Source organism: Lathamus discolor, chromosome 5, assembly GCF_037157495.1.
Source record: "Lathamus discolor isolate bLatDis1 chromosome 5, bLatDis1.hap1, whole genome shotgun sequence".
In the NCBI taxonomy this organism is placed as follows: Eukaryota; Metazoa; Chordata; class Aves; order Psittaciformes; family Psittacidae; genus Lathamus; species Lathamus discolor.
In genome coordinates this window covers 94,476,305-94,548,393 of record NC_088888.1, presented here as the reverse complement: position 1 = coordinate 94,548,393, position 72,089 = coordinate 94,476,305, and positions in this window count along the sequence as shown.

Here is a 72,089-nt window from a genome sequence, read left to right as displayed (position 1 = left end):
ACAGCTGTAGTCACCCCTCAGCCTCCTTTTCTCCAAACTAGACAAGCCCAGTGTCCTCAGCCGCTCCCCACAGGACATGCCTTCCAGCCCTGTCAACAGCTTTGTTGCCTCCTCTGGATGCATCTAAGGACCTTCATGTTCTTCTTAAATAGTAGGGCCTACAACTGTGCCTGGTACTCAAGGTGAGCCTGCATCAGTGCTGATTACAGCAGGACAGTCACCTCTTCCTCCTTTTGTTGTTTTTGGTTGGGTTTTTTGTTTGCTTGTTTTGTTACTAGTTCCCAGCTGCCTGGATTAATGCCTCCTTCTTTTGTACGTGCTATGCTGGACACTTGTTGCCCCTGCACAGTCTGGGCCTGAAGCAAGCAGCCCTGCTTCCCCTCAGCTTCCCTGATACCTTGCAGGCTATCGACAGCGTCCCGCAGCTCAGCCCCTGCTGCAGGAGGGCCTCCCCCAGGGAGCACCGAGCGCAGCCCTGCCCGTTGTGCACCCTCCCCTCACCAGACCAGTGCCGGCTCTCTCTGCACCCCGAGCTCCGCGCTGCAGCCTCCCCTCTCACCGGCTCTGCCTGGTGCCGACCCTGCCACCGCCGGGGCAGCCGCAGCAGAGCTCCCAGGCCGGGCCCTGGCCCTCAGGGGAACGCTCGCTCGCTGGGGCGGGTTTTACCCTCCCGGCTCCGCCCCCGGTCAGTCCCTGCTCGCCTCAGCGGAGCGGCCGGCTCCCGGGCAGGGCCTGGCGAGGGCTCGAGGCTCCCTCGGTGGCTGTTGGCGCTGAGAGCTGAGGCTCCTGGACGCGGGGTTTCCTCTCGCCCCGGTGCTGAAGGCTCCTCTCTGGGTTATTCGCCTCGCACATGTACAGTCAGCATTCTGTACGGGTGTTCTCTGCTGTGAGATTGCACCTCACTACATTTAAGCAAGGGGAGTACGTGTGCGTTAGAGGAAATAGCATCTGTATGTATTCGATGGACATAGAGGAAGGGCGGTTTTGCAGGTATTCCCACTGAACTGACATTGGCATAAATGGATAGGTCTTCTCACACACTTGCATCCGTGAATCAGCTGGAAAATTTAGGACCCCAGTTATGCTGGGAAATTAAGGGAGACCATCCTTAGTAAAAAAAAAAAAAAAATAGGTGCTAAATTAAAAAAGCAAACTTCAGTTGTTCTGTTGCTCCCTGTTCTTTTTTCAGCTTACTGATCCCTGAGTCCCTTCTGCTTTTCCTGGATTACAGCCCTCATTCTTTTCAGACAAATGACTTTAGTTTGAGTCATGTTTTAAGGGGAGGAATGAGGTGCTATAATGCAATGAAAAGGGAACCCATAAACCCCACCCAAACCCAGTTTATGTGGGGTTTGCATCTGTTTGACGAGGAATTAAAAATAATAATTACAAAATATTTTTTCTTAAAGGAGTTATTCATTAAACATGAAGTAAATACAAAAATCAAACCTGCCGCAAATGGCAAACTTGCAGGTCTGCCAGAACAAAGTTCTAGTAAAAGAAGACGTTTTCTTGGGTAGACTTACTTGTTAATGCAGACATTACTAGCACCATCGTCTCTTTCTGTGCCTTCTCCTCAGATACTTGTGTGTTTGTCCTAATATGTAATGAAAATCATAGAATCATAGAATGGTTTGGGTTGGAAAGGACCTTAAGATCATCTAGTTCCGACCCCACTTGCATAGGCAGGGATGTCTCACACTAGACCACGTTGCCCAAAATACAGCAATGCAATTAAAAAAACTCATTTTTTTCTTGATGATAAAGGTACCAAAAAAGGAGAGAATGGTCTAGGAAGCCGGCTGTTACACTCCACAGTCAGTAAAAGGTATTCACCTTTTTATGGAACAGACTCATCCTTGGAGCTGCACAGATCATGACCCAAGACTCATAATTTTCCACAGTCTGTTCTTTAACAGCTAAGATGGAAGTATCATCCTTGGAATATGCTCCCAGGATTGATTTGCCTCAAGTTAATTATTTTGAAGCAAGGAGCCCATGTGAATGAAGGAATGACACCTCATGCTGTCACCAGAAGACTGAAGTAATCTTCAGATTATGCAAGTGTGTCTAGTGATGACACTAATGAGCTCCTTAAAAATGCAGATAGCAGCTCAGGTAATCATTAGCTTGTGTTATTGACAGACTAATATTGAGTTCAAAATAGAACATACTCTGACTGAGTCTTTCATATAATTTTATGATATATGTCTCAAAGTTTCAAGGTAATAGTAAGTGAAGATGACATTGTGAATAAAATAGAGTTTCTCTGGCTGGAAACAGGGGTAGCCTTCCATGTTTTCCAAATGGAACTGTGATTATGGACATAATGTAAGAAAGGTTTTAAAACCGTGTCAAGTTTCTAGGCTGTCTTACAAGTTTCTTGTTTAATGGATATTGCCTATGAAAAAATGACAATGAAAAGTGAAGTCTGCTATTATTTGTCATGCCTACAACAGCTACTCTATTTGCTGTCAGATTGCATTGTATGCACTGTGCATCTTTTAACAGTACTTAGACGTGCTGACATAAAATACAAAGATGATCCAATTACATTTTCTGCAACTGCATCTCATTTTGCTAATGCTTACAAATTAAGGGTGTCTATCACCCCTTCCATGAGACAGAACACAGATAGCATTTTAAATCCCTTGAATTTTATAGTGTACACCACTTAAATACAGAAGCAGCCCTAATCGTAAACAGTTGACATGTAGCTCATAAACTAGTCTAGTCAATATGAAAATGCAACCATGTAGTGCATACAGAATGATTCCTTCTTACTATTATTTATTATTAGTAGTATTATTTATTTGTAGTGATTTGCTTTTGGTAGTTTATTTACCAAAGACAGTTTAAATGCCCAGCATTAGTGCTTATCTGCTTCTGGAATGACCAGAGTATATTACTATTTCTTCCTTTTTATTTCATTTCCAAACTGTTGCCGTGAGTAGCAAAATCTGGAAAATCCAATGAACCTTTACAGAAGTCAGGGTATTGGAAGACAGTCTTTTGGAAGGTTGTTATTTGTTCATATGTAACAGATTTGTGTGAAATACAAGAACCTCAGAGAGTAAAGGAGACTTCTGCTGACATTGCCAACAGTGACCAAGTGCGATGGTAAAATCTAACTCTATAGGAGTCTCTAGTTTCATTAGACGTAGAATTTCAGTTGAAGCTCTTGTCCTCCAATGGCACACACAGCATGGGATTTCACTGAAACAGTTTCATTCTAGAAGCATAATAAGACCTGAGTCTTTCTTGAGTAAAAAAGTTCTCCTGCTCCCACCTTGTACCTCATTGCTGTACTAGGCATCATTTGCTAGTTTCTTAGGGGTTATCATTCTCATTTCCTCCTTGTGGCTACAGCCACTGTGCTGATGGGACGCTGCCACCATCACTGGGGCTGAGACACCAAATCCAAGCTTTTCACAGCATGCCTCTGTAACGCTTCAGAGTGAGTATGGCTTGGATTGCTAGGTACAGACTCTCCTCATCTATCAAGCTGTATGCCTTTTCTAATAATATTTTCCATTAGTTGTGAATGGCTGCAGATGGACAATTCTGTTTATTTTCTAGCCCACTGATGCCTTCCCAGCAGATATCAAAAGGAATAGAAGAAGAGTGAGGAGAAATCCTTGAAGTGCTCTTTGCACTGGTAGTGGGGCTGAGAGCAGTGAAAGTCTCTGAGTGGCAGTTGCTGTGACCTTTTTCAATCTAGTTTTAAAAACTCTGCACCAGATGCTTGAAGGTTTCAGGGGCAATACATTAGGAGAATTTGTTCCTGTTTCTTTTGTTCTTGAAACTGCCTGTTTGAGTAGAGCTAATATTGTACAAGGCTTTTCATAAAAAAAGGAGTTATTAGAGACTGTGTGACAGGTTCAGTTTTTTAGCTGAACAGTTGTTTGTGCTTTCCCTGTGATTTCCATGGGAAGTGTATGGCTTTCTATTTCATTCATCTTTGAAGAGAAAACTGAATTACCTTAGTGTCAAACAACTCAACTATTTAATTTTTTTTTTTCTTTTGTTTTCATCTTTATTTTTATTGCCATTAACATGGTTACATATGGGTAACCGTATGGCAGGATACAAGTATCAGATGGCTGGCCAGAAGTCTGACATCTGCAGAAATTCGTTTATTTCCAAATGGGAAACTGAATCTTTAGCACATGAGTAATTATGCAATACATGGAAATCATAGTTGGAGAAATAACCCAATGCTCCTCTCCACTACACAGCACCCCAAACTCACCCAGGTATTTTGAGAAGCGACGTGTCACTCAGCCTGAGCAACAGGACCAGGAGCTTGCTGCACAGAAATTTCTGGGTCTATGAAAAAGAAAGAGTATTAGAAACATATTACAGTAAAGTTGACTTCTTGGTGTCACTTCAGTGCCATAGAGTCATAATCATAAACAGTAGCCTCAAGAGGCCCCAGCCCAATAATAAAGACACTGTTATAATAAACACAGCACAGATGCTCAGAGCTGCTTACAATACGCACAGTAGTATGTCCTCTAGTCAAAAGTTTTGTTTCTGCAGGATTGATTTTTTGCAATATCTTGTGCTTATTTGCAGTATCCCAAGGGATGGCTTTTTTCACCTTTTCCTCCATTGTAAGTTTTCTTTCTAATATTTGTCCTACGTTTCTCTATTTTTACCAACACAATAACAGCAAGAAAAAGTCTTCATTACCTTTAGTCAGACTTCCATCTGTATAATTACTCTTCAATAAATGTTCCCTCTTCATTTTTCATTCAAAGAGTAAGAAACACTTAGCTCTTTTGATCATGCAATAAACTTTCATCACTCAGTCTGTCTTTGCTGCAGGAATGAATCTTGTTTTCTTTTTAGCAGCAGCTTCAGCACTAGCAATAAACCCAAAGGAATTGAGAGAATAGAAAACCTTGCATGGATCCCAGAGCAAAAACAGCTTTGGATGGACAAAGCTGAGGTGCAGGGAGGTGTATGAGGGATTTGCTTTGCTAGAGGGAACATTTCTCACTACTTTCCCTGCAACATCTCCAGTTCCCTGCAGATGTGATTCTCTAGGGACCAACATAGTGGAGAGGATTTTGTACTGGCATATTTTTGGTTGCTCTTCTCTGTATTCATCTCACTTTTCTAATCATTTGAGCCATACAGGAGATCTGGTTTGCTGTAATATCCCTGGATCTGAAGAGGAGTTCTGACTGAAAGTTGTCCCCAGAGTGCTCATGAAGCCAAGACTGACTTGATGTTTGCAGACTCCTGATGTTTCTAAGAACTGCATTCTTCCTAGCCACACTTTCTGGATGAAATTTTAATATTTTCTGAGAGTTACAGTGCTGTCTACCTTGAATGATATTTGTGAAACTGTCCTGATATGTAAGTTTTGCTGTGCTTAAGGTGTCTCAGCTATTCACCCTTTGAGATGTCAGGATGGAGGCTATCAGGTCTCCCCCAGGCCTGTCCCACCAGCGAGCTGGCTGCCCTGGACACTTGGAAGTGCTGGGTTGTTTTACCTAGGGCAGTTTTCACTGTAGATCTGTGGGTCCTGGCTGTACTGAAGCCCCAGCCCTGAGACAGTATTTACACTGCATGGCCAAAATGAGGGCTCTAGAGTCATTGAAACAGGGAAATGTTCTTAGAAAATTTTACTTTCAACAAAAAAAGCAAATTCCAGAAGAAAATATGTTTACAGAACTTTTTCAATGTGCTGTGACTTATCTAGAAATGTGCATATGCAGCTTTCTATGCTGTACAGTAGTGTGCACTTTTTTGCATGTTAGTGTTGAGCAGGAAAGGGTGAAAATCTAAATAATTTGAGAGACCTGGCTCAAGCTTCATCTTGCAATCTGTTAGTTCCTGGCACGAAGATGAGCTTGAACGTCTCTGTTTTATGATCAACTACTGCAGGAAAGGGCTCATAATAGAAACACCACTTTAAAGTACTATTATTCATTATAATGATGTTCTTCTATAATGACAACATCAGTCTGATCAAGCCTAATGTCAGATGGATCTATAAGATGTTGGATTGGATACATCAATTATTTCAGTCCAATCAAATTGTCTTTCTGCTACAGTAATTGGGGAAAAAAAAAACACGAGGGGTTTTTGGTTTATTAGAAGAGGCTTTGGAGTTTTTCATTTTACTGTCTGAATTAGATCCAGTTGAAGACAAGAGTTGAAATGTTACTATTTCTACCTGTGCCAGATTGCCATTTTCTGCAGCAATGAAGTAGTGCAAAGGCAGAGAATTCACGCAGCAAGAGACGTTCAGTGGTGTGCAGAAATATGCTGCAATGATAAAGTTGAAAGCAGAGGGCTTTACATGTGGAAAAGATCATGATGGATCAGAAGCTGAACTTTTTGGCTTGGCAATGTGATAACTTTCCAAAACCAACAAAGGCAAATGTCACTCAGAGCAAATTAACAGGAATATTTAATGCAAATATAAAAGACAATTATTTGTTTGCTCAGCATTAATCAGTTGTCTGCTGGAGTACACTAGTGTGCTAAAACACCCCATTTAAAAAGTTATGCAAAGGAACTGAAAAAAGCCAAAAGAAAAGCAAACACTATAAGACATTTAAAATGTGACCTATAAGGAGAAGTTAAATTAACAGGGCTTGTTTAATTCATAAGTGAAAAGACTATAGCAGGACATGTTTATTATTTTCTAATGTATAAAAGACTGGTCAGCTAATTGTGTCAGCTAATGGGTGGAAAAAAAAAGAATAAATGCAGTACTGCAAATGTAATATACGTTTTAGTAAAAATTGCATCTGTAAAGGGATAGTAAAATGCTTGAAGAGCTTACAAATGAAGAGCTTACTTTATCGTCAGAACAGGTTGTACAGACACCTTCCAGAGATGATTTGTGCAGGAGCGTAAAACAAATTGGACAAACAGACCAGCTGCACTCATTTGGTCCAGGGCTCAGTGCCCCAGAGCAGCATGACTCTTCAGGGACTTTATTGGGGAAAGGGGAGTGGAAGAGTGAGATGGAGAAAAACAAAGATGGAAGATAGCAAATTCTGTATCTTATCAGCTGGTAACAGAAAAAAGTCGTCGTGTAATTTTTCTGCTGAACCTAAAGAGTTAAACCAAGAATCCTGCTCTGCCATAATCCAGGCCTGCATGTTGTTCCTGCTGTCTCTCCACAATTCTTCTGCTGGAGGAGACAAAAGGAGGAACTGGAAGCTGACTGACCTCTTTATTTGAACCAGTCTTACTTTAATTGAATCCTAATGTCGCCCCCACATGTTTAGAAGCTTTCTATATACCCCCCTACGCACACTTCCCATACCCATTTTTTTTACCTTTTTGGCCAAGCAGGAAGACTTTTTTCACTGGGGGAAAGAGAAAAAAAGAAAAGGAGACTGACACTGGGATGCAGCAGTCTCTGCTCTGCATTAGGGAGGTTGAAGGTCTAGCCTTAGAGTCCCAGCTCCAATATAAAATTGAAAGCAAATTTGCAGTGCTTCAAGTATCCAATAAAAAATGAAATGCACAACATTTATTGCACACTCTTGTGCATGAATATGCAGCTGGGAAGTTATAAGATTTGGGGATTTGGTTACTCAAGCCTAATTTGCATGTTCCTTTTTAAGAATCAAGGCAGAAGAAATGTGCTATATTCATGAGTCCCAGGGGCAGATCTACCTGACCCCATCTGCACTAGCCATACCAATTCCTTCCCCTCCTCAAACATGACAGGTAGAGAGACCTGTGACGGATGCATGCAGCTGCCTCAGACTTTTTAGCCTCACTGTAATTCAGGGTAGAAGAGCTGATTTTCTATATTGCTGTACAGTGAGCTTTTTTTTTCCACCTGAAAATATAGGTACTGAAGAGCAGTGATCAAAAAATCCCTCTTAGAAAGAAGATGTACATTGTATGAAATACATAACATTTTCTAAGCTTATGAAAAATATAATTCTTACCCAGTTTAGCTGTTAATGCTTAAAAGAATGAAATTCTTTACATAAGGTATACTATTACCTCTCTTATTTATTGGACTTCAAACTTTTAACCACTGTACATGAAAAAGCTGTTTTATAGAAGCTGTGTAGCTGGAATTAAGTTCTAATGATGACACTGCAAGTCAAAGGTTCCCAAACTACTATGTGCATCGTTAGTGTGATCCCAGCTATTTGAAACCACTGTGGCAGTGGGCCAGTAGTACCGGGTGCTGCTTGGTGGTATTCCTAACTACTGCTGCTGCTACCCATCTTTGCTGATAATGGTATTCACATTTAACACTACTGCTGATGAAAGTACCTGCAATTACTACAACTGCTGATGGGAGAAAGAGTTTGTTAGCCCTGCTTTAAATTACTTCCTGAGGCTTAGTTGCCAGTTTGTTTCGTATTGCAAGCAAAATACAGTCTCTTAACATTTGGAAAGACCTACATTAAGTGAAAGTTGTTAAAAAAAGGCAGATACTATAAGACTAAGCCATATTGATGCCATAAAGAGAAATTCAGCATTTCCCTCTTATGGCTGATACTGTGCAAACTAGCTTGAACCTTGAAGCAGCATAGTTTGATGTGGTGCCCTAGCTAATCTTCTTTTTGGCGAAGTTGACAGCACAAGGCTATCCTGATTCTGGATTCAATTTGATTTATCTGAATTGTTCTTTTCTTCACCACAGGAAGTTATGAAGTTGGATTTGCATCAGGTTAGGAATGTCTACATCATGCTCAATACATTTCATGATACAGATAGAATGTAATACTGATAAGAAATCTTCCTTTACCTAAGGCCAACACAAAATCTTTCTTAAAACCAAGGCCAGAATCTGGGTCTCCCTAACTACATTAAAACCCTTCTGTATAATGCATGAAATATTGCCCCTATTTGCAGCAAATTCAGTAATCAATATGTTTTTATATTCACCCTTCAGTTATTAATATTCTCATGCAGATTGGCAAAAATGTTCTCCAGAAACAGAACAGGCAAAGTATGTTACCAAACTGGACTTATCCGGACATCTGCCTTTAGTGTGATAAGAATGTAAGAATGGCTGTAACAGTTCAATCCAAAGATTGATTTCAGGCAGTGTCTTCTTTCCAGTAGTAGCTAATAGTCTTGCTTGGGGCAGATTACACAGATGGGGCTTGTAGAACATCTGCAATAGAGCTATTGAAAGTATCTGTGAGATGTTTCAAAGGCTCAGTTGACCACAGTGTTCAAAAGTACAGTCTAATATGTTGACCTCACACTTTTGCCAGTGAAGAAAGGAGACAGCATTAGGCCACAAAGTGAAACTTGTACAGCTCCGTTGTTAGTGGAATGTTTCCTCCATGTTTTTGTAGCCAATTCATTGCCTTGCCTATACTGCTCAGTAGATCCTAGTAGTCCTTCATGAGGTCATTGGCCTTTGATATTAAGGTGGAGGACATTTGCTGGCAAGACTAATCTTTCCTGCACCTTCCAGACACCTTCTGAGTGTAATCCTGAAGCTGTAAAGTTATTTATCTGAAAGGAGAATTTGGACTTGCCATGTTAAATGATAAGACACAGACAAAGCACTGTTTTCTCAAGATACGTGATAACTATGCTGTGATGTCCACACTTGGTTCTTCATGTCCTGCTAAGAAGCAGCTCAGAATGATAGATTTAATTTGTGGGTTTTTCATAGAAAAAAACTTGCTGCCTTTGAGTATGTAATTTTTTTTTTTGTGTTACCACCATCCATCCCTTCCCAAAATGTTGCAGAAATGAGAATTTCAGACTAAGCAATGGCTGTGATTTTTTGAATGTTTGTATAAAACAGAGTAAAAGAAATAGAAATAAAATGGGAATTTTCAAGAAAATTAGATCTAAAGTGGGAATTTTAATTCTTAATCATCAATGGAGTGACAGGAATAGCCCAAGATATATTTGCTTCAGGAGGAACATACTGTAATCGGTACAAGTAAATTTACAAGTTAGAGGAAATGTCTAACTCGTTCTTCACATGAAAACCAGGGATCAGGAGTAGTTCTCCCTATTAACCACTGCAAACAAAAGCACAAGATTTATAAGGAATGAACAGAAGATATAACAAGTGTTAGCCCATCAGCTGTCCTCCCTCACTTTTTTTCTGCCATTTAACAGATCATCTCAAGCTTAACAGTGAACCAATAATTGTGACATATGGGTGCAAGTTTCTCTGAGCCAGTGTGCACTAAGCAGAAAACTTACAAACTAGGTTGTAATTGCAAGTACATGTACATTTTAATGCCTGTGTGAGTGACCATGCAACTAATTTGCAGCTTTATGTATTTTCCTTAGCTCATAAATACGGTCACACTTGAGACACCAGCGCAAAGCTAAAGCCCTGCCAGCAGGTGCTGTCTTCGTGGGAGAAAAAGGCCATACACTTCTAAAAGATTCTTGTACTCTAAATGTAATGTTTAAATGCAGAGCAATGTCTCCTTGTTTCATATCTTTGGTTATAAGTCTTTTGTGCTTGGAGGTTGGCTAGGAATTGAAAATGCTGTTTGGATAATCACAGCTTTCTTCGGATAGTAATTTGGGATTCATGCTATTAACTCCCTGCATTGTTTTGTATGTATGACATTAAAAACTCCTTGTCAGAAGCAGCTAACTATTAGAAGAATGGGCCAGTAAAATGAATGCTTACAAATATATGCTGGGATTAACCTGCACGGGAAGACAGGTCAAGATGTCCTTTTCATTCTGTGGGTTCTTTTGAGTAGTTTATGCATTTCCTAAATGATCATCTTTCAGCTAGAACTTTTGCATATCTGAAGTCAAACAGAAAAAAAAAAAAAAAAAGAAGCCAAACCCAGAATAAAAAGTAGCAGCTATAGGAAGTGCCAGGAAAACACTTTGGCCACTGGCATACTAAGAGATCAGCTAAGAAAGCATTTCTTCCATTATTGCTTTGGGGTTTTATGTATTTATTTTTAAACAATGTTATTTCTTAGGCAACTTCCTTGGAAACTTGAAATTTGACAAGTATATAAACACAGGCTCAGCAAAACATATTTTATCCTACACTTATTGAGAAAACTGTTCAGATGTGTTAAAATCCTGTTGTCATTTCACATATATGCTTAAAGTATGTATATATATACATACTGCTTTGAATAAACTATTACATAGAGGGCATAGGGTAACAAGCACTCTGTTGTCACTAGCATCTAGCCTAATTTAAGCAATATGACTTTGATGTCTTAGAAGCTAATTTTCTTTCAGCTCTTTTGGTGCTGCACTGCCAGACCATATATATGTCAGTTCTATAAATATCAGTTGAGAGAAATAGTTGCAATAGCTACATTAGGCACCTGAACTGGGCTGTGTGAATATACTTTATGTTGGTGTATTGCTGAAATACTCTTCTGATCTAGGTGAGTTTCAGGAATTTATAAACTAACTTTGTTCATTCATTTTCCTGCTATAAAATAAGTGTGGGTTTTATTTTACTTTATACATTGCTAACATGAATGCAGCCAGTGTAAGCATGAAGTTCAAAGTGTGCTGGAAGATTGAGAGTAAAAATACCAGATATCCTCATCCGATTGAATGTAAATGTACAGAGGGTAGAGACTTCTACCTAAGCAAATAATTCTAGAATTTCTTTATAGACATTGGGAAAAACCAAGCAATTCAAGGATGTTATTCATGAGATGCAGTTTAGATACTTACTTTATGAGGAGATGGAAGTTTTTACTACAGCATTATATCTATGCAAGTTAAGTGAAGTTGCATACTCAGTAAAAGACTTCTCAAGCATTTTGTATACATGTGATTGAAAAAGTTTAAACTGAATAAACATACTATAATTTGTACAAGTGTATGAGATGGGGTCCAGAGGAGCTGCCCCCAAGGTCAAGCTATAGCAGAACATGCTCTGCAACTATTTGTGAAAGTCTCTGTTACTGACTTCAGGATATCTGGGCTTCGGTATGATTTGTCTGATATCATTCCAAGTGTGAGCTCTGCATGAGATCAGGCATCCTGAAAGTCCCATATTGCCATACTGCAGACAACAGCAAGGTCTTGTCTAATTATTTCAGCTGTCTGCTGTTGCAACATGCACATTCAAACCCATCAGGCACGTGTTTACTAAAAGGATCATCATGGTAAATTGAGGAACCGAGTTCAAGACTTAAACTTTCCTCTCCTATGCTTATCCAAATCTTGTGCCTCACCATGGGACTGTGTCCCAGAAATGTGACACTCTCATGAATTTGGACTCAAGAGCAGGTAGCTAACAGGTCTAGCATCTAACAGCAAGGCATTGAACAGGTCATCCAGTCTGGCTTCCCAAACATAGACATAATATTTAACAGCACTGATTCTGTACTGATCCCGATGACTCTAGTTATGATAGATAAAAAGAGTCTTCAAACTCTTGAGTCTCAAGCAGCACAAGCAACAGTGGTGTCAACAACATCCAAAAGATGTTAGGATGCTGATCAGGTGAGATAGGGCCACCATCCCAGCAGATGGTAAGAGTCCCACACTTCACAGACTGGTACAGTTCTCCAGTGTCCCTGCCAGTTCCCAAATATGAGAAGAAGGTTGTGAGTTTGTGAGCAAAAAATGCCCTCAGGCTTTTAAGGATCTTCTGCTCTGTCTTAAAGCAATGGTGAGCTTATTTGACCTCTTTGCCAATATTTGGTTCTTCAAAGAAAGCAGAAAACAAGCTACCTTGAACATGATCTCACTAGCTTGCATCAGAATTGAACTGGGAGAAGTGGAAATATTTTTCTGCCACTCTTGTTGACAAGCTTAGGATCTAAAGCTGGAGATTGGCTTACAGTCACAGTTTTAATAGAAAACTAAAGCTGTAAGGAACATTTTGAGGGTAGTAGACCATCTGTTTTCCTTCCAGACTAAAAAGTAAGGCTATGAACAGGGAAATTTAGGTGGAATAGGGGAGCTATATTCTGCACATTCAGTTAATATTTCAGAAGACTCCATCTTCCTATTTGTGGGCCAGTGAGAAGGAACCTAGCACTTAGACTTTAATTGGTACCTAAGCTACAACCATTCTGCAGTCTAGCATGCATTTGATTTCCCATATGTGTAAGGTAGAGATGTCTTCATATTTTACTAGGGTTATGGAAGGATAAAGTACATTAATATTTGTGAAATATTTAGGTATTACTTTTCAGTAAGCCTCTGAAGTACCAGCTAGAGAGAATCCAAAACAGAGGAGCAAAATAGCAAAATATATGGCATGGTAAAAGTGCTTGCTGTTCCTACAATTCAGATTCTCAGCAGGGCAGCTTTACCCAGTGAATTTCTACTCCTCTGTCTCTGCAGGTGTTCAGAACCATGCCATTTTCATTTTGCTCTCGCTCGCTTTCTATTTCTTATACAGAAAGTAATAAAATTTAAGGAAAAAAAAAGGGCCTGTATGACAAATGCACAATGGAATTAAGTGAAAGGAAGATAAAATGAAAGTCAAGGCTATCTACTCTTAATTCTGTCTCGAAAGTTAGATGATGAACAGTAAATGAATGAAAGGAAGTGGAAAGTGCCAAATAGTCAGCTTTTAACAGCTGAGACATATTATCTGTGATGCCACCTGCACTTAAAATGGGTCCAAGGTTTGTAGACCCTGGAAAGTAGCATACATTTAAAGATTACGTGTGATAATGCACAGAAGGGAAAGAGATAAATATGTACGGAATATTTTGGGCAGGTGGGTTGCAACATTTTTTCTCATTTTTTGACTGTGAGATTCCCAGTGCCACTTTCAGTCTATAAATGAAGTTATCTATCCACTTTTTAGCTGAATCAAGGTTGAGACTGAATATTCACACCTGCAGTCTCAGTTCCTTAGGCTCTGTCACAGGCAATTCCCTACTAGCGGGACAGTAGTGTATGCAGATCATTTCAGCTGTTTTATCTACAGATATTATATTTATTATATTAATGACATTTCTCAAATAACCTGATCTGTTTTACAAGATAAAAGTATCTGTTATCTGTTAGCTCATAGCCTGAAAACATTCTAACAATATTTTATGTCTTCCCTTTTATCTTTTTTTTATTATGTGGGGTTTGTGTTTTGTGGTGTGTTGTTTTTTGGTTTTTTTGGGGGGGGTCTTTTTCTGATTAGTTTTCTTATTTTCTCTTGCTTGCTTGCTTGCTTTTAGACAACCGATACACAGGAAGTTAAGATGCTAAAAGAAGGCATAGCAGAACTCAAACTGTATTTTGAAATCTGATAAATGAAAAATGGGCTTAGTATCAAATTTAATCACATTTGTATTCACACGTTGTTGAGAACCGACACCAATTTATGATCTATCAACAGTCACCAGATTCTGAGACTTCTTTATAAATATACAAGTGGATACATGGATGGATGGATGGATGGATGGATAGATGGAGAAACAGACAATGGAATAATATTGCAAATTACATGGCACCAGACCTATTTATAAAAGGCAGTTCATCAGATTAATTTAAAAAACTCTGGAGATTTTTGTCAGAGCAGAACTCTAGGAAATTTACAATTTGGGAATCGTTCAGAAAACTAAACTATCCTTTTATTGTTCTCTCTTCAAATGTTATTACTCCTAAACAATAGCTAAACAATCCCACTTCGTACACAGTATGCCCTGTGCACAACAGACTGGAGGGAAGGTGTTTCACACTAATATTTGCACCAAAACATCACACATTCTTAAATTTAAAAAATCCCCTTTCTCTAATTCACATGCAGAGTTCAGCAGTGCACATGCTTATGGATGTAAAAGAAACAAACAATCTAAGAATATGGGTAATGGAGTGAGGAGGAACCTGAGCAGATGAAGAAAGGTAAAAAGAATAATGTAAATGACACTGAAAATGGCAGGTCTTATCAATGTATGGCTACATCTAACCACAAAAGATGAGAAGCTCTGCACAGCCTCCCCCTCTTACAGATTGTCTGACCTATTGATATTAATATTATTAATACACAAAAATCCACTGGGCCTCTTGAGGTGTCGTAGAAAAAATGTGCAGGCCAAGTTGAAGTTTATATAGTAACAAAAAGGAAGGCAGTTCTTAATTACTGTCCTGTCCCAGCTTGCTCTGTAAGGAGAACTTTATGTGTGTATATGCAGGCTGGATGCACTGCTAGCCACACTCACATCCTTGGTGACACCAGCCTGGTGCACACCACTGCCACTCCTATGGCCCTTTCAGAAACCCTGGTTTATGGGGATGGCAAGCAAGCTCTGAAACTGTGAGCATGGTCCCTGCTGATGTCATAGAATTTCCATGGAACTATGTGGGACCATGCCCTCCGAAGTCCAGCCGGAGGATGAATGGGTTTGCATGCCTGCTGAGAAGAGCACATACTGCAGTGCTTTTCTGCAGGTAGCAAAGTGATGAACTCTTTTGGCACCTTATCTTCAACTACACAAATTTCTTCATCTGTTATAAGGTGATATCAAAACTTTCTTAATTTAGACTGAAGTTACAGATGGCACTTGAATACTGTGATAATAGTTCTCTATAAGATAATAATAGGTAATATCATTTTAAATCATCTTGTGATTAATGTTCATTAATGTGACTAGCCCCAGTGACGACTTCATATAAATAATGGCATATTTTCCTTCTTCTAAGTGCTACAAGATCATGTCCTAAGACTGAGTATAGATTTCAATATATTTTCTTAATCCACAGAAGAAATGACTGTATTACTCCTTCATCTTCCTTTTTAGACTTAAAGTCAACATATTATTTCAGTGACTAGATTTTCCTTTCATTTTTTGCTAGTTATTTCACTGTTTGTTGGTTTTGCCAGTTTGGCCACTATTCCTTTCAGGGTAACATCAAATCGTAGTCTTTGCAGCTAACACATCTGGGGAAGTATGACAAAGCAACCAATAAAATTTCTGGGTTGTTTTTTTTTTAATATCTATATTTCAGTCTGCTCTTTGTAAATTACTACAGATCTACTGAAATCAGTGGTTGCAGTAGCCTGAACAGAGCCTTGGGCAATATGGTCTTGTGCGAGGCATCCCTGCCCATGGCAGGGGGGTGGACCTACATGATCTTAAGGTCCTTTCCAACCCTAAACATTCTGTGATTCTATTATTCAAGCCTCTGTTAAAGGGGATAAACTCTTAAAAAAAACATTTATCAGTAACCTGACCTTTACAGAGGGAAAGGCTACCTTACCGAATTTGTGTCTTAATCAACCTGGGAAAGAGATTAATAGGTTGATATGTCTACATATGCATTATTCATATTTTTTAACTTAAACTGCCCATAAGTTCACCCAAGCAAATATCAGGCATGTTTAAACAGCTCGGAAAGAGCATCTCTGGCCTGTTGAAAAAGCTTGTCTTCATCCATATTGCCTATATGCAAACAATTGCTCTAGCAAAGAACTCACCTGGCCTACCAAATAGAAAACTCAAGTCCACTTAGGAAGGATTGACAGTCCGGATGGATCAAGTCCTGGTGGACCACATATGTACACCTTGGGCCACAGGCAAATGATGAGTCCAGGTCTTCCTATGCATTACATACACACTTTGTTCCCAAACCACAGCTGGTCTAAAATGGCAGTCTGCAAAGGAAACATAGGAGCCAGACTGCCTAATCTTGCTCTTAATCTCACATTGTAAATAACCTGTGAATATTACAGAATTTACAGACTTAGACCTATCAAGCACATCCTTCAAATGTTTGTGATGGTCATGTGTTGTCCCTATCAATTTGGTTTCAGTTTGATTTTATGCAGAAATATTTGTTTTAAAAATTGTTATGATTTCTCAATATTTTTGTTGATTCTGCAGTGTAATAATGATAAAGCTAGCTATGTAATTTAAAACCATTTTAGAAGAAACATTTAGATGCTTTGTCAATTAGTAAGGATAAACTGGTGTTTAGTTAACACTGAGAAGGAGAAATTTATTTAGGCTGTAGAGAAACAGGAAACCTTAAATCCTAAACAGAGACATCTGGGAGGAGCAAGGAAGTACTGCCAGTGGCAGGAGCAATAGGAATCAGGACTTTGCTATAGAGGAGGTCAAAGATGAAAAGGGCATTCTTTAATTTCAGAGATCTCAAATAAAATTTGAACAACTAAAATTCTTTTGGTGTCTGCGAAAGAAAAATCTCAGAGACAATGTACGGGTATATGGATCTGAGATTTTGTTGCTGTGGTGGAGGAAGCCTTATGTTGCTGGGTAAATACAGATTATCACCTACCTTGTTTTCCACTGAGGAGAATCATGGTGTGGGATTAGAACATAAAGATATGGGTAGACACATCCTTAAAAATCCAATTTATCAGTCCTGGGCAACAGAATCCTTAGTTCTTGCTGTACTCACCTCTTTCCATTTTCCAGTCCTTGGCAGTGTTCAGGGACAGGTTAGAGCGCGGCAAACAGAGCGGGACGAGGCAGTTTGCGTGGCAGTTTGCGCAGGCAGGCGAGCGGGATGGTGAGCACCCGTCGTATGGGCAGGGCCCGGCGTGGGAGCTCTGCTCTGGCTGCCCCGGCGGTGGCAGCGTAGGCACCCAGACAGAGCCGATGAGAGGGGAGGCTGCAGTGCAGAGCTCGAGGTGTAGAGGGTGCCTGCACTGGTCTGGTGAGGGCAAGGTGCACGATGGGCAGGGCTGCACTCGGTGCCTCCTGGTGGAGGTCCTCCTGCAGCAGGTGGCTGAGCTGCGGAATGCTATTAGTGGGCTTCAAGATGTCAGGGTAGCTAAGAGGAAGCAGGGCTGCTTGCTCCAGCCCCATACTGTGCAGGGGCCTCAAGCTTCCCCTCCAGCTCATGAAGGAAAGAAGGAGGCCACCAACCCGGGAAGTTGGGAATTGGTGACAAAGAAAAATAACAAAAGAAGGAGGAAAAGGACAATTAAAGGCAAGGGGCTTCCTCCTAAATCTGTTGTCCCCACGCAGAACCGCTTTGCTGTCCTGTAGGAGACTAAGGAGGACACACACTTGCACCACAAACGGCCAGGTTATGCATGGGTAAAGATCTCTACTGGCACTACAAAGAAAAAGCGGCGGGTTGTAGTAATAGGGGACTCTACTTTGAAAGGGACGGAAGCACTTGTCTGTCGGCCTGACCCCATCTCGAGGGAGGTGTGCTGCCTACCAGGGGCACGGATCAGGGATGTTACAGAGAGGCTGCCTGCTCTAGTAAGTTCCACGGACTATTACCCGCTCCTGGTGATCCATGTGGGTGCTAGGGATATAGATAGTAGTAGACTGGGGACCATAAAGAAAGACTACAGAGCCCTGGGAGAGGTGGTTAGGGGCTCCGGTGCTCAGATAGTCTTTTTGTCAATTCTCCAGGACACAGGGGAGGACCAAGAAAAAGCTAGGAGGATTGGCCAGGTCAATAGATGGTTAAAAGTGTGGTGTCATAGTCAGGGGTTTGGGTGTCTTGAACATAGGACTGAAGTTAGTAGGCCAGGTCTACTGGGGGCTGGTGGAGCTGCTCTGGTAAAGAAGGGGAAGAACAGTTTTGGTAGGAAGGCTTGCCAGACTGGTCAAGGAGGCTTTAAACTAGATGTGCTGGGGGAGGGGGGCATCATTCCATCCCAACACACCCAGTCAGTTGCCAGAACCTACAATAACTGCTCGGAACAATGTACATATATACCGGCTGCTCCAGCCAACGAGACAGCTTCAATTGGAGCTCATCTCAGATGCCTCTATACAAATGCCCGTAGCATGGGGAACAAACAAGAGGAATTAGAGATGTGTGCACATCTACGGGTGTATGATATAATAGGCATCACAGAAACATGGTGGGATGGCTCCTATGACTGGAGTGTTGGAATGGAAGGTTACAGGCTCTTTAGAAAAGACAGGCCTGGCAGGCGGGGAGGGGGAGTTGCCCTTTATGTTAGAGATAGGCTGGAGAGTATGGAACTCTGTCTGGGGGCAGGTGAGCAGTTAACAGAGAGTTTGTGGGTCAGGGTTAAAGGGAAAACAGCCGTGGGAGACATTACTGTGGGAATCTGTTACAGGCCGCCTGATCAAGGAGAACCTGTGGATGAAGCACTCTACAGATAGATAGGAAAAGCCTCACGCTCGCATGCCCTTGTTCTCAAGGGGGATTTCAACCACCCTGACATCTGTTGGAACGAAGGCACTGCACGGCACAAGCAATCCAGGAGGTTCCTTGATTGTGTGGAAGACAACTTCCTTCTGCAAGTAATAGAGGAGCCGACAAGGAGAGGTGCCATGCTTGACCTTGTGCTCACCAACAGGGAAGGGCTTGTTGAGAATGTGGTACTCCAGGGCAGCCTTGGATGCAGCGATCACGAGATGGTCGAATTTGAGATCCCCAGGAGAGTGAGAAGAGCGTGTAGCAAGCTCACTGCCCTGGACTTCAAAAGAGCAGACTTTGGCCTCTTCAGGAGCCTGCTTAGTAAGGTTCCATGGGATATAGCCCGGGAGGGCAGGGGGGCCCAAGACTGTTGGTTGATATTCAAGGATCACCTGCTAAAAGCTCAGGAGTGCTGCATCCCAACTAGAAGGAAGTGCGGCAAAAGGGCCAGGAGACCTCCTTGGATGGATAAGGAGCTGCTGAGGAAAATTCAAAGGAAAAAAGAGGCTTATAAAAAAGGGAAGCAAGGACAGGGGGCCTGGGTAGAGTACAGGGATGTTGTCCGGGAAGCTAGGGACCAGGTTAGGAAGGCTAAGGCCCAGTTAGAATTAAACCTAGCCAGGGATGTTAAGGATAACAGGAAGGGATTCTACAGGTACATAGCAAACAAAAAACAGACTAGGGACAACATAGGCCCCCTGAGGAAGCTTTTGGGAGAACTGGCTACACAGGATTTGGAGAAGGCTGAGGTTCTGAATGACTTCTTTGCCTCGGTCTTCACTGGCAAAGGCTCTGACTGCACCACCCAGTTCTTAGAAGGTAGACGCAGGGACTGTGAGAATGAAGACCATGGGCCCACTGTAGGAGAGGATCTGGTTCGAGACCATCTTCAAAATCTGAACACGCACAAGTCCATGGGACCTGATGGAATCCATCCGCGGGTCCTGAAGGAGCTGGCGAATGAAGTTGCTAAGCCACTGGCCATCATATTTGAAAAACCATTGCAGTCAGGTGAAGTTCCTGATGACTGGAAAAAGGGAAATATAACCCCCATTTTCAAGAAGGGGAAAATGGAAGACCCAGGGAATTACAGACCAGTCAGTCTCAACTCTGTGCCTGGTAAAATCTTGGAGCACATTCTCCTGGACAGCATGCTAAGGCACATGAAAAAGAACAAGGTGCTTGGTGACAGCCAGCATGGCTTCACTAAGGGGAAATCCTGCCTGGCCAATCTGGTGGCCGTCTATGATGGGGCTACAGAACTGATGTACAAGGGTAAAGCAGTTGATGTCATCTACCTGGACTTGTGCAAAGCGTTTGACACTGTCCCACACAACATTCTTCTCTCTAAATTGGAGAGATATCAATTTGATGGATGGACCACTCGGGGGATAAAGAACTGGCTGGATGGCTGCACACAAAGAGTTGTGGTCAATGGCTCGATGTCCGGCTGGAGACCGGTAACGAGTGGTGTCCCTCAGGGATCGGTATTGGGACCGGTCTTGTTTAACATCTTCATCACTGACATGGACAGTGGGATTGAGTGTGCCCTCAGCAAGTTTGCTGATGACACCAAGCTGTGTGGTCCGGTTGATATGCTGGAGGGAAGGGATGCCATCCAGAGGGACCTTGACACGCTTGTGAGGTGGGCTGATGCCAACCTTATGAAGTTCAACCACGACAAGTGCAAGGCCCTACACCTGGGTCAGAGCAATCCCAGGCACAGCTACAGGTTGGGCAGAGAAGAGATTCAGAGCAGCCCTGCAGAGAAGGACGTGGGGGTGCTGGTCGATGAGAAAATGAACATGAGCCGGCTTCAGTGTGTGCTTGCAGCCCAGAAAGCCAACCGTATCCTGGGCTGCATCAAAAGGAGTGTGACCAGCAGGTCAAAGGAGGTGATCCTGCCCCTCTACTCTGCTCTCGTGAGACCTCACCTGGAGTATTGTGTGCAGTTCTGGTGTCCTCAACATAAAAAGGACATGGAACTGCTGGAACAAGTCCAGAGGAGGGCCATGAGGATGACCAGGGGACTGGAGCACCTCCCGTATGAAGACAGGCTGAGAAAGTTGGGGCTGTTCAGCCTGGAGAAGAGAAGGCTGCGTGGAGACCTCATAGCAGCCTTCCAGTACCTGAAGGGGGCCTATAGGGATGCTGGGGAGGGACTCTTCATTAGGGACTGTAGCGACAGGCCAAGGGGTAATGGGTTAAAACTTAAACAGGGGAAGTTTAAATTGGATATAACGAGGAAGTTCTTTCCTGTTAGGGTGGTGAGGCACTGGAATCTGTTGCCCGGGGAGGTTGTGAGTGCTCCATCCCTGGCAGTGTTCAAGGCCAGGTTGGATGAAACCTTGAGTGGGATGGTTTAGTGTGAGGTGTCGCTGCCCATGGCGGGGGGGGGGGGGGGGTTGGAACTAGATGATCTTGAGGTCCTTTCCAACCCTAGCTATTCTATGATTCTATAAGGTGTCCCTTCCCATGGCAGGGGGTTGGAACTAGATGATATTTAAGATTCCTTCTAACCCAAAGCATTTTGTGATTCTGTGATGGAAGCCCTCACTGAATCAGACCTCATTAAACTGGACAGAATGCCTGGATGACCTTGCTGTACGAGCTGGTCCGGCTTTGTCCAGAAAAAGTCCTAGAAATTATATCTTCAGTAATAGTTCTTACAATGTAAAGCACCTAATGGTTTTCTAAGTGGATGAGGCTCTGGCCACTGCCCTCTAGTCAAGCCGGTGAAGGACAGTCCAAAATGACCGCAAAGCACAGGTAGCTGACATTTGTGAAATGTTTTGGCCAATTGCTATGCATTTTCCTGTGCTTCATTTTTCTAAGCAGAAAATAAAATAGAAACAAATTTTAAAGTCAGAAGTGCAATGTATTTTTATGGCTGCTTATTTATTTATTTATTTATTTATCTTAAAAAAGGCTTTGCAGAAACTGTAGAGAATTGCTTCCAGTGATTCTACAGGAGCCTGACAAAAATCCTGTTTATTCTTTGCATGTGACCTGCCCTCTGTCTGCATATAAGCCATGTGATTTGCCAGTGAAAAAGAGCAGGTGGAGGCTTAGTAACACTGAGGGATAGGAAAACCTATGTTTAACAAACAGTGGCTGTTTAACATGTCTCAAACTTGCATAAAGGACCACTATTCCATAAATGCAATTGCTGTATGGTGCTTGCCAGTGAATGTTCTGTATATAAAGAAGATAATTTATAATCTCTTCAGACATATATTTTCACCTGTTAGTAAACTGTTTGCTGTGCCTCCTAGCTCAACTTTTCCTGGTACCTGACTGCCATCCGCCTCTGCCCAACTGTCAGGCTAACTGAAATTGTAGTTGCTCTTTCCTTAAAGAAGAAGTCTGCTGCAAAAAATAAGTAATTTTAGTCAAGTAAATACTCTGGACAATTGGTGGATTACAGATGTCATTAATTCTCCTATGCTTTTTAAGTGGGTTTTTTAGTTGTTTGAACAGTTAGTAGTAAAGTTGGTAAATTGGTGATCTTTCTTTCTGCCCCATGGCAGCATCAGAAATACCTGGCTGTTCCTCGCAGCCGTTTGTTTAACCTGCCATAAAACTCCTTTCCTTGGCAGTAATTCAGCATTTAACTGTCCTACAGTTACAAAATTTGTGGATTTTTTTTTTCGTTTGCTTGGTTTTGTCCTGTTTTTTAATAATTTTTAACCTAAATGGTTTCTGAGAAAATCCTAATATCTCTTGTCTTGTCCACTCTGTGTTTGAAGAGAGATTATTCCCTCCTTTTTTTGATTTTTCATCAGGCTTTTATATATTTGAAGTCTGTTTGCATGTCTTTCTTTAGCTTTCTTAAACTTGTTTGTTCTTCATACATGTAAATTCCTACAACAAATAATCTCAGCCTTTCAAAAAGACTAAAACAGATGCAAATGAGGAAAACAAACAAAAAAGAAAATAGTGGTGAAATTAATCAGGAACAGAGGCAGAAACACATACTAGACATCAGGTTCTTGAAGACACAGTGCAGAATCTTTATCTAAAACTTCTCAAGTTTCCAGAACTTGGGTAAATAAGTTAGATAACACCACATCTATTTTTTATGCTCTAAAGATAGACATCTGTATCTTTATATTTTAATTATATCTTTACAGAAATAATTTGATATTTCACAGAGTTGGTCATTAAAAACGTAATAAATATGCTTTTCTTTGAAAAAAATGAAAAAATGAACATTAAAAGCACAAAAATAATTCTGGAGAAGACAGATTTCTTTAGACTATGTAAGAAAGCCTCAAATGTCACAATTTTAACTTTTGTTTTCCTTTTATTAAAGATACCATAAAAGACAGGAAATGGGAATATATTTTGCAAATACCTACAGGAGAAAATATGAATTTAAAAGGAGAAATTAAAACATAAGAGGTAATGAAGGATACAATCCAACTGTGTAACATCCAAAGCTACCAGTTTCAGGTCTAAAATGTGCCTTATATTTAAAAGCACTCTTTATGAACCAGTATCCTGGAGTTGAAGTGCACACTGCAGGAGCTGATAACCTGTATATAATCTTTATACTAGAAAGAAACCTGAAAAAAAGTCATACTGGAGTATAAAACATACATTGCAGGAGCTAACACCCGGCTCTAACACTTCAGTGAATAAATTCTTCTGCCCAGAAAACATTTTTATTTTCATTGAGCTGTTCAACTCAAATGGAATTTCTGATAAAGCTTGCTCATAGTGAACATTAGCTCTACATTGGGATTTTAGCTACTGGTTTTCTCTTACAAATGCACCTGCTCGAATGCAATACACTGATAAGACTGATTTTACACTGTGATAGTGTGGTTTAGATTGAGTTGTTCTAGTTTGAAACAGAGACATTATTTGCACAGATGCAAGAAGTTATAAATTACTTTAAAATGAGAACAGCAATTTTTAAACCATCCTGATAACGTGACATCACTGATTTGTAAAATCCTTCTGAAAACAAGACCTTGTTCACATGGAATGATGAAATCTTTCTTCAGCTGGTGTCTTTGAGTGGGAATGGTTTTTACTCCCATAAATCTTTCACGTCATCATTTTCTTTTGATTTTTCAGGGCACCTTTGGTCTGTAAATAACACTTGCTCATATTCACACTTATTTTTTATTCCCCATATTGGCTTTTTTATCTTGATCTTTGAGAACAATAATTTCCAACCAGGTTTTCTCCATGGAATGAATTAGCTATTGTATATAAGTCCTAAAACAAAGTTCTCTATTTGCCTCAGTCAGTGTAAATAGCCATGCTGTGACAGGCTGATGAGTGGCAGCAGGGATCCATCTATGACAAGAACTTGGAGCTGCAGGAGAGATTTGTATATCTATGATGCATTTTTCGTTTCTTGTCCTTTTTGGACTAGAGTAGAGGAACCCGTCTTTTGTATGATGAGAAGGAGAAGAGAGAGCTCATACCCTCTTTCTTGTCTTTTCTCCTGTTTTAAAATTATGTTTAATTTGGCACAGTGTCAGGCTCATAGACAAACAGAAATGCCTGACTAGGTGAAGAGATCCAGGGTGACTTTCCAGATTTGAGCAGCCATGATGGTGAGCAGTAGTGATATGTCTTATGTCCTTGATTAAAGAAAATCAAGAAAATCTTAAATAAGCATTTATATATGGGTGCTGAAATGAACTAGGATTTTGCTGTGTAATTAGCTAGTTACATTTGACTGTATCACCTCTTTGTAACAGTGCATTAACAGATGGTTTACAGTGCTGTAAGAGCAAAAAGTGTTGCCTTCCCCCATCAAGTGCAGTTGCTGCTGAAGGATCAATTCTTCAGTGCAAGCGCTGGGGGGCTAATAAAGACTCCAACCCTGGGAACAGGAATGATTTACAATTGAACTTAATCTATTTGAAAAATTCTAGCAACCACATTAAAAAAAACCCAAATCTCATCACGCACCACCTGAATTTCCTCAGTGCCATCTGTCTGCTGCATTAAACAAAGCCCCAGAGACCCTCAGAGAGAGAGAAGCAGAGTTTTAATGATTAACCTAACCTGGCTGTCAGAATGGATAGCTTGATATATAGGGCCTCAGTTGGCAGTTTCTGCATAGCTAGTCACTAGTGCTGCAGAGAAGGTTTAAGCCAGCAGGAATTCCTCTTTGGTGTGTAAACCAGCACGTGTTCTCCCAGGACACAGTGCCTGTGTGCAAAGCAGTCTTACCCTGGTGCTCCTTTGCTTCACAGTGAACCCCTACCGGGGCTTGGTCATAGAGAAGAACCATCTGTAGCTCATTTCTGCCAAGGGGGTCTGCAAAGGCAGTCTCTGGCCTTCAACCATCAATAACCCTGGAAACTCATCTAAACCCAAGTTCTTCATAGCAATGTGGCACCAAGTCCCTGGCTTTATTTCTGCTGAAGTATTTACCTGCTTAAATATCTTGGAATGTTTTAGGTTGGCTACCTGAGCATTTAACTTGCTGCACTGGGGTTGCTGAATAGTATGAAATTGCCAGCCTCAATTTCATGAGTTTAAATGATATATTTATGAGATTTTTATGAGGATTCAGAATTGGATGTGGTATTTTGATCATTTCCATTTGATCAAGACAAACATACATTTCTTGGCATCAGTCTCAAATCTGGATTTATAGGAGATGTCAAAAGTGAAAGTTTGCAGTTTTATGAGAGCAATATCATTTTAATTTCTCAGTAAACACTTTTCCTCTGAATAGACAGGACAGCTTTCCACTATTAAAATAATTCTAGATTATGTATGCTTCTTTTCATTCTCTTAGACTTTTCATCTCCTATTGGTGTACTTGAAATATTTAAATTAAATTGTTCTGCTACTTTGTATTTGGGGAGAGGATGTAAACAATGCATCTTTCCCATTAGAAACTGTTTAAGAATCATCAAGAGATTTGTAGGTATTATTAGTGAACAATCATCCTTCTATTATAGTAAAATAAATGATTCCACTTTGCAGGTACAGAAAATGAAACCTGAGACATCATTTTACCAGAGCTAGCAATCTACATGCATGCAAAGGGAATATAAATGGTGAAAACATATTCATACATTATATATTTCTAAAGGATTAAGGCAGCAAAGTATCAGCTGACAAGCTACTACCAAACCCATAAAATAATTCAGTGAAAGGTTCATAATTAAAATAATAATTCACAAATTTAGGTAATTTTGGTATTCATCTAGATGCTTATTTGTAGCCACCATTATCTAAATAATGAAGGTATCTGGTTTTTATGTTAACTCTTAGGCTTAGCCTGGAATCTTCTCTGGATCTGTACAACCTTCCTGAAAATTTTTAATAAAACCTTGCAGTATTAAACTGTATGTTAATTCTGCATGGATAATGAAAACAATTAAATGATGTAGATATCTATTATCTTATTTTCTTTGTTAATCATCATTTTTATTAATTAAAAATTACGATAAAAATGATCTTTCTGAAATAAAAGACCTTTTCTATCTCCTTACACTCAGTCCCAGGAGCCAATCCCCAGGGCTCAGTGAAAAGGGGAACCCTTCTCCCAGTAATTACTGATGGACCCAGACTCTCACAGCCAGAGGCGGGGAGCAGAGCTTGTGTCTCAGTGATGTCAGAGTAATCCTTCTTTACCCCAGTTATACACATTTCACATATCTGTCCCGTTCTATCAGTCCTTCTGAAATATGAGAAACCCATTGAGGTCCATTTAGTCATTCTCTTTCCTGTTGTTAATGAATATGACAAAACAAGACAGATCCTAACACTAAGATCTCCAGGCAGGCCAGCAGCCCTCTTACGTTTATTTCAATACATTACTATTGCTTTATCAGTGCCCTTTGATGACTGCTCTAAAGAGTGTTTCACACCAAGGTGGCATGGTTCATATCCAAATAAATCTGAATTAATTCTGGGTATAAAGTTTCATGAGCAAGAGTTTCCAGTGATTTATGACAAATCCAGATTTATATATGTTTTATAAGTCTCTCTTTGCAGGTAACAATAATAATACTAAAATAAAAAGGCAACTTTCTGTTTTAGTACTCCAAGCATCTTCTTATTCTCATGCTATGTATGTCCTTTCAAAGGATGTCTGCTTCACCCTCCTGAAACAGCAAGCATGTTTCTTCTTGGTCATCATTGTGTTTGAAAAGACAGGCAGCATAATGTGTCCATCTTTTGGAGTGGATTATCAGGCATGCCAAGAAAATCTTCTAGCAGTTGAAAAAGTAGTTTTCTGTGACTTTATCACAACCGTGTTCCTAGGAACTCAAGATTTTTTCTGCTGTGACAGTGCTGTTAGGCTGATGGAAGGTGCATAAGTAGCACATGTTCTGTGTCTATCCTCAATGTGCTGTCCATTTAAACTGCCACACCAGAAGGGGAATGCTACTGTTGAAAAAAGATTTTTTTGCTAGTCTAGCACACGTCTTGTTTTCTACTTACATTTGTTTTTATACATTTTTTTTATTCAAGGTGTATTATGAACATGATGTCCTCTTCTAATGGAAGTAACCATGCACTGAGTGACAGAAATGATCAGTAGGACTGATGGGACAGGGGGATGTCTTTTGCACTTTCTCTGGCTGCGTGTTGTGGTTTAATGTGGCAGGTGGCTGACCACACACCTGCTCATACACTCCCCCACAGTGGGATGGGGGAAAGAATCAGAAAAATTTGGGGAAAAAGAGATAGGGTTTTTATTTTTTTTTTTTTTAATAAAAAAGAAATCAGTGATTTGAAGCCAAGATATATACTTGGTTTTGGAAATGTGTAGACACATTTCATTTGACTAAATGAAAACATTTTTTCATAGACAACACCTGTCTGCAATCCCTTTTCAGTCATAGGAAGGAAAGAGGTTGTAGGGAGTAACTCATCCTGCATTAGCCACCTGAAGTCAGGTGTATTGTTCCCTGATGTTGCTTATAACTTTATATGGACTATAAAGGGAACATAAAGTATTTAGTTCACGTACATGTTCCACCTGTAAACACATGAAATTCAGTGGAGTTCAGAGGATTCATAGTAGAGTCCGACCTTATAGAAGAGCTGGTTTTCCCTCTTCTCCTCTCCTCTTTTTCCTCTTTCTTCTCTTTCTCCTCTTTCTCCTCTTTCTTCTCTTTCTCCTCTTTCTCCTCCTCTTTCTCCTCTTTCTCCTTTCTCCTCTCCTCTCCTCTCCTCTCCTCTCCTCTCCTCTCCTCTCCTCTCCTCTCCTCTCTCCTCTCCTTTCTTCTCCTCTTTCTCCATTGACAATAAAAATAAACCAAAGAGCAGTGGTTAAGCGAGAAACTGTCTTATTTGTACAGAGTTTACTCTTAATAAAATATTTCTTCAATCCGCTAAGAAAGTTGTACTTCTTATCACTCAAGTCTCTCCAACATACATGGTAGAAACTCCAAACATCATTCACAACTGCACAGAGGCAGGTGATTTGTCAGGGAAGGACATTAGTCTTTGAACAGAAGTTGCAAGCAGCATTTTAGGCAATTATCTCTTTCAGGCATTTCAGCCAAAATTTTATTAGATGGTTTACAGGAAATACCTTTTTCCTGAGAATTTCTTCTGTTTAGGATGATTAAAGAACTTGTCTAAGAAAGATACTCAAATCACAAAAAACTAATTGCAATGTATCATTTCTTCCAAGACTGAACTGTGATTATACCCTTAAGATTTATCTCTATTGGGAAACTCTCTTATGAAATAAACCAACGTATGAATTAAAAACGCAGTTGCTATAAAACACCAATTTACATTACTATTCTTCACTACAAAGTGCACCATATCTTAGCATCTGCACTGAAGCCACACATATCATCACTAGATTTCGAAGCCCTCTTTAATAATCAGGCTGTTTTTGACAACAGAAATAAATAACAACATGAAGAGAGGCAGGAACAGAGAATTGCAAGGTTACAACTTTTGGGTATCTGTTTGAGGTCTGCCATGTGGACAGAGGAGCTTTGTGAATATGTGAAAGTGAAATTGCGGGTTCTGTCATGAGCCCTGGTATTCAGCTAGGAACCAAACCCATGGCTGAAAAGTTATACCATGAAGAGTTTAGGTGCTCTCAGGCGAGACAGCTGGCAAACCCTGGCCTGCACATGACCTTCAATATCTGCATAGACATACTCTTATCAGAAAAGTATCCCTGCAGGCTTTAAAAACACCAAACAAACCCAAACTATTCTAGAGTATTCCTGTACGTCAACAAGTCCTTAGGAAAAAAAAAACAAACTTGCAAGAAATATATCAGAGTGACACCTGGTAGCTCCTGTCAAAACTGTGCTCATCACTTCCTGCTAGGGGAGATAATTTCATTAGAGATGAGGTTGGAATTGTCACTCAGCAAGTTTATTAATTCTCAAATACCAAGAGTGAAAAATGCACCAGCTGGGTGATAATCACTGAACATGTATAAACAAGCCCCACGCTTAGCTAATTTCACTTTGATGCTGATCACGGACCCCAAGCTTTTAAAATAATGTTTAAGATACCAGATTGTTCCTGTAGGTAAACAAAGGTGTGAAACTCTCCCCATCAAACCTTTTGCATGCATGTGGACATCCTGTGTGACATAGAGCTCCTCTGAAGCTCTTCAGAGTCAGCCTCTCTGGGGCATTCAGATACGTGACTCTCACTTCTCCTGTGTTCCTGAACAGAAGGACCACCTGAGCGAGGCGGCCTCTTGGGTTTGGGAGATCCTGGAAAGAGTAGGGACACACTCAGCTCTGTGTAGAGCAAATCCATCACACCAGCACCTGTGCCAAACAGCTCTTCATCTCACAGTGAGAGGATGCTATGTGGTGTAAAGTTGTTTTATTGCACAGCAGATGTATTACTGCCTTGTAATGCATTCTGTTAATTCAGTAAATTAACAGGATAGGACATGACTGATAGGTCAGACTGATCTGTGCTAGACATACACTGAGTAGTAGCTCAAAGGGGCATTTTGGGGGCTATGACAGTTTTTGGAAAAGTATCACTGGTTGCAAGAAAGAGATGCACTGAATTGTCATTCTGAAGCAGGGCAGCACTTTCTTGGCCAACATGGACATAAATGGGAACCTTCCTTTTGAATTCAGCTGCTACACAGTGAGCTTTAGACGCACAGCTAAGTGCTATTTGCTGTGGTGTTTAGTTACAGGGTCCTCTGCCAGTTGCTGCATGCAGCTGGGCACACAGAGCTGCATATACACACCAGCCATGTGCAGTTTGCTGTATAATGCTGTTAATAATTACTTGGTTTCTCCATGGTCAATTATTTCTAGTAATCCCTCTGTTTTCTCCCTTGTTAGATTTAGATATATCAAAGGCTCTTTGCCTGTAGCAAGGCCATATGGAAAGAGGCATCGTTCTGCAGTCACAGGGGCTTCACAATCACTAGCTTTGCCCAGGTTTTTCAAACTTGCTGCTGGATAAAACCATCAGGATTTTAACATGCAAGCGTCCAGCAGCAGGACACCATCTCATTAACTCTTATAGCTCCATTTTCTGAATACTGCTGTGCAGCTCATTTATATTCATGTATTCTTCCTCCTGCTGTTCTGAGTATACGAGGACCGAGAGCCCTCACAAGGGATGTTTGCATTAAAGCAGCACATTAGTTTCCAATGCCCTGAGGATCCTTTATGTTTTAAGGTAGATACAGCATTTTGTCTTTTACAAAAGGTTCTGCTTGAAAGGTTCAGGGTGGGAAACCTAGCTTTGTCCCAGGGCTGACAGATGTACTAGCCAATTTAACAAAAATATTAGCTGCCAAGCGGCTTGGCAAAATGCATGTAGTGTCCCAGCTTGACGAAGAAAAAGCAGGGTATACATTGCTTATCTGTGAAAAGCTTGTTAGTGAGGGCTGGTTGAAAGAGTTGAGACAAAATGGCATTTTTTCAAATGCCCTGTTTCACCAAAGACAAAATGTTTTGCACAGACATAACAGTCTTGATAAATTTTTTCATCTGGAAGGAGTCTTTGAAAATTGCTATTTTTCTGGTTACATCTGAAATGGGAGAGACAGGTGAGGGTAAAAAGTAGAGGAAAAAGTGGAATGATTTTGAAAAATCTGAAGACAAACTCTCTCAAAAGAAGTCTATTTTTACAAAACTGTCTGAAGAATTTTATTTCCCAAAGCAGAATTTGAAACCTCGCAAGTCATTACCAAAAGGCACTGCCATCATTTAGGAAGCTTTGATGCTAACTATATTGATCACATTACCTGGGACACTACTCGAAGAGGTAGATTTCAAATATAGACTTGGAAGCCATTCAGGATCTCAAAGCATTGCAGCACAACTAAAATTAACAGTATAACAGGCAAAAAAGTGGCAGTTGGTGAGCTAATATTAAGTTATTTTTCTGAATTGAAAGTCTGAGTTCCACAGGTGAGTTTCTACCTAACAAAAGGCAGAGTCGGTGAAAGGATGTTGAGGATCTAAGTGCCACAGCCTCCTGGCAAGCCTGGTCCTTGGACTTAGATGACACATACATGTGGCTGCACCTGCTCCAGTGGGCACCTCCCCTTACAAGCCCCAAACCTCTCCAGAGCTTTGCCCTGTGCCCAGGTATGAAAACCCAGTTGTTGAGGAAGAGTATCACCAGAGAATCATCTGAGCAGTCAGCTGCAGTTCCTATTCTCTGTACTCCCATTAACTTCAGCTGAGAATATTTTACACCAATATGCTTCTCCATGCTATTCTAGGCACTGGGTGTAATAGGAATACACTGGTTTGTATTTCTGGCATTTCAATATACTCTTTCCTTAATATTTTCTAATAATTCTTTTTACAAAATTTACTCATATGTACTTCAGGGCTTTGAACGTATTTGATGTAAGGAATGGTATTCAGATAATTTTAACGCACCTGAAACATGCAAAATGCTTTAATATTACTTTAATATCACTTTAATATTCAATGCAGAATTTAGGTTCAATAGAAACTAGAGAGGAAAGAAGAAATGTTTGGAATTCATACAATGACCATAGTCTAGCAATAAAACACCTAAGCAGCAGACAGGAACAGAGATTAGGCTTTTTCAGTGGTGCATATGGCCTAAACCCAAAGTCAGTTAGTCATAATAGCTTATAGACATGTTCCAGATATTGTTGCAACAGAAAATGGTCTATAAATGGCCTTCTAAAACATCAATCTCTTGCCTTCAGAACTGCTTATTAACTGAGCTGAGAAATATATCAAATATGCTAATAACGTAGTAACCAGCAGCTAAGGAAAAAAAGTTAAACACCAAATGTTCATTTACATTAGGATCACAGCGGCAACAGCACACTGATAATTTAACCCCCTCTGCTCTGGATAACAACCTCAATGTGACATTAAGCATAGACTGTATAGAAAATATTGTAATCGAATGACCTCATTGTCAGATTTAAACAATTAATGATATTGAGATAATTCAAAAGGACAAGTGGAAGCCTGTTTGCCTCATCAAAGACTACTTAATAATCAGTTTTATGCACTGAGATAATGAGACATATTAGCCCCAGAGTCGAGGGGGGAGGGTCAGTGAAATATCTCAAACTCTCTTAAACTGTAAGGTCAGAGAGAACACATGGCTTTCCTTGCTTACAAGGGGGAATGTCACACTGAATCAAATAATTTAAAAAGAAATTAAAAACAAAACCAAGAGAAGGCAATTATTCACATGCATGTAATTAACAGAGATTAAATTAGACTGTTTTCAATCTGCACTTGACATTTTGGAAAAGGTTGATGGTCATTCACAAACAAACCCTGGGGTACCCTGCTTTGTACCATGTTTGTCAGCATCTACTACAAAATGCTGTCTTCTATATATTTTTTCATTCACCTCTTGTGTTATGCATGTGTAATTTCAGAATCCTTATTATCATCAGAAACAGCTGCTCATTACAACAAGATTATTGTTTTGAGATGTATACTGCATTTGTGTTCAGAAAATAAGTTAACCCTCTCTGTACATGAGGGTATACAAATACATAGCTCTAGAAACAGGCAATGCACATAGTATTTCTGTAGATTTAGCTGTACAGACCAAGCACTTTCTAAGTTTTTATTTTTCCAGCTAATATCATACCCCAGGCCTACTAAACCTCCTTTTGCAAAGTTCACAGATTTTCCTCTTTGTATAAGAAAATGTAAATGCTTACTACCAATATACATGTACCTGTTAGTGCTGGGTGGATAATAACGGAGAGAAATGTGTGGATTTGAAACCACTGTAGCCTCCAGCTTTCATAGGATTAATATAAAAGAATCAATTATTTATGTAGAAACAGTATTGCTAAAGCAGAAAAATGTCAGATATTTCTGAACTGTATTTTCCATCTATTAATCTATTTTTGCATTTATTTGCATCCAGAGAGACTTCAATAGGTTCAAGAAATGGGCCAGTGCATACCTCTTGAAATTCAACAAGACCAAGTGCAAGGTCCTGCGTATGGGTAAGAGCAATTGCAAGCACAAATACAGGCTGGTACTCCACTCTCATGAGATCCCACCTGGAGTACTGCATCCAGCTCTGGGGGCCCCAACACAAGAAGGACATGGACCTGCTCAAGTGAATCCAGAGGGCTGGAACACCTCTGCTATAAAGACAGGCTGAGAGAGTTGGACTTGTTCTGCCTGGAGGATAAAAGGCTCCAGGGAGAACTTACAGCAACCTTCCAGTATCTAGAGGGGCCTACAAGAAAACTGGAGAGGGACTTTTTGCAAAGGCAGGACACGGATACATCTTTAAGCTGATAGACAGAGGTTCAGATTAGATATTAGGAAGAAACTCTCCTGTGAGGATGGTGAGACACTAGCACGGGGTGCCCAGGGAAATTGTGGCTGCAACATCCCTGGCAGTGTTCAAGGCCAGGCTGGACAGAGCCTTGGGTGACATGGTTTAGTGTGAGGTGTCCCTGCCCATGGCAGCGGGGCTGGAACTAGATGATCTTAAGGTCCTTTCCAATACAAACCATTCTATGATTCTATGGTCTTGCCAGCACCAAAGTGAGACTGACCGTACTTCATGTATTATATATGATCATATATGATACATCTCCTATTTTGCAGCTTTAGTGAATGTCCTGGGTTCAGCAGTAGCAGTCATTTTTCTTCTTCTCTTAGCAGCTGGTGCAGTGCTGTGTTTCCAACTTTAGTCTGAGAACAGCACTGAAACCACCAATGTTTTTAGTTTTCGGTAAGTAACGTTTATGGCGATCAAGGACTTTTCAGTCTCGTGCTCTGCCAGTGAGGAGGGGCACAGGAAGCCAAAAGGAAGCAAAGAGAGGACACCTGACCTGAACTAGCTAACAAGGTATTCCATACCACAGCATGTCATGCCCAGTATATAAACTGGGGTGAGTTACTTGGAAGGCCCAGATTGCTGCTTGGGTTGGGCTGGGTACTGGTCTGCCAGTGGTGAGGAATTGTATTGTCTCCCCTTGTTATTTCCCTTATCATTATTATTATTGGTGGTAGCAGCAGTGGTTTGTGTTATACCTTAGTTACTGGACTGCTCTTATCTTAACTCGTGGGAGTTACATTCTTTTGATTCTCTTCCCCATCCCTTCAGGAGCAGGCGGAGGAAGGAGAGGGGAGAGTGAGTGAGCATCTGCGTGGTTCTGAGTTACTGGCTGGGCTTAAACCACAACAGTGAAACATACTTTTTAAAAGCTTTAGTCCAGCATAGTAAGGGTTCTTAAACCCCATTAGTTCTAAGGCAGGTGATTATATCCTTTGTTGAAGAGAAAAAAGATGATTTTTTCAACTTAAATTGTAATTGCCTTATTGTAATGATGGGCATTTTAGGAAACATCACTAGATAACAGTGAAATCTTCCTGATAATCCTGGGAAATGCATAAATGTTTTTATCATAATTTTGGAGAAAAAAATACGGCAGACAGACATTGTCCAAGCTTACATGATACATCAAGAGCAGAGCAAGGTCCTGGTTCTCTCATCTCAAATCTCACAAGGTGCCATGGGCTCTGCACAGACTCAGTCTTTACACTCAGGTTTGTTATACCAAGCCAAAATGTAGTAAATAAATGGGCTTCTGCAGAGTGTTAATGACAAATAAGAATTTGTAAAGAAAAACACTAGATTTTGAGGGGGATGAGGCCAAATGTAAGGCTGGAGATGAAGAAAACGATACGCCCAAACTGTTGACATATTGCAGTGTGAAACTCACTCCTCCAGGGGTGACTTTAATTTTGAATCTGCCCCACTGCTCTGAGTAATGATAAATGATTATGGAGTCCATATCTGCCTCCCCCTCACACATTCATCCAACCAAGCAAGATGCTACAATGTGGCAGAGCTCCAGAACATTGACATCTTTTTTTGGCAAATAATTAATTTCAAAGTATTTTCTCAAATACATGTAAGCTTCTAGTCAATGAAAATATGAGTTTGCCACTTATACAAACCATCTGTCTTTATTTTTTAAATTATAATTGTGCAATATGTCCATTTTCTAGGATTATTATTTAATTTTTTTATGAAGATGACTTTTAGGCAGCTGAGAGTTTTATTTGTAATTAAAATACACATATATATATATATATGGTTTGGTTAAAGGTACTTTATCCAAGCTAAGGTACAAAACCTGTTTTTTTCTAACAAAGGAAAACCTCCACTGCAGTGCACAAACGGCATGCCTTGCAGACCGTAGTGCATCAATAAGTCAGTTTTAAGACACTCATTGTGCATCATGGCATTGAAAGTTCATTAAATGGGGTTAGAATGGAAAGAGCTTCACATTCAATATCCGAGTTATATTAAAATCTCCTTAAAATATATCACTGGAACAATGCAAGGTGTTGATACACTTAGTATGTGACAGAGGTCATGCTGTATATATTTGACTCATTAAAATATGTATTTTATATTAAATTTTATAATTTACTGCTTTTTAAAGGAAAACGTAATTTTGGAAAAGCATAAAATGATGAGCCCTTTGACCCCCAGAAAAAATCTTGGAAAAAGCATCTTGCATTACAAATCATTTATCATTCATATGATTTTTGCTTCCTGAATACAAGACTAACTGACTTTTAAATGCAAGCTGGTGATTTCTGAATGCAAGGCTAAGTGTTCAGTTTATGGTACAGCTGGGCCATTCTCACCATGCTGCAAAAAAAAAAAAAAAAAAGTCAGCTGAAAGACTTCTTTTCAGACATCAAGAAAATTAAAATGGAATCATTATTTTTCTTCTCTAAGCTAAGACAAATATGGCAAGCATACACTTTGAGTCAAGAGTATGCTGAATACATAACCATTATTTTTTCCATCAATGATATACAGAGTATTTAGCAATAAATTGAAATATTTAGCAATTCTGTTTGGAAAGGTCTGCCTTGTGCTTTCTGGGCAACAATGGGTAAGATGCAATGATAAGTAGGTCAAAAAATCTCAGAAAGAATACACAAATAGGAAAAGTACAAGAAACAGTATGGACTTGTTTTAGTGTCAGTTTAAGGAGAGAACTAGTCAACAAGGTATGAATAGTATGTTTTCTGTGAGAAACTGCTGATTTACAGAAAAATGTGGGGTTTGAATAGCATATCAAATTCAGCAGCATATTTCTCATGCAATTATTGAATTATTTAATTTTCATAAGGTCAAATGTAAAACATTTCATTCTCACTTTACCATTTAGACTTTTGCATTAGTAGTCAAAACAAATAGAAATGGGCTGGTTTTAACATGATGAAAACAAAGTATTTATTTCATAAAAATGAAAGACCATGAAATACTTCTTTCAATTTTAGGGGAAAAAAAAATAGATGCTTTCTCAAATTGTTATCTTTTTACATAGCAAACATTCTGTTTGAAATGTAGGTTATCACCTGATGAGGAGACTCACTAGGTGGTAATAAAATGACCCATAGAACCCAAAGCCAAGAGTCCCAAGATGACCAAAGAAGAAACCTACTGCAGGTGCCTAGAGCACTGCTCAGCTCATGCCCTCCTTTGGCACCTATGCTTGGTTGGTGGGCATGCCGAGGGATGCCAGCAGTGACATGTCAGAGCGGTTTGTAGGTTAGGCCTTGGGGGGTTTCTCCAGCACTCAGCAAAGTAGCAGCATGGAGGACACGAGAGAGCAGCTGGCCAGCTGATGGCCCAGCTGAGGATGCGCCAAAAACACCAGTGCCTTCAGGCGAGGCCAGATTTGGTTTCCAGACCCTTTGTGGCCTGAGGTGATCTGAAACTCCTGTGGATTTTCAAACATCTAACATTGGTTTGGAAATGACGTGTGTATGGTACGAAGAGTACGCCCAGGTTGCTTCTGTAACAGTGCTGAATGTAGCCACTGTGGCTGGTGTGACATTCAATCTAAAGTCTAACACAGACCAGAGTCTGGCCTCTGGGTGCCAAGCTGAAATTTATGCTTGTGCTGCCTAGAGACTTAGTGTGTCTAACTAACCTAGCTAAGATTTGCAGCAAACACTTCTGGAAACTTCAGGTGCTTTGTAAATAACTGCTTTTCTTATCTTTGTAGGCAGAATCTCGTGTTTTTCTGTCCCTCATGAACCACTAAAATAGTACTTTTAACACACATCAGAAGTCCTCAGCTAGCAACATTATCTGCCAAGTCTGCTTCAAATGATTACTTTCTAAAAACTAAGAATGCAGATTTGCAAGGCACAAGTGTGGAAATGTGAGGAATAACAGATCCATTTATATCCAGGAGTGCTGCTTGTGCTCCCACTCACACAGCAAGCAGCCTGTACTTTCCTCTGCCTCTCAGGCCTGGGTGTTTTGTTGAGGTGGCCGTGGGGAGCTGAGTTTGCTGTAAGTGCAGCAGAGACAGAGCACAGGAAGGGACTTTGTCTGTACTTGCTAGAGTTTATGCACCTTTTGGGGCTTTTTCAGAAAACAACTCTTATTTTTTTATCATTCATGAACATACTATTTGTACCTTCAGGTGGTGAAAAGCATCTTTACTCTGAATGACAAAGTAATATACAACTTTTGTCCTGATGTAAAAGCCCGTGCAAAGTTCCAGGAAAACAGAGAATCAGAGATATTATTTTGGAGTTCAGTTTATGAGAAAACAATATGTGTTTGCATGTGTAGCTAGAATGAGTTAAATCATTACTTTTTATATATGCATAACAAAAGCATGCACACACACACTCACATGAACCACTAATAATTAAATCAAATTGTCAAATAAACATAAGAAGCGAGCAAAGTTTCAAGACCGACCCTAAACTTCAAATGGCCTGAGAGGCTTGGAATTTTCAGAAGAGTCTTTGAAGATATGAGATTTAAAGTGGCTGTGAGTCCTACAAAAGAGCACAAAGGGAAGAATGTCATCTCCCCCCTATGTGGGCATCACAATCCTCTGTGAAGCCTTGTATGTAGGTTTGCAGTCCTCCTCTGACATGTATGGGAGAAATGTGAGTGCACTAGCCTACAGTCAGGGTGTAGTAGGGAACCAGGCGCCTGAAAGCATTGTATTGTGCATGGCACGTATTCTACATGGCAGATTGTCATGCAAGTAAATGCTGACAGATTCACTTTATACTCCTAGTTTCTTCATTCCCCTCTAGAGTCTGAGCCAGATGTGCTGGCAGTGCTTATGGGAGAGAGGAGGCTAAGATGCTTCATGCTGATGCTGTCTGTGGGTTTGGGGCCTGCCTTCCCCATGAATCTTAATAAAGGCTCCAGAAAGCTTAGTTTCCAGGCGTTTGTCAGTCTAGTGCCAGTCCAGAAGCAACAGGGGAGCACGCTGTGCATACTTGCATACAGCAGCCCTGCTGGGTTTTCACTATTAATTGTCCTTTCATATGCCTTCATATTCTACAGGGGAAAAAATAGTATCTGTGCTGAAAAGAGATGCTTTGAACAGAGTCAGCACTGTCAGAGTTCTTTGCAAAGACTTGCTCCTTTAGGGTGTATGCTTTAGGAAAAGAGGCATATTAGGCATAGCACTGAATTTGATGTGTTTAAATCACCTGGTGAGCACCAGTAGTTTTTGATTTTACTGACTACTGATCATCCATCACCATCATCCATTTCTCATTTCATTGATCATGTTTTGTGCATGATGTTTATGCTGCAAAGGGAATACCATTTCCTTCTGCCGCACATGCTGATCACTGGGAGCATGATTGTCCGCTCACAGTACAGGGGTTCACTGACATTGCACAGGTGTCAAGAAAATGGGAGTGAAAGGATCTTGCCTGCTTCTCTCTCGTACACTTCACTGACTCATCAGCTCTGGCTGCACGAACTACAGCTATCTGCAGAGTGATTTGCAGGAGATATTGCTTCTGAAATTGCTGACTTAGCAAGCCTCAAAGAGAAGGCCAGGAGAGAAGACATTTGGGCTGATGGATGGTTATAGAGACACCTTAAATACTATTAAAAAAACTCAACAAAACAACAGGCAAAACCCCCCAGAAAACTGACGTTGCTGCAACAGGATTCTGTCCCTTCTCTGTCCTTCTTCCCTGCCTTGGCTTTCCTGGCCACCATAATGAATTGCTATTCTGAGGCTTTAAAAGAATAACTCAGAAAATCACATGTATTTTCTCCTGATCTGATGACTTTGCTCCTTTTGGGGGGGGAGGCGCGAAGCATACAAACCCACCACATTTCCAAACATTGTGTAAGATGTTAACTATGTGAATGTTCTTATGGTAACAAAACATTTGGATGAATGTATTATTTCAAAAGCATACCTTTGTTTTTTTTTTTTAGGTTTCCCATACTGAAAATAGAAGGAGCCAAAATGTGTATTGACTTCAGTATTGGGAATCTGGGATTCTAATGCTTCTGCAATGAGCAAACATCGTAGGCCTTGAAATTCAGATTGTGCAAAATTCTGTACAGTTTCAAGCTAGAAGCCTGATTTTCCCTTCTGTTATGGTTTGTAACAAAGAGTGATAGTCCTGGAGAATTTACTATGAGGAGAGCTATGACTCCAGGAAACTCTTTCCTTTTACTATTCTTATTAGAATAAGGTTAGTTAAGTTCATAAAGACAGGGAAGTATAGAAAACTGATTTCCATTGCCAAACTTTTCCTTTGCAAATAACATGTGAAAAATCTGTCTTCTTTACAAATAAAACACTTTACGAGGCATTTAGATTGTGTCCCATGTCCAGGATAGTGCTATACGAAACTAGCTCTAAACAAACAAGACTGCCATTGGAAACAAGATGATCAGTTCAGGAACTAGCTCCTTTAAAAAGTAGTGATTGAAGATAATTGAAGAATATATTGGAAATGTAACTGTGCAAGTCCAAATGCTTTAAAATCATTATTTGGATTTCATCATCCAAATCCTATGAGCTGGTCACTCAAAAGTAAAATGTGGTTTTGTTAGATGATCCTTTGTAGTTAAGGGTGTCAGTGGATGAGGAATTGAGGCTAGTAGCATGAAAAATGATTTCTTAATGACATTGCTGAGTATTTTGGAGTACCTTGAGTGTCCTCACTGTTTAGATAGCTGAACCACACAGAATAAACACGTTTGGGTTTAAAGTCAGTAAATAGTGCAGAGGTCCCACATGGATGAGGATTATGTGTGCTGAACGTGTGGAGGGGCTGAGGACTGGGGAGCAGCAGCAAACTGTTTGGGAGTCAGGTTGAAGGGGCAATTTTGTACCTGGTCATGCTGGAGACTACAGACCTCCCCAAGCAGGTCATCACACACTCTATCTGTGAAACCATGAAGGTTTGCAAGGCTGTGACATTTTACTATGAGCTTTAATTATTACGCTGGGGGGAGGAAGGAATCTATTGTGTTTCTTATGGTACGATTAAAATGTCTTTCTCTAGGTGTCTGAGCCTTTACATTGTTTCATAGGTGTGCAGCAGGCAAGTGCAGAGTTGGGCTTTGATGAGACATTAGCAGGCAGTCCACACTTACTGTAAATTTTAAATGCATTGACAGAACTAACTAAATGGAATTACAAACAGGATATGCCAAGGATGACATGTCCAGCTGCCTGTCACCCTGGCCTTTCCTATATGGGAGAAGTGGTATCACTTGGAGTGAAAACAATTTTAAATTTCTTGCTTACTACTTTGGGAACATTTTTATTGAAAACATGGGCTTTTGTCGTTACAGAAAATTAAAAATTGCCATATCAGAATAGGTGCAGCATCCATTATATCTTTCATCTGATTTCCATATTCTATGGACCAGGCTTTAAGATCATATAGGAATATAAAGAATTGCCACCCTGCATAAAACTCTGTTCCATCTAGTCCAAGTTACCAGTGTCACACACTTCAGAGGATGGGAAAATAATGTGTCACTGAACAGTTGTGACAGAATCTATGCTCAGTTTCATTCCACAGCTTCTTGCTCTGTTCCAGGGTGTTTCAGATGCCTGTGCTGAACTAAAGTTAGAAAGATTTCTAGATGTTCTAGGTACACACAAAGCTGTTAATCCTGGACCTCTTTTTATGTATTCTAACAAATACATGGTTTGACTGCTGAGATGTTTGCATGGGTGTTTGCTGGCTGTAATAGGCTTAGGCCAAGGTGAACAGCTGGCTTGGTATGTCTGTATCCTGGTCTTAAAGGTGAGCACTCCAAAACACCACCAAGGCTTCTACTAACACAACTGAAACAATTGAGAAATAAGTAAAAATCTTAGCTCCCACTTGAACAGCATTAAATAATGGCTTGTAAACAAACCTGCTTATCTACTTATCTTCTCTGGTCCCTGCAGAATGGCTCCTTTTCTGCAGGCGTCTTTGACTAAGCAGCTCTTAAAGACTTTCTGGGTTGAAACAATCTCCACACAGCCTCCTCAGCACCCCTAGGAGAGTCTCTCTGCCCATTGCCACTGAGGTCCAGCTGTGCATGTCTGCTCTTTGATTCCACAGCCCGGAAAAACAGCCAAGCCGATATCTGACAAATGCCTCTCCTTGTCCCCTCTATTTCCCTTGTTTCGGTACTTACCAAAACCCCATAGAAAAATGATGCCGCAGAAAACTGACCCAACAGCCAAAATTGTTGTGTTTTGTTTTTTTTTTTTTCCACAAGTTTGGCTCACTGAACCAGCCCAATGATGGTCAGATGAGTGCCAGTGCTATCTCAAAGAGTATTTGGAGTGGTGGTGGAGTGGGCATGCATGTTCTTGGTAGATCATCTTATCCCTGTTGCAGTAGTTGGAGGCTGGCTGACCACTCTCTGTCCTTCTCTGACTGTCATAGCCTTCCTCCCACCACAGATTTTGAGTGCTCTTGAAGAAGGGAATGGCCTCCCCATAACCCTGGAGTACTCATCCTTCCCTGAACTCAGCACCCAGGATATGCCAAGCCAGCAGCCATCCTTCTAGTTCCTACATATTTAGTGGCCTGTGTGCGAATAAACCGGATTTATATCTTTCAGGTAGGCTTGTCTCTGCTATGCTGTAACCTCTTTTTTGTAGTTATCATCTTGTCTTCCATTACAGCCAGCACTCAGCATTAAAAAACTGTGATAATATGGGCACTGCTTCAGAAATCATAACAACAAAATGCAATTTGCAGTCAGCTGTAGCTCTGGTGTGTGCATTCAGGGTGTCTATTCTTCCCTATTTTTGTTTTTGAATGTTTAGCCACAATCCTTAGCGATTAACACAAATTTCTGCTAAAAAGGAGAATTAGAAAAAAAGAATCAGTATAAATTTGCCTCAGTGTAAAATTCTTACTCCAATGAATTACCATTATGCTGTGGACAGCAGTAATAGCAAGTAAATGATTCAGTATTATTGTAATGCTGATGATTATTGTTCATTTCTGTTCACCAAAACAATCAAAAAAATTGCCCACTGTCTTCAAACCCACCTCATATCAAATCCCTTAGGCTTCATTCCCAACCTGCACCTGCCTGACATCAGCACAGGCCATTGATTTCCATGAAGAAACACTCAATTTGCACCACTAAAAAAACCCAGGTCCTGGCTTTTTATGAGGTTCGGCATACTGTCTTGAAATCAGACAAAATTAGCCAGAATTTGTGAATTGGTTATTCTTCGCCTGCTGAAACAAGGCAATGTCTGCAAGCACCGCTTCGAGAATCTGTTCTTTTTGTCTGAGAACAGATGTCTGGGAGGGATTTTGGCACGACCCACTCTGTCAAACAGTCCAGCTTTGACAGTTACTTGCTTGAGGGATGGCTGAAATGCAAAGCATTTCTGATCAGAATATCATATTCATCTGGAAGTTAATTACTGTGTCTGCCTTGGTATAAATAATTAATTATGCAAAACCCACACAGCTGTGGCTGGACAGAGTTAAGTGACTTGCTGTCAATGTCTCACGGTTCGAGAAAGGATAAAGGGATTTAGAAAATAAGCTCTTTAACTCTTGGACCATGCTATTGTGGTACCCCCTTCCTGATCAGATGAGAATATGGTTGCCACTAAGCATGCTTTTTTACAAAGGGACATTTCCCACTTTAGCTTGCTTGGGCCCAAATTATAGTCTTTTCTCAATGCTATGACTGTGTCAAGCTAAGAAGCCAAACACATCGATAGTTTTAAGGAAATGGATTTGCAATGCCTCTTTGACTGTACAGCCATGCTCAGAGCAATCAGCAGCCAAAGCAATGTTTGCATCCAAGTCTGTGTGTGTGCATAAGAGTGAGTGAAGAGTGAAGGCACATGGGTGCAATAACCAACCTGTCTCATTTTATAGCAAGCAAAAGTAAAGAGAAGTCCCAGTTTACAGAAATTATGAATATTGTTGACAGCAGCAGTCCAATATCATATGAACAATGAACAGGGTCATGGATTCACACATTGTTAAATAAACAGCATTTCTGGAAGGTGAGGGTGGAGAAATGCATCTTGCTATACACTCCTTTACGGTATAGTGTCTCCAGTGGATCATGGATTTTAAATGTACAAAGAGAAGCATCAGCACAGACTCATTTGTGATAAGTGGTTTTCTGCATATAACTGTGATTTGCCCATTTTTGCCTGCAGCACTTGTAAATGAAAAGTAAAAAGAAAGCTTGGTAAATGTGTCAAATACCTTGGTGTAGGAAAACACTGCCAAGATTACTTCAGTAAAATAAAATGCTCCAACCCATTGGACACATTTTGTACCTACAAAGGATCAAATCACACTACAATCCATCAGGATGAGTATAGATCTCAACACATATTTAATTCTTTCCTTTAAGTAATGGAAATCTGTATAAGCATCTATCTACTTGAATGAGCAGTGAGGGGAAAAGAAAGGCTCTGAAAGCACTAGATGTAGAGAATACTTATCTGTGAATCTTTCTAGGGCTTTGGCTGTGAATCTCCTGCACTGAGCTTCGGTTTTCTTGTTTCCTAACTGTATTATTAAAATGAAGTGAGTTTTATGTAGAAATTTTCATTTTCTGAGTGTCCCAAAATATGTTACAGAGTGGTGAATAGCAGAATTGGGAGTGCAGCAAGTGCAAAAGCAGTTATGTATTCAGCTGCAATCCTTTAACTTTGAACATTGTAACATGTACAAACTAAAAGGTAGTAGGAAAATGTCTTATCCTTTAAACTATCACAGGCCTCCTGCCTACCACCTGGAAGGGTGTTGCAGACAGACATGACAGGACATTGGCTCAAATGAAGCAAAATGCTTTTTCTAGTTTGTCATTTCCCCTGTGTGCTAGATGCAATGTAAGCACTGGATTTGAGTTTTTATTCTTGCCACAAAGCTTCAAACTATAGCCTGCCCTGTGCAAGCATACTGTCAAACAAGCGACAGTAACATTTGAGCTATTTCTCCAGCAATAAGCAAGGCTCCAGTTGAAGGTCCACACACCAGCTTGTGATCCTCTGTGCTGTCTAACTGTTAACAAACACCCTGACACAGCTTTGGCCCTGCCAGAGAGTTCTCTTCCAGTTCAAGTAATCACCCTGAACCAAGGACTTTTCCTTAAAGGCAGTATTCATGAGGTTGCCCAGGTTTTTAGAAACCTGTCTAGCTGTGTGGTACTTGTCTGCAGGGCCAGAGGATGGGCCAGGACTTGGAGCCATCCTGGTCCTACTGAAGCCAGTGGAAGTTCAGTCACTGACATCAATGCAAGCATGAGTGTCTACCAGTAGGTAAGTTCCACCATTGAACAGAAATGCTTGCATGTACATTATCTTCAGCTTAAGAATTCAAATGCGGATGTCATCAGAAGTTGTGATAAAGCTCAGAGGAGGCATAGGACCTCTGCCAAAGGTTGCAAACCCAAAGAAAATGTGCTAGAATTGCTTTAATGCTGCCAAAATATGGGACCTTAAAACACACATAATTTTTCACATTGAAGAACTCCCTTTCTGAGAAAACCTGATGCGTCTGCTTGCTGTCATTTCTGACAATGGCAACACCTCAAATCCCTGAAAGCATTGTTCAGCAGTCATCTTCTGATTTATTTTAAATGTCACTGGAAATTCCTAGCAAGGGGGACAGGAAAACAAGAAACTGAACTTGAAGTTGAGAATCCCAAAATGCAGTCAGGGACAGATTCTTCTTGTTTTAAAAAGATGATCTCTAAAGCCCTATAGGGGATTAAAAAAAAAAATAAGAAAGGGAGGACTGGAAGGAATCATTTGATTATCTGCCAAGACAAGTCAAGAAGCATTGTTGGCCTTAGTTTGGCACTGGTGACAAGCATTGTTAACAAAGCTTCTCAGCACAAGATTATCTTGAAAAGCAATTTTTAATCCAGTTTTCCTGGATCCTATAACCTGGTTGTGGCATTGCATCTGGCTGAGGTGGAGTTAATTTTCCTCATAGCAGCCCTCATAATGATGTGCTTTGTATTGGTATTTAGAAAGATTTGGGTTTATTTCTCATTATCCTACTCTGATTTGAGTGGTAATAAATTAAACTAATTTCCCCAAGTTGGGTCTGGTTCGCTCTCTATGGTAACTGGTGAGTGATCTCTCCCTGCCCTTATCTTGAACCACAAGCCTTTTGTCATATTTTATCTCCTTTATCCAGATGAGGAGAGGAGTGATAGAGCAGCTTTGGTGGGCAGCTGGTGTCCAGCCAGACAAGGAGGGGAGTGATAGAGCAGCTTTGGCGGGCAGCTGATGTCCAGCCAGGGTCAACCAACCCACCACACTGGCACTTCCTGAGTTTTTCATATTCTAGGTAGATTCCACTAATTATTGTCACCCATGCTGTGGTACATTACCAGGACATTCAAACTTTGCTGGCACCGTTCAGCCCATCCACTTTCATTCTTTCCCCACATTCAGTCTGTTCACACCTGTTTTTGTCTGTGTACTTGTGCTCATTTATCTTCTTTCAGCCATCCCTAGGCAGAGCTATCCCACCATTCCTTCTCCTCTGGGCAGCACCTTAGCACAGCCTTTTCGTACTTCTCTCTGGTTCACTCTTTCCTCTTTGGTGGAACAGCCTTGCATGCCTCGCATCATCCATCATCCATGCATAGTCAGCAATACCAGAACTGCCTTCTTTGATATCACTGTTTAAATCACACCATCCTGGCATCTTCCTAAATAGATCAGCACTTGTCCCCTGCATTCAGATCTCACCCAGCTACATTTGTAACAGAGACTGTGTAGATAGATATGAAGAAAGCGAGGATTACAGTGGCAAGCGCTATTACAGGGCTTTTTGTTCTCATTCTATATGGTTGGTTGAAGAAAACATGAAGTGTATTTCTATGTTAAACATATTTATTCATACATGCATATAAATCTCTCTCTCTCTTTCATATATATGTTAGTCTTTCAGTACTCCCAGAAGGGCGTTTATGTATTTGGTTACAGGACTCGTCTTTTAGTTAAAGAATTTTAATAAAAGAAATTGAGGAACTAGAGTACTGGGAGGTTTAAGTTACCGATGGGTTGATATTTCTGCAGTTTCCAACTGAAACTCCCAAATACTCGCCATCTCTCACAATAGACATCTTTGGTGTTTTGTAGAACTGAGTTTAAATTTCCCCATTTGTACACGATTTTAATAACAAGGTTGCAAAACTAAACTAATTCTTCTGACTTACTGAAATGCTATGACAATATGTCTATACAACCACACAGGCAAATAAAAATGAACAGTAGATAGGTAATTCAGTTTTTACATTCTCTCCAATTTGGGGTACAATTTTACCAGTTATCCAGAGTAACTTGCCCATTTCTAAAGCTACATACCATTTTAATCCTTTCTTTCTACTGTGTGTTTAGGCTTAGGAGCAAAATGTATTTATCAGTGCCTGGGGATGAAGCTCACATAGTTGCACTGGGCACAAATACAAGTCTTACTGAGGAAATACTTATCTTACCACTAACTGGGATCTCCACTTGCTCATAGTTGTATGAAAGCATTGCTGGTTTGCTACAGGATTTGAACTGAGGCTGCTTTCTCTCTATGTATTTTAATTCCTTACATGTTTCCTGGGATGCTCTAGGTCCTTTGGGGTAAGAAAGTTTAACAAATCATGCTGGGTCCCCATAAGCCTCCTCCATTACATTGTTCATGTTCATCGCTAGGCCTTGACCTGTGATGAACTTTACAGCACCTGCCTCTGAGTTCAAGGGAAATGGTCTTAAATTTAAAGACACCCGCTGTTCTAATACAGCAGATCAGTAGAGTCACTGGAATGATATTGTCCATGCATGCAGGGAGATGGATGCTTGAGGCACCTGAAGTTACAGGAGGGATTCATCTGTCTCGATGTCCTTAAGAACAAGCCCCAAGAAATTTATTTGGTCAGGCCCCTTCTCCGTAGCAAAGGATGTGAAGCTTGTGGATAATGGTGTGGCATCTCACCAAAACCCACCTATTTCAGGAAGACTGCCTTCTCTGTCCAGGAGCTTCTGATAAAGTGACTTCAGCATGTAATACATTATTAGCAGAGAAGAAACTCAGTGCCTTCCCCATTATAAACCTGCTCACAATCCCCAGCAGGAGCAAGGCAGGTCACTGAGCCCCTATTAACCAATAGCTGACAGCTAATTGATTTTACACTTGTGTATCAGTGCTTGCAAACCATAATTTAAAAGCTAATTTGCTTTGTACTTTTAATATCATAGGCAGTTTTGTATCCTATCCTACAAAGCCTGAGCTCATCACAGTCCATCATTTTTACTGCTGTTGGCCCCAAAACTGGTCTTTTATAAATTCGTACTCTGTAACACTCTTATCTCTTATCCAAAAAAACAAGAAACAGCCTTCTAGCACCAGTTGTCTCATGGAGACATCAAGGGAGAGTTTTCAAAACTGGAGCCACTTTAGGGTAGTTTTAATGAGGCCGTGTTTGCTAAAGCATGACTGACAGAAATAATAAGTTAACATTTGTGAGGGAACCCTGAGAAATTGAGCTACAGCAGGCAAAAAGCCAGCAGAAATTGTTGTGCTGTTGAAAAATCTCCTAAAATAGCTCTCCTAGCTCAGCCTAATGCAATTAAAGTTACTGATGTACATAATATGAAAACTGGGAGCTCTTCCTGTTAATAACCACTGTGTAACTGAGGTAATCCATTTCATTAATTTAATATACACTTCCATATCCCTCGATAATAGACATATAATTAAAGCAACAGGCTTTGCATTCCAAAATGGAAGTTTGCAAAGGGCAATTCTATAAAAACAGGGTATTTTGCTTAATTATTGCTCAATGCCATCTTGGTTTACACTTTTTTTTTTTTACTTTTTTTTTTTTTTTTAATAAACTATCCATAGTAAAATTGAGAACAAATTGATATTTGTACTGGTCAGCAGTAAGTCAGCATGTTTCCCAGTGAAGGTGAATTTTCAGGAAAAGAGAAAGTGATTATAAGAGGTGTGACTGGTGTAGCTAAAAATACACATTGCAGTTGTAGAACGCCCATGTTCAATTTAATATTTAATATTATGCTGATATAAATATATTAAAAAGACTGATATTCTTTTTTTCAGATAATTGATCTGGAATTATGTCAAGATGGTTGTTATTTTATATTTCTCAAAACCTTTGACCAGAACTTTAAATTATATAAAAGATAAGATGGTAGATTTTGAGTGAAGATAAATTAAAAACATATCTAAAGGAACAATGAAGCTGAAGAAATTATGTTTAAAACCTCAGGAGGTTAAGTGGTTGAACAGAAAATTATAAAACTGAACTACACTACTGGTAAGCTTTGTGAAAAGAGGAAAAATATGACATTTGTTTACCCAAAATATTTCACTTTATATATATATATATAAATATATAATTTATACAGAGATAGAAGACTTGTGAAATTGTATCGATAAGGCAAAGAAAAATATGTAGTATATGAGTATGTTGAGAGATGAATGTAACAACAGTAAATGTGTAATTATCATGAAAATAAAAGGGAAAAATGGACATTCAAGTAAGCTAAATATTCATGAAATTAAACAAGTCAATTAATTATTAGAGAAGAAATAGATATGCCAAGATTCAGAAGCTATGGCAGTGTTGGACTATGTAGGTTTTAGTTCGTGACGATGTAATGTGATATTACAGTGTGGCAAGATCTTACATTGCTCATGAAGTAACGATATTCCTTGTAAAGATGAGTGTACCTGAAAGATAAACTCATTCCTATACCATCTTTGCAAATGAATAGAAACTTCTAGTATATATATATATTAAAGATTTCTGCCACACAGCTGTGTTGAGAAGTAAAAATGCAGTTCTTTCTTTGTGGTTATTCACTAACAATGAACCTTATCAACAGTTGCTGAATAGCTTTGTGGAAAGGTCAATGGGGAAAAACTTGGGCATTAGTGGAAGCTTTAAGATATGTAATATAATTAAAGGTGAACTGATATGAGTTCTCCTTTAATACCAATCATTTAAGGATCCGGAAGCAGCAAAATTACTATGGCTGTGTTTGTGGCCTTCTGCTTTCAATTCACAATACTGGAAAAGAAACTTCCACATGCTAAGTCCAGGTTCTGTTCATCCAGCGCTTGCATGCATTTCCCCACTTGAGTGATCTGGCAGATTTTTTTCAGTCCTTCCTTCAGGGAATTGAAAATTAAATGTTGATATATATTAAGTAGGAAGAATTAAAAGTCCTTCTGGTTCTTTCCAATTTTTTAGTCTTGCTTTTAAGATGAGTTTACAAGTGTCTTTTGTCTGGATTTGTGTGCACCCTAGCAATGATGCCCTGAGGAGGAAACCTCTGGCAGGGTTGCTGATGGGGCACTGGCACCCTCAGGCAGCAGCATACCAGCTCCTTGGGAGTTGCAGGAGTGAAGCTCATGCCTGAGTTTAAGTGGCAGATGAACAGAACCTTTTATTTTACAGCATTGGACTTACCTGAAAGTGGAAAGTTTAATTTCCACTTACTTTTTCAGGTGCTGTTTTCCATTCACCACTCTTAATGCTAATTTGTTTTTTCATTGCCTTTGATGTGCTTCTTGCAGGGAAATGCTTAAGAATGGGGTGAGTAAGCAGTTTAAAAGCCAAGAAAACCTAGAAGTAAAAGAATATCCTGATTTGGATGGGGCCCACAAGAATCATAGAGTCCAACTCTTTATTCCGCACAGGGCAAACCAAAAGTTAAACCATACAACTGAGTGTTGTCCAGATGCTTCTTGAACTTCAACAGGCTTGAGGCCATGACCACTTCCCTGGGGAGCTTGTTCCAGTGATGATCACCCTCTCAGTGAAATACATTTTCCTAATATCCACTCTGAATTTCCTGATGCAGCTTTAAGCCGTTCCCTTGGGTGCTATCACTAGACACCTGAGAGAAGAGATCAGCATCTCTCTCTCATGAGGAGTTTGGAGACAGTATGGAGAATTGCTCCTCAGTCTCCTTTTCTCTAAGCTGAATGATGTTCGTATCCTCAGCTACTACTCAGAAGTCATGCCCTATTGTTCTTTCACCATATTTGTTGCCCTCCTTTAGATATTCTAATATTTTTATATGCTTCTTGTATTGTGTAGCCCAAAACTCCACAATACTTGAGTTGAGGCAGCACCATGATGAGTGTAGTGGGACAAGTGCTTCTTTCTACCAGTTAGCTATACTGTGCTTAATGCACCCAAGATACTGTTTGCCTTTTGGCTGACAGGGCATACTGTTGACTCATACTGAATTTACTATCATTCAGAATCCCCAGATCCCTTTCTGCAGGGTGCACTCCAGCCTCTAGTCTCTGAATCTAAATGTATGCCCAGGATTATACTGTCCCAGGTGCAGAATCTGACAATTATTCTTCTTAAATTTCAAATAATCAGTGATTACCCTGTGCTCTAATCTATCAAGATCTCTTTGTAAGGCCTTTCTACCCTTGAGGGAATCAACAGCTCCTCCTAATTTAGTATCATCAGCAAATATACTTAGTGTGCACACAACTCCTATGTCCAGGTCATTAATAAAAACACTGAAAAGAACTGTCCCTAAAATTAAACCCTGGGGAACACTGGCTGCCAGCTTGACGTTAGCCCATTTACAACACTTTTAGTCCAACCTTTCAGTCAATTTTCCACCCATCATATTGTGCATGCGTCTAGCTGTATGCTGGACTTTTTGTCCAGAAGGATACTGTGAGAGGCAGTATCAAAAGCTTTGCTAAAGTAAGAAAATGTCTACTGCCTTGGTTTATTTTATTCAGTCCCCTCATTCATCATCCTGATTTTTCTAGTGTTTTAACCTCGTCAAAATCAAGATTTGTTTAGGGTTCATAGGACAACCTGTTACCTTTGCCAATTAGTGCATAGCAGGGTAAAAAATTTATGAGGTAGGAACTAGATCTGTATTCAGTCAGCTCATTAACTGATATCATTATCAAACTGATACAGGAATCATTAAAAATGTATTGGATGTAAATAGCTTTCAATCTATATTCAGTTGGCTGAATTTACACCAGTAGTGCTAATATATACTCCAAGCCATCTGTTCCCTTAATGAATACTAGTAACTGTACGTACAATTCTTATTTTCATGAACACAAATTTGGCATAATAATCAAGGACATGTAAAGCATAGAAAAACAAAAGCATTGACATGAAAAGTTAAGGTACATATGAATGTACATTGGCTATCTCTTAGAGATATATTGCCAACAGGAAGGTCTGCCTGGATCATAAACCACCTGTTACAACCCTATCTTGGCTCCAGGAGAGGCCAAACTTGCAGTATGTTCTACTTTAAATCACAAGAGTCTGAAGCAATATTTATTTCTGCCAGCCCCCTGAAAATCTGCCATTCACTGCTTCTGGGAAGGGGTGTGTGAGGTTGTGGATTAGGCTGAAAAAGGGAGGAGGAGGGAATGGATCTTCCTAAACCAGTAATTCCTTGCTGGGTGCTGAGCAGAAGCAGGAAAAGCAAGTGTACTACTGACCTGTCTTCTGTCTCAGCTCCATCTCTCCTTCTTCCCAGGGTTGCTCTTAGGTGGGACTCACAATCAAAAGAATGCAAACTTCTGTTGATATAAACCATCAGGAAGGACCAGCCTTGTTCCAGGTCCCCTTCCCTACATTTACAGCAGTCTAAAGGGATGTCGCCTCTTCTTTATTCCCAGTCTGCACAAAGAAAAGATCCCCCCCCCCGCCCCCCCCAAAACCCCAAACAAAACCAACCCTAAGCCTCCCCCCAAAATAAACAATATAACATTAATAAATCTGAAAAAAACCTAAATCTAACCCCAGAAAACCTTGTGTCTGATGACAGAGAGACACCAGGAAAAGCCCTGAGCCTTATTTAGGTATTGGCTGCATGATATTTTCTTTTTTTTTTTTTTTTTTTTTTTGGGGGGGGGAAATGATCATTGTGTTATTTTATGCAGCTGGCCTTCTTCCTCTTCCACTGGCAGGGAGCAGTTTAAACTTGCCCATGTGTAGATCTTTTTGCAATTCCTGAACAGTGTTATTACTGTAAACCAGAATTATTTTGTTTCACTTGAATGAAAATAATTCACTTCTGCAAGATTTTTCTATTATAGTTGTTTTAAAGTCCACATACTGTTTGGCTGTCAGGTGTTGTTTTTCCACACAGTGGTACTTACTGTGTAGCAAGAAACAGATGCAGTCTTAAGGGTGTACTAACTGACAGCATACATGGGAATTCATTTATTTTGTAGGGAAAAGTACAAAGAGCTGTACTTTACATGTCCAAGAAAGGAACTGACTAAATGACTGCTTGCAGACTCTGCAGTTTCAATGGATGGAGATAAAGATGAGAAAGAGTTTCTGAAAACTGCATTTTAGGCATTTTGTCACGGTTAAAGCCTAACTTTCCGTCCTTCTGCTCTTTGGATGTGAAGTTTCCCTCTGGTGATACGAGATACATCAATAAGCTGCACCTAGGATTCTGCTAGATTTATCAGCATTAAAATAAATATTGCTGCTGTGTAGGAGTTGACTGCATGTTAAGATCTGGCTTTTAACTGTCAGTTGCTCTGCACAGGAACTATATTCTGTGTCAGACCTATGGTCCCTTGAAGCAGCCAGTGATAAATAGCAGAGGAATTCTAGAGCTAGGAAATGTGGAATAATCCTTCTTACTTAGCTGTTCGCTCTTTGTCTTGTCTAGCTAAAGGGTGACATATTCTGAGACAGGAAAATTTATCCTTTAAAAAAAGTATATGTGAAACTCCCATTTTCATTATCTCAATAATTTCCTGTTATTGTAAGTTGTGTTGCTTAATTACCTGCTGATAATTACCAATGATTACTGAGAAACGAATGCATGGAAAAAGAGTTGGAAAATACACACAAATAGAACTGCCAGAATCACCAAGAACTTTTTTTAATTTCTTAAAGAGAGAATTATACATCAGGCATAATCCATTGCATTCATTACCTCACTATAAAGAAGTAAATGCTAGTCTTAAGTAATGATGAGTCTTCTCTGAAGAGCTACATTGCTTGCCGGAGCCACACACAAGTCGCAGCCACTGTGGCCCTACATCAGGGCAGTTACTACTAGAAGATCAAAGCTATCTTTCTTCTCACAAAAGCTTGTGAGAAAGAGGCAATACAACCAACACCAAAATAGGGCAATGCTGCCTTACAAAAGAATCAAAAATAATGTCTTTGTAAATAGGCAGATCTACTTGACTTCTGACGTGGTTTGAGCCACAATTTCTTTGAGAAATAAAGGCCTGAGTCTAAGTCACAGCATCTGCTTCTTTATTTCACTAAAATAATAGAAAATATGTTACAGAAGCAGTCAGCTTCTGAAGAATCACCACAAAGTCTTAGACATCTGGTTGCAAGTCCAGTCCTGCTATATTCTCTATTAGCTATGATACTTCTCCCTGTTTAATTCAGCAAGGGTCTTTTACTACCTAATTAGACTGCTTAGAAGTGGTTCAGAACTTCCTTTCCCCACTTCATCTTCCTAAATCCAGCAGTACTGTTGGAATCCTGATTGCCACTACCTCCCTTTCAAGTTTACTTCTGCCTGAAAAATGCTGCCTGCTGTGCATGTTGAGTGGTCCCCAACGAAGGCACAATCTTTCCCTCTTTCGGGATGGTTTCCCCTATCCCAGGGTGTGCTATTAAGGACAAGGTAAAAGCAACTTTATCTCAGTGGCCTAACCACAGCGTTTATAGGAACATAAGACTACGAACCAAATAGACACAAAAGAGAGTCTGCCACACAAACAGGCTTGTGATAACAGAATGTCACTTCTCTGGCCATGTTCTGGTGAGACGCCTGGAATGAGCATGTATCTTCAATCCATTTCTTAATATTACCTCTACTTTATTTGCAGAGGCAGGTGCCATCAGAAACAGTGATTGTTGGCTTGCACTCCTGGAACACATAGGAAGCAGCTTGCCTTTCTCCTGGAAAAAGCTGAAGCAGTCTTCAATGATCTTTCATACAAGGCAAGGTCTTGGATAGCACAATCATCATGGAACACCTGGTTTGTACTAACTACTTTGTGTGCAAGGCAGCAACCAACGGCCCCTAAAATATTTTGCTGTATGCTCCTTAGCATCCAGCATAGTGTTTCATCATGCACTGGCATATGTGCTATGGGAAGATCCAAAGAACTTGTAAAAATGAAAGAAGAAATGTACAGCCCAAGGCTGGAACAAATGAGAAGGTAAAAGGTTGGAGTCTTGGCAGGAGTAAAGAGTAACAAGGAAGCATTGTATGGGTGTCTGGGGTTGGCAGGTAAGAGTAGAAGAATAGGAGGATGCATTAGTTATATGTCCTGGTGTCAGGGCTTGATACTGGGATGTATGACGAATGGATAAGAAAAGTAAGGAAATGGGAAAACTGGATATCTGAAAGGAGGTTTGGTGTATGGCTTAGGTCTCCAATGTGACTAAGCAGGATGAGCAGGAGAAGATGGAAGAGTTACACGGTTACAGATAGAGGAGCGGAGTAGGTTCCTGAATGTCAGGACAGTGAAAATTGTCTTTCATGATTTGTTCTTTTCTTTCCTTTTTTTATTATTTCTAATGCAGGCCTTTCCTCTAGATCTTGCCTGTCTCATTGAACTGACTCTGCTCAGAACTCAGACCTGGTTATTGCAGCTCAGCAAAGAGATCTTGCAGACACTGATATTTCTCTGAAATTAGCAGCTGAGTGTTCAGCAGCAGCCAAAAAAAGCCCACACAATGCTGGGCATCATCAGGTGGGGTATGGAGAGCAAGGCAGAAGGCAACGTTTTGTGCTGTACAAAAACTTGGTGCGCAGCTCTGGCAGCCGCATTTCAAAAGGAATGTGGTGGGGTTCAAAAAGGCACAGGGATAAGCAGCTAAAATTGTCAAGGGAATGAAGTAGCTGCCTTGTGAGGAGAAACTGAAACACTCGGGACTCGTCAGTCTGAAGGGCAGAAAGAAAGCCGCATGGGGGATATCAGAGAAGTTTACAGAATTGCAAAGGCAGGGGACAATCTGAATGAACTGTTAGATGGGTCTTCACTGCAGGAGCTAGGGGACACTCAATAAAATGAGAAAGGGGTAATTTTAAAAGAGATAAAAGAAAGTGTGTCTGTACAGAGTGGGTAGGGATGTTTTGGAATTTGTTGCTGTAGGAGGTTGTAAGACAAATCATAATGGCAGGGTCAAGGAGGGTTTAGACAGATTTATGAACACCAGGTTCAGAAATTAATGCTAAAAAAACTAAAAAGGTTTGTATGCTCTAATTTCCCTAATGAAGTAACATTTGAGATGCTGGGGCAATATCAGAGAAACAGAGTGCAAAATATGGCCAGGCCCATGTGGTCTCCTTAAACATTGCATTCTACTGCTGCTGAATGAGTATTATGCAAGATGCACCAGTGGTATACCTGGTAGGACATCTATTCTGTTCCTGTTTTCTTATTTGATTTTTTTTTATTTTATTTTTGAGTGCTTATTTTTTTCCCTGTCCATTAATATGTAGAACCAAAGCCCATCAGCTGTCAATGAGGGTTCTACTAAAGCACGGTTACCTTACAGAAAACAAACATTAGTCCTGGATGAAACATGCTAGACTATAACTCCCAGAGTGCAATGAGAATAATCGCATTTAGCTGCAGTAAATGTATGCATTAAATATCTATGCAGAGATAAGCTGTTTGTAGGTATTTGCTTTCCTGTATTTGTTATTCATACTCTCTGTTAGCGTATTCTCTTACTTATACAGATCTTGAACTGTTATCCCACACTGGCTAGTATGTAGCAAAGGCAGGCTAAATTATATCTAGTTTTAGTGTTTGTCAATCATGTCAGTATGTCCAGATCTACTTTACAAAGGGGAAATGATGCTTAATCAACCTGATAACCCTCTGCAATTAAGTGATTAGCTTGGTGGACAATGGCAGAGAAGTGGATGCTGTTTGCCTTGACTTAAGCAAGACTTCTGACACCATTTCCATAACGTCATAGACAAGCTGACAATGTGTAGGTTAGGTAAGTGGATAGTGAGGCGGACTGAAAACTGTCTGAGCAGCCAGGCCCAGAGGGTTGTTACTGTGGTACAAAGTCTAGCTGAAAAGAAGTCAGCAGTGGTGACCAGGCATCAACAGTGAGGCCACTCCTGTTTAACCTCTTCAATAATGACTTGGAGGCTGGGACATATTTCACCCTCAGAAAGCCCATACATAATAAAAAACTGGGAGGAGTGGGCAACACGTCAGGTGGTTGTGTTGCCTTTCAGAAGGACCTTGACAAGCTGGGGAATTGGGCTGAGAGAAATCTGGTGAAGTTCAATAGGTGGAAGTGTAAAGTACTGTGCCTGGGGAGAAATAACTGGAAAACTTCTCTGTGTGATCCATGAGCCAGCAATGTGCCCAGCAGTAAAGGAGGCTAACAACCTGGGCTGCACTACACAGAGCATTGCCAGCAGGAGAAGTAATCTTTCCCCTCTTCTCAGCACTGTTAAGGAAGGTCTGGAATGCCGTGTCCAGTTCTGGCCTCCCCAGTACAAGGGAGAGATGGACATACTGGAGTAAGCCCACTGAGTGGTCACGAAGATGATGAAGGGACTGGAACTTTGTTTGTGTGAAGATGGGCTGAGAGGACTGGGTCAGTTCATCCTAGAGAAGAGAAGGCTCAGGAGGGATCTTAGTGATGTGTATAAAAACCTGATGGGAAAGAATAATGAGGAACCCTTCTCAGAAGGACAAGAGGCAGTGGGCACAAATTAGAACTAATCACATTCCATCCACAAAAGAAAACGTTTATTAACTCTGAGGGTGATTGAGCCCTGGAACAGGTTATCCATGGAGGTTATGAGTGTCTCCACCTGTGGAGAAATCCAAAACTCGACTGATTATGGTCGTGGACAGCCTGCTCCAGCTGAACCTTCTTAATCAGAGGGGTTGGACTAGATGATCTCAAGAGGTCCTTGCAAACCTCAACCATTCTGTGATTATATGAATATATATAGCAAGAACTTATTTTTTGTAATCTGCTCTGTGCTAGTGCCTTTTGGATTTTATTAGTTTCCTTTCCAAATGAAGCAGAGATTTCAGTGAGGACTGGTCGTGAGAAAAATAAATGTGAGTAAAAAGGAGCATGATTGAATCCTTCCTGAAAATAAATAAGAAATGGCATCCTTAAAAATGTATTATTGGACTAGGAAGATGGATGGCCTAGCTACTATGTAGCTCATGGGAAAGAAGTCCATAGTTAGATGTTCAGATGAACTTTTTCAGTAGACTGTTTAGTTTCCAAGTTATACTTGTAGTAAGGCTCTCTTCACACACAGAGCTCAGCATATAGGAAGGGATGGATGACAGAAAAATGAAGATCAAAAGACTCTTGTTTCAGAATTGTAGCAGCACTCTAATTCAATGTGAAAAAGAATTATGGTGTCCTGGAAGATAGATGGTTCCAGTCACATCTGATCATCATGGAGTTAATTGCATAATCAAAGACCTTATTAATTTTGTCTGTCATTTAAGCACAACCATCTAGTGGACTCATGCTATGAAACCCAAGAGGAAATACACACAATTGTGTACTACCAGTATACAAGCATATACATCTTCAGTGTTTCAGACTATTCTAGGAATAAGTTCCTTAAAGGCATTTTCCTTAAAAACGCAAGGATATTAGTCTGGTATTTTACACACTCAGATATCTTGTTTTGATTTTCAAAGGTTTCTGATTCATGAGGGGTCAAACCTTACTTGGAATTAGGTAAAGTTACTCCTGTTCTCAGCTATCTGCTCTGTACCTCTCCTGGAGGTCTATGCTCACATGCCAAAAAGACAGCTCCTGAATCAGCATTTCTGAATTGCCATTGTTTTCAGAGTAGGATATTACATTAAAAAGGTATTGCAGTTTCTTATTTACTTTGTGGAAGCTGAAATTTGGTGGCTGCTATGCAGGCATCTGAGCTGGAGGGGAAATGTGGTAGGCAGCTGGTAAAAGGATATGCTATGGTCTTCCCAAGGTACACTATCCCTGCTTGTAAATCAGAGGCTGAAGTCGATGCTGAATGAAATCTAGCAGGAGGAAAAAATGAACAGCATGTCAAAAAAAAAAAACCAAATAATGTCAAGCTCTACTCTGAATAAATACCTGTCTGTGTAGTTTGGCTGCAGTGCAGGAGACATGCTTTGGAGGAGACAGATCCCTATTGGAAATAGGTGCTATGTCAAGTCACATTCAGTTCTGAGCAGAAAAGATGAGCAAAGAGAGAAACCTAATGATCCATAAAGCTTTATCATATTACTGTTAATCGAGGAGATGAGCTTGGAAGAATTTGCTGATTCTTCTTCTACCTAGGTGAAGCTTATTATTGTTTGCAGTCACTGAATAATGCATTCTGTTTTCCGACGTTGTCTCTAGAAGTGTTTTGATTTGATGTATGCTTGCATGATTTAAACCCTGGACTCTGTCAGGCTATGATAAAAGCTGCCATCACCTCACCAGGAATTTCCTGTAATGTATAAACACTTGACTTCACTCTAACCTTCCCTCCTGCCTCTCCCACATCCTTGCATGCATATCAATGACTGCTGAAAAGGGCACTGCTGTGTACCAAGTCCTAGTCAACAGCCTGAATTGATCAAGGCCTAAGGATTACTGCAGCACTGCTAATCAATAGATATTGAGTGCAATCCCCTGCTCTAAATTCAGCAGGGTTAATAAGTGTCTACAGAAAACAATGGTCTGAAACGTAATCTCCCATTCAGTGAGGGAGGGGAGGTAGAAATGTTTGCTTCAGCAGCTGCAGATAAAACCTGTGGGAGGCAAAGCTTTAACTTTTACCCAAATTTGGCCTGAAGCATTCTTGATTTGCTAAGTGTGCTGTGCACTAGAGACAGCTTTGCTGCTGACTAGAGAAATACCACATATGATGACATGTTTCTGTGCTCCCTAAAGTCTTTGTTTGCTCCTTTTACTCAGAGATGGCATGTGACGTTCCTTATGGTCCCATCTACTAGACTTTCGGGTTTGCCCTTCATGCTTCATACGCAAGACTAAGCACATGCAGGATGGAGGAAAGGAATTCAATTTAATAGCTGGCCAAATGCCCTTTTCTCTTTTAAATAGGCAGTGATGCTATCTTGAGATGAAAGGTGACACTTAAACAGAACAGCAACAGTGCTTGTAAAAGGTCTGAATTTCTAATAACTGCTTGATAGCAAAAAGCGAAACCAATCTCATCCCCCAGTTTTACATGATTTACGGGCTGAACTTTTAGTACAATTTAAGATCCTAAGTAAAAAAAAAAAAACCTAGTGCTGAGAGACAGTGTGCCAAACTACATGACTAAGCTGGGGTAATCAGCCAAGTTCAGTATCTGCTAGCTGATGATGAATGGTGACGTCTCAGTGCTTGCTCAACATCTGTCTGCCTACTTCACTTCTAATTGCACACCCGTGGATAACTGGGAAGAGGGGAATGCTAGATTTCACAGGGGCAGTATAATGTGACCTGGGAATGAGTGTGAAGGATTAGGTAGGTATGTCTATGCTGTCTATTCAAACACACCTTCAGCAGATGTCCCTCTTGCTACAGGTGGGCATGCCTGTTTCAGGATTATTGGCTGTCTAAACCTCTTTGTAGTAATACATGAGGGTATGCATTTGCTTGTCACAGCGATTTTACTGAATTACTCAGTGGGAGGAGTCCGCAGAAATGCTTCTTCTTATCAGCCAGAAGAGCTGCACTTGCTAACACATTATTGAATATGAAGATAGGTGTACCATGACATGTCTTCCACAGATTAAGACAAATATATCACAGTATCTGCTGATGTGTGTAGCTGTCACACAACACTTTAAATCAGAGAAACACGTTATTTATTCGTCTTTAGAATTATCTGTCCTTTTTATTTGCTGCTATTTTGCCTGGTTTTTATAATTTGATGGGGATTCAGTTAAAGCTACTTTTAAATGACAACTTCTGTATTACTTACACAGAAATCCATTCCCCAATGTTGGCTAGCGAAAACACTTTATATTCCCTTCTGCTGTGCTGTACTTTTTCCATTGGTATAGTAGTATTAAAAGTCTCAAAATATAGCAAGGGAAATGTGTAGCTTGAAAGAGTTTGCTAAAACAAGACCTTCTATTATCTGTCACAAAATCACAGGAAAGAGGGCAAAGGGACCTCAGGAGATCATTTGATACCTTCACCTTCACCTCTTACGCTCTTCATCTCATCCCTTTCCTTAGCCTTTTACCCCTTCCTTTTTAACTTGTTACCTCTTCCTTTATTTTCTTTGTCTGATCCTCTGCTGTGTCTTATTTAAGCTTTGTTCTGTACAAACCAAAACAGGCACACAAGAAATCCTGACTCACAAAGGTAGCCCCTCTGACGGTAATGGTACCAGACAACTGTGTCTCTAGTTTGTAAATTAATAGGGAGACAAGCTTAATCTACGCTTGATTCCCAATGCATAATCCTCTCTGTGGAGTTATAGCAACATGGAGTTACAATAAAACAATGATGACAGATTTATAATACTGGTTTTAAGACTTTTGGTTTGCCAGTATAACTCTGAGTCTGTAAGAACATAGTTTGGTGCTATGGGGAATTGGGGCCTTTGTATCCAAAGACAAATGACTTCCAAATTGAACCACAGCTATGGACTCAGGGTCCATTGTGAGGGTTAATTTTGTTTCACTCAGAAATAATTATTGCTGGCTTATCTAGAGTAGCAGAAGCTTGGAACAGGAGAGTACTTCACTCCTCCTGGCACTAAGACAGTCATGATAATGTTAGTTATATAAAAGGTGCCAAGATAAAATGGGGTGGGGGTGGGCAGGGGAATAAAACCATCAAGAGAACAGTGACTTTAGCCACCTTCCTACTGTACAGATTATTCTTCCTATTAACTCTCTATTCTGACCAGTAGCTTGCAGGAAAACTTGCATTGCAGCTTCACACTAGAGAAGAAACCAATGGTTGAAAAGTATGGTATATTTTTAATGACACTTATTAAAATTGCATGTGTTAGTCCTTGAACAACAGAAAGGAATCCTCCTTCGGGGAATTCCACCCAAAAACTAATACTCAGCTCCTAGTCAGTATTAATACAGATTCTTCGCATTTGCCCTAGAAATTCCCTGCTTAAAATTATATGAAAACATGACACACCTGAAGAACACGGCACTGTTTATAAGAGGACTAAATGCTGAGAAGCTGGGATACATTCCTGTATGTGACTGCCACCTACCACCTCCTGCACTGATGTGGGTACCTTGCAGTCCCACTTAGAGCTCAGGACTTGCTGTCATTGGCTGATTAACAGGTAAGTATCTAGCTAGGGTAAAGACTGAGTCATTACATGATTAAAGAAGTAACATTATAAAACAGGATTAAAGATTTAGGAGGACTACAAAGTGTTTCAAAGTGTTCATGGGAGATAAATGGTGCACAGCCATTTATGTAGGTAACAGGAAGTGAGGGAGGAGGATGGTATTTAAAATAAGGGACAGTCCATCAGACACCAATTTAGACCTAAGCATCTTGCTCATGGAGGTTATCGACATGCAGAGGAATGAAAATCAAGTCCCACTGAGACTATATTGAACAGTTTAGGAGAACAAAGAGGATCTGAAGGATAATATTGTCATCTTGTCTAGCCAGGTTTACTTCAACTAGTCACTCTCAGTCTAGTCCTTGTAAAACACCCACAACCAGATCAATCACTAATTTAAAAAAAAAAAGGAAAAAAGGAAACCCAAGCCATCTATGTCTCTTGAAGTTTGGTCTTATCTTTCCACTCTAGGCAGACTGGAAGCTATTGCGTGGGTCCTCAGATTTCCATTTCACATTGAAGCATTGGCTTAGGATCATTACACCCAAGATTTGCTCTTTCTTCCCTGTTTAACCACTTTGCTACGTTTCCAATTCACCTGTACTCACGAGTATAGGGGTTTGGAGTTTTACCAGGTGGTGGCAGTGACGAACTGATGTTACCTAGCTCTACAAATCCTGTTGATATAACAATAATAATAAAGAATGTAGGCAAACAGGTTAGTCCTTCAGGGCTCAATTTTTAAAGCTGTGCATAGGGATTTAGTATAATATTAATTGGAACTGCTTGGTCAAATCCCTCAGCAATGCTTTGACAGTTTATCCTGGACTAGTGAGGGTTCAGCTCCAGTCCTGAACTTTGCATAATTTTCAGATAGGTTATAGCGAAGAAGATTGGAATATATTCTGAATATATTATGGGTGTATAATAGTCACAGTGAAGGCTGCCCTTGTGCATTTCTCAGTCACTTCCTTCAAGATGGGAAAACAGTTTCCAAACAAAAAATTGTTATACCAACCATGCAAATGGACAATTTAGTTTAAGTTCTGTGAATACATTTCATATATTGTAATTGCATATAGAATATTTTGTCATTATTTTGAGTCCAGAAATTAATTTTTCAGCTGAACTGTAGAATAATAGCTCTATTCAAATAACGGATACCTGCAATTTTCTTTGAATACCTCATCTTGCAACTAAAGCAGAAAATGCGTAGAATAGAAATGTCAGTGTAGAAGATGAAGTTCCTCAGGACTTCCATATAATATGTTACACTTCCCTGAATTTAAACTGAATTTAATTTTTTGGGTTTATTTCTAATTTTCAATAAGATTATTTTATTAACCACCACAGTCCTTACTTTACAAAATGCTGATATTGTCTCACACATTAATTTTGGACTTGGTGATCTAAAAGGTCTTTTCCAACCTAGCTGATTCTATGATTCTGTGTTGCTATCACACCCTGACAAATCTTTCATAGGTTTCTGTGCAGCAGATGAGAAACACCCCATTTGCATGAAACCATGATTATTTGGTTGCAGAGACAGATACTAGATGCGTAGTGGGATGAAATCAGCACAGAACCCCCGGTAAGGCAGCTTGTTTAGCTACTACCAGCTCCCAGTCCAGTTGCCAGCCATTTGGGGTAACATCCTGTCCCCCTCTGAAGGCCTGCCAGTGTAGGGAACCACAGGGCTGAAAGCCTCTCTTATAATTTAATATGAAAGATGTAAATGATATTTTGTCTCCATCCAGGAGAGCTAAGGTGCAAGATGTTCTTGCTGCTGCCTCCAGCATATCCTACTCATCCTCTCCAGCTCGTTTGTCATGCTCTGGGGTAAAATCCTGCTTGTAGTTCACTTGGAGCTCCACTGCTGTACAGGTAAAAATGTGACCCTCCCATATTAGTATGTCAGTGACAAGCAAAGAGACATTTCCTTCACCACTTAGAAGAAAGATGTGCAGGAACTTCAGTCTTTAGGCAAGGCTTGACAGGTAGAGCTTGAAACATCAACAGATTTCCCTCTGGAAAAAGTCAATTATGTCAGTATTCTTTTCCTTTTATTCTAATAGGGAAAGTAATTTCACTGAAGAAAAAAAAGCAAAACCAAAAAGACAAGCCCCTGGATAAATACCAGCAAGTTTTAGGAAGATGAGGAGCTAGACCATGTTGTGACGCATAATTTTGCAGTTTTTTACTTCGTCCTGCCCAGGCACAGAAACATGTACTTTTTTCTACCCAGCAGGGCAAAATACTGGCAGAAATAGTGTGACTTAAAAGATTAAATGCTTGCCTTCCTCTCCTCCCCTCTTCCTCTCTTCCCCCTCATTTTGGTAGCAGTTAACTAACTTGTACTATAACCACTGTAATCAGAATGTAGTCACACAGTTCTGCTGATACAGAATATTGCTGGACTTCGAGCCAAGAATTGATTTTTACATCCCTAGAGACTTCAACTATTAGATACAAACACTACTGGCACCAAGACTAGCACTTTTGTCTGTTGGTGGGCACAACACACATGAAGGCTGTTTCAGATCCATGAGTGAGAAGGGAGCCGAGAGGCAGGGTGGCTGTCCACCTGGGCTGGCAAGCACTCATCTTCAAATACATACTTAAAAGTAGTGCAAGGGGTATACTGTATGATGTCTACACCCATCTACATTTTGATAATGTCCAACCCTACGCTGCGTTTTCAAAATCTGTGCTTCATTTTGCTGAACACCTCTTTTATATGGGTAAACCCTGTCATCCACACGGCATGAGGAATCACACCGTAGAGCTATGCTTTCAAGATAGGCAAGCATTTCAGGGAAAGGTGGTTTCTGGAAAAAGCAGACAAGCCTTTGGCTGCAGACATTCAAAATTACACCAGTTAAATTGAAGTCCTAAGGGTTTTTTTTCCTAAATCCTACCTGCTTCCCTCCACCAGAACTGCACCCACAAGAGGGGATTTCAAGGGAGGTCCCCACCTTATCTCTGGGACACATAAGAACTGGTCCCCAGAAGCCACCAGGAGGAGTTGTGTGGCTTTTACTGCTGCAGAGGGAAATGTGATCCCCTGACCCTTCCCAGAGATTTGGTAAAAATACACAAAAGGCTGACTGGATCCACCTGTCTGTTTAGCACTTTACCCATTTTTCCACAGTGCTATTGACTGAAACTAATTTACTTGAACAACCTTTCACACAAACATCTCTGTGAACAGTTTCACAAAGAGTAAATCATTGCATCCCTCTGCCTTGATCAGGATGACGTGTGTCATTCACATGAAAACCCAAGGCAGATATGGCAGGGTGTGTTTGTATATCTGCCTACTTACTGCCTTTTAAGCTGTCATTTGCTAGTTATCTGGTTCAAATATCTGGACAAATGTAAAGAAAACACTAGACCAAGTCAAAAGTGCAAAATTATTAATCAATTTGAGCAAACAAATAACTCTTAGAATGGTGGTTGCCCACAGACACATTTCTAGGACTTGTGCAAATGAAGCCAAGGAGATATAGAGGCTCTGTTCGTTATCAGCCCAGTTTATCTCAGCTTCTTGTTTACTCTTCATTTGCTCTCATCTAAAGATGAAATTGGATTGCAAAGGATGCACTAGGCCCATCATATGCTTTGCTTTTATTTGCTAACAACATTCATTCATTAATCAAACAAAGGATAGCTATGCTTGGAGGTACCGCTGGGAAGCTAGCAGGTTTAGGCCCACCTAGTTGAGTATGCTGATGTCAGCCGGTTTTCTCAATATGCCAGTCACAGCCACTCCCCCTAATCTGTTGTAAACTGTTGTGACAATCAGAGCATACGGTGACAGCTGGGAAGTCGGCGTGCTGCGTCCCTCTCACAGGGGCGCGAGGCTTCCCTTGCCTCTCCTGGGGAGCCTGGACACATGGTGCATGGAGCCTGGGAATGCCTCAGCCTGCGTGCTCTCACACCCTGCCAGGTTATGGATTTCATCAATACATAGTCTCAGTGGCACAGGGAAAAGAAAAAAAAAGAAAGAAAGAAAATTTGGGGGTCAGAAGAGCAAGAAATAATCTGTGCTATGACTTAATATGCATAATAAACAAAATTAGAGTTTTATGCATGACATTTAGAAACAAGGAAATAATGTATACTTAAAATACACATTATTATTTAAGATCAGTTATGTCAGAGCTCCTTTATCACACCTCACAATGTATTCCGGGAATCTCCTAGAAAGGGTACAATCCCTTAAGTGAGCTCCTAATTTCTGAAACATCAATATTTGGTATCTTTGCACATAACACCCATTAGGGTTAATGAAGGGTACCAGGCATATGCAATAGTATAAGACTCAAACTGTGGCTGACCAATGACCTTTTTCATGCTGGCTTTAGGTACAGCCAAGGGTAGCACACCTTCTGCACAAGTTTTTTCCTGGTAGTACATTGCTCTTCTGTCAAACCCGCAATGCTACAGGAGCGTGGTGCACTACCAAAGAAACAGGCAGAACCAAGTTACAAAATGATTCAGGTACTTTAATCTGCCTCAGCTGCTGATGGGAGCCAGGGCCAGAAATTTATTACAGCCTTCCTGACATTACAGCCTGTAGCTTACATTAGGGATGATGCTGAAACCCAACATCTCCAGGCTTTTGACTGTCTCCAAACAGAACAGGAGCATTTTAAACAAGTTATGTGAACATTCCTACTCTAAAAGCCTGGCAAATATATGACCTCGTGTATTTGAACATTAGCTGCTGAGTTACATGGGATTTCTGCACTCAGAGATGTCTGGCCTGCCATTTTAGAAACAGACTCAACTTATGGATTGCTAGGAAAGGTAATTTATTAACGATTCTTTTCTTGAAAACACATTGATCCATATATAACCCCTTTTGGGGAAGAGTAGGAGCAGTATCGAATTAGGAGACTTTTATTTTCTTGTTAGTTATCCCTAACTACTTGTCACCCTGAGGGGTGAAAAAAAGTATTTCTTTAATTCATCAAACAGATGTTTCTGAAAGACAAAGAATAAATGGTTGAAATTGCTGCATTTTACATTATAAAAGCCAAGCTCCATCATATGATCCGTGATGGCAAGCATTAATTTTTTCTCTATGAATACTTTTGTAAGACAGGATGGAAGAAACAAGTGCTTCCTTCACTCTTTGACTATACAGTCTGGTATTCCAGAAAACTCCAGAGGAAAGGGGTTCAAACTGCATGTAACAAATGGAGTACAAATTAGAGGCTTTCAACATCTGAGATGCTTACAGGCACAGATTGTATGTTGTTCTACGTCCCTGAATCTATTGTAAATTAGGTTTAATCAAGAAAGGGAAGTAAACCTAGTTTTCTATCAGTGTAACTCACATTATATGACAGGCAAATAGCTCCTTCCTCTACTAGTTTTCTTGGTTTTTCTAGCAGGAAAAATCTGAAGGTTACACCTGTTACAACGTACTGGTGTCACTAGCAATCCATATAACAATGATGTGTACTTCCTCTCTTCTCCAACATACACTATTGGTATTGACCTGATAACTGAGGCAGAGCCTGCTTTGTTAACATTCTTCTCATTTGCTGTGGCATTATTTTTCTGTCTCCTAGACGGGTCTGAAATAAAGAGAAAATTTAGAAAACAAAGTTACAGTTTTATTTTTGGTTCAGGGTTTGCAGGGACAGAGTCAGATATAGCATGTAAAAAGTTTGCCACCTGAACAGCCAACATCTTAAGCTCTATTTACAGAGCTTCTTGTGTTCTTTCAAGGTCTAAACTCATTTTTAAATAGCTGTGTTCCTATGCAACGCCTGGGAGAGCCGGCTTGTCAAAGGGCAGCTAGAGGTCAGTTGTTCCATAGAAGAGTGATAGCCAGCCTGGAAATCTGGGTTGGCAAGTGATACTTGTCATTAACAACAGATTTGCTACAATGTACATGGGCTACAAGGAGTATCTTTTGCGGGGCTGTTCTTGCAACCTTGAGCAAAGCCATGGGCGTTTTACTGCAGTGGGTGGTCATACCCTTTGGAAACTCATCAGCTGCAGAGGTTGTATCCATCTATCTGTCCCAAAAATCCACTTGCTGCTTTTGCACTTCCTCCTGAAGGTGTCATCTGCCCTAGGCTGGTGGAAGCTTCCTTTTCTTTCTAGTTTCCACCATGAGCTCTTTGAAAGCTGGGAACCTGGATGAGTAAGGGCAGAACAAGTCAGACCACCTGATGCCCTCACACCATGTGAATGGCTTCCTACGGTATTTGTTGCTCATGCTCTGGAAGAGAGGGCCCATCACACTGGATGCCCATCTCTCCTGTTTTCCCAGGCTGGAGGGCTCTGCATTTTGGTGTTGGGGTGCCCATCAGGGACACTCCGGGAGGCCCCTGAACCACAGCAGAGTAGCACAGTGATGGCCACCTCAAGTGATGGCAGAACATGAGGCCCCCACAGCCCCTCGTGGGCTGGGTACTCTCCCAGGAAGGAGCAGGAAGCTCTTTGCCCAGTTGCATAAAGCTGAAAGCCTTCAAACTCTTGTCCTGTCACCCTAGTCAGGTCTGTATAATTTCATTCTTACTTCTGTCTGCCAACCTATCTCTTGCTGTCTTGGTGGTGCCTGTTGCCTTGTTACTGCAATTGGCACTGGTTTTTTATTTCTTATCAGTGCTAGGAGCTGCCTGTTTTCTTTCTGGTTTTATACAGATCTAAATCCTACATTTCTCTTTCTTTTATCAGCAGCAAAGCTTGCAGATACTTCTGCCATCAACCTACACTGAGTTTGGCTCCATATTCACTTGTCCTCCATTTTTAACCCATGTTTAATTTTCTCTAGTGCTTTAAAGCAGCAACATTGAGAAATTTGACTCTGAAGCTTTCACAGTAAAGCTAGTTTTTCAGTATTATTTCTCCTTGCTTTTTACTTTGGTTATCATGGCATGGGGGCTGGAACTAGATGATCTTAAAGGTCCTTTCCAATCCTAACTATTAAATGATTCTATGATTAGTGGGATAATTATGAAAACCTTAATTTTTCAAAAGTAATGTAATGAAAGGCATGTAATAAGATACCAATAACTGTTGAAAGCATTTGATTTTATTTTCCAAAACTAACAAAGAAATAGAAGAAAAATACCAAAATGGTTGCCATACAAATGTGCAAACACTGGTTCAGGAAAAATGTATTTTTGAAGTAATATTTATAGCTCTAATGTTGTTCAATTTCAGTTAAAAAATCTTTTCACAGACAACCTGCTTTGAATCTTTGATGTACAGAGAATTCAGAAGATTGTCTCCCGGTATCAGGGAAGGCTCTTTTTGCTGCACAGTTTGCAGAACAAGAAACTCACCCTCCTTGGCAGCTGCCTGAAGACAGATTGAATGTTGAGGGAAGCTTACATAAAGGGAAAGCAAGCACTGGCACAGTGACCGATAAATCTGCTCCTGCCTCCTAAAAACTGCTGAGCTGAGGGAAAAGGCAACATCAGAACTGCTGTCCTTGGGAAGGGAAGACAAGTTCCAAATATATAAGACAGTGTTCTTTTGCCATCTCTACTTATGGGCTTGCCTTATCACATATGATATTAATGACTACTTTAGCTCGTTTCACTTATTTTTTCCTAAACAGTTACTAAGCTTTTCAGCCTTTTATAAAAAAAGACAAATCTGTTTCTTATCTAACCCGTCCCTGCAGTCCCTGACATGTGATTGTGTCCACTTTGGTTTCTACCACAGGTCTGATTCTATTAAGAAAACAATGACTCTCTCCCTTGTTTTGGCGTCAATGTTTCACCATCATCCATGTGAAATCCTCATAGCAGGCAGATGTTTTCTGGAACCTGGGTGTGAATCAGCTAAGGAAAATGTTTTAAAGAGATTGCATAGACCAAAGCCTTCTCCTTTCCTCCTGAGCCAGGACTCACCTGCAGGTTGCACACGTGATGGAGGCCTTCACCTACCAGGTTACAAACAGAGAAATCTCTCTCCACTGACAGATCATGCAGAGAGGAGACATCCAATGATACATTCTCTTTCAAGCTCTGATAACTGTTGGACAAGCGTCCCAGAAACATCCCACTCTTCTACAGCGAGCCAAGGACCTGAGTATGATGTCGCATTCTTTGGGGATGTGTATCTTCTTGTCCTGCAAGAACTGTAGGATAATTGTGCTTTAAAGTCCTGCCTTGTGAATGGAACATCTTGTTCAGTTCCCTTTCAACCATTTGTTGGTTAAAGAATTCTTATTTGTCATAGAGAATTCTAATCTAAATTCCAGTTTTAATCTTCCTGACATCTTTTAGACTTTCTTTTAAAAAAATTATCTACTCCTCTTTAGTGAATGTTGTTATTGGAGTATCTTTTATTCTGCCTAATTTAGTTCTTCTTTAATGTATCTAGAAAAGAAGTTGGGGTTTCAGCTCCCTTGGGAGATCTAAGATTAACTGATTAACAGATAATGTCAGTAATGGAATTTTAAATGCATCCAGAGGCAAAACAGCCAGGAAAATGTTGATATTTTTGTTTGGTTTCATATTTATTTAATCTTTGGGTTTGTTTTTATTCCTTTTTAAAAAAGTTATCAATAAAGTGGTAACTGGTAAGAAAAACTTGTTCAAAGTGCCATTGATGTGCTTAAAGAAGCACAACAGTCTCAATAAATTCTCTATAAGGGAACAAGTGTCTGGAGTTCATCAGCATATGGGTGTTCAGTGTTACTGCCAAGATTAGCACCCACACACATACAGGCTATGTCTACTCTTGTCAGGATATGTCTATTCAAAGAGGCAGGATATATTAACTCCAGGAAAATTTCATGAGGAGGTGTCAAAACAGCTTCTGTATTGATTTACCTCTTGTTGACTTAGAGCAGAGACAGCATAAACTCATAATGCTCTGCATCTAGGCAGGTAGGTGTGTTTATAGACAGCCAGGTCATCATCAGGGAACGAATGTAACTCTCCCATCACCAGATGTATGAATTTTTTAATGGGTTTCAACACAATATTAATAATCTGGTCAGTAAAAAAATGAATAGAGAGACATACTTATGAAAACAGTCAATAAATGGTAATTGTATTGGTATTTCTTCAATATCCATTATATTTGAGGTAGAAATCTATGGGTTCCTAAATTCTTTCAGATGGCCCCAGTACAGGAAAGTACTTAAATCATTAAACTCAAATAGAGCTCACTTTCGTGATTAACTTTTTTAAAGCTCACTGCTGAACTAAAGCACTAACCAGAATGGGATAGAGGAGCTTCAGGTTAATTATCTCACAACATCTATTACATTTTAAACCTGTGTTTAGTTTAAGATGCTGCTTCACTTGACAACAAGGAATGATGGTGACAAAACAGAATATGCCTTAAAGCTGATGTTTTACAAGTGACCACATATTGTCTGTCAGACACAGATAAAGAGATGTAGGGGGACCCACCTGAAATATAAACTTGCTGTTAGGTTAAATTTGCCCTTTCGAAACACTTAAAGTCATCTTACACAATATACTGTTTGTGCTGTTTTGATTCTGGGTCCAGGATTCTCTCCTTAGTTCCACACCAGCACTGCCAAGCCAGAAGAAGGCTGCCTTCAGTGCACCATGGCTTTGGGCACAGGAGACCATAATGCTTATGTATAGACTGTGGTATTCACTTCTCCTTGACAGACAGAAGCCACCAGGAGCAGGGAAAACACACGCTGATCCCAGAATGCACATCTGCCTTTCTGGAGAACCAATTTAGGAACTGGCATGTAAGAGGAGCCCTGAAGAAAGCAGAGAGAAGTTTTACAGTAATAGTAAATTTTCAATCAGATGAACAAACAAAGAAATCATTAAAAAAAAAAAAAAAAACCAAACCCAAAAAAACAACCAAGAAGACATGGCATTTCTTCAATATAATGTTTTGTTTTTTTTTTTAAGATTTTTTTTTTTTTTTTTTTTTAACAAATGAATGAAAGAAATTAACTAAACACAATTTGGAGAATGTGTGTAACTGACATTAATTAAAATGACACCTAGCCTTGAAAGGGAACACAAAGTTA